This window comes from Homarus americanus, unplaced genomic scaffold (genome assembly GCF_018991925.1).
Source record: "Homarus americanus isolate GMGI-L3 unplaced genomic scaffold, GMGI_Hamer_2.0 scaffold14467, whole genome shotgun sequence".
Classification (NCBI taxonomy): domain Eukaryota; kingdom Metazoa; phylum Arthropoda; class Malacostraca; order Decapoda; family Nephropidae; genus Homarus; species Homarus americanus.
In genome coordinates, this window is record NW_024733734.1 from 4,858,599 (window position 1) to 4,929,024 (window position 70,426).

General features: G+C 39.5%; 3 protein-coding genes across 17 annotated transcripts in view; all 3 read right to left on the reverse strand.

The window, feature by feature from the left end:
* LOC121869944 (longitudinals lacking protein-like) overlaps positions 1 to 21,079 on the reverse strand; it is a 121,931-nt gene extending 100,852 nt beyond the window's left edge. For all 15 annotated transcript variants that reach the window (XM_042371517.1, XM_042371521.1, XM_042371529.1 and 12 more), the window contains exons 1-4: positions 21,004 to 21,079; positions 10,884 to 10,972; positions 8,771 to 9,442; positions 5,145 to 5,393 (exon numbers count right to left, since the gene is read on the reverse strand). In XM_042371517.1, coding sequence (XP_042227451.1) covers positions 5,145 to 5,393; positions 8,771 to 9,442; positions 10,884 to 10,964 — 1,002 coding nt within the window. In that variant the 5' untranslated portion in view covers positions 10,965 to 10,972; positions 21,004 to 21,079. The remainder of the gene's footprint in view (positions 1 to 5,144; positions 5,394 to 8,770; positions 9,443 to 10,883; positions 10,973 to 21,003) is intronic.
* LOC121869880 lies at positions 17,314 to 17,766 on the reverse strand. Its single transcript, XM_042371445.1, has 2 exons — positions 17,582 to 17,766; positions 17,314 to 17,458 (listed from the first exon to the last, which is right to left on the reverse strand). The coding sequence occupies exons 1-2, from the start codon at positions 17,764 to 17,766 to the stop codon at positions 17,314 to 17,316; spliced, it is 330 nt and encodes a 109-aa protein (XP_042227379.1).
* Positions 21,080 to 32,990: 11,911 nt separating the features above from the next.
* Positions 32,991 to 60,683, reverse strand: LOC121869945 (translocon-associated protein subunit alpha-like). The gene is made up of 5 exons (XM_042371532.1): positions 60,526 to 60,683; positions 47,125 to 47,343; positions 38,124 to 38,383; positions 33,776 to 34,034; positions 32,991 to 33,619 (listed from the first exon to the last, which is right to left on the reverse strand). The coding sequence occupies exons 1-5, from the start codon at positions 60,599 to 60,601 to the stop codon at positions 33,558 to 33,560; spliced, it is 876 nt and encodes a 291-aa protein (XP_042227466.1). The 5' UTR covers positions 60,602 to 60,683; the 3' UTR covers positions 32,991 to 33,557.
* Positions 60,684 to 70,426: the final 9,743 nt, after the last annotated feature.

The following is a 70,426-nucleotide window of genomic DNA, read 5'->3' on the forward strand; positions in this document are numbered from 1 at the left end:
AATAAAAATTAATGATAGAATTCTCTGGGACAACTTCAGTCTGCCAGCTGACTTGAGAAACACGTTGCCGATACGTTGTGTATGGGGCAACAGCGTGACGCGCCCATATATACGTTCACCACCATAGAATACTGTTTACACTCATTCTCTTCATTTTTCACAATTGTATACAGGTATTATATTTACTGTATTTATTTCTAAGCCATATTAGAGCAATTAATGATTTTCCCACAATTTTCTGTTTTCATTACAAGAAACAATGGCAACATAACCATATCAAGACCGAAGTGTGTGTGTGTGTGTGTGTTGGGGATGTTCAGAAAAACGGCACTTATAGTCCAACATTTTATACAGTAGGGTCGGGATAGAACACGACTTTATCTTTTTTTATATCACAGCTACCAAAATTATTGAAATTTTCCTATATATAGTGATAATTTCTTTTATTTCGCAAGGGAAATCGGGCAGGAAATATTTCAAATGTACCGCCATGGCAAACAAATGCATTATTTGCTCACCAGAGGCGCCACTGTGGCTGCTCACTCACGCTCGCCTGCTCAGTCTTTCTGAGTGAGTGACGAGAAAGCAGCTGACTGTTGCAGATTACGACTTCTGCGGTGAGTTTAAATGAGTTGTTAGTGACGTGAAAAGTGAAGTGAAGAAAATACAAAGCTTAATGGAAAAGATTTAATACTGTAAATAATAATATTTTTGGTTTGTTCGTTTATGTAGGTGTGGGATTGTCAAGTGTAGCGTCTACTGCAGAGTCTGGTGTTCCCAGGATGGTGCATCAGCTGCCGAATCTGGTGTTCCTTGATATTGACACAGTAAAGCCTCCGATAAAAACGAAAACGGTTCAACTAACAAAGATTCATATCTAAGACCTTGGTTAATTTAGGACCCAATTCAATTTGTCATTATTTTCTTCGCATTTAAGACGAGGAAAAAAAAAATTACATTTTCGTTTAAATACTAACTAAATCCTGTTATTAAAAAATAATTCCTTACGCACGGAGGCTACCGGGCTTGTTAGTGGTGACGCCAGCATCACGAGCATAAACAATCGCAGCTGGCGGGCCCTTGTTTTCACGCATCTGAGCAAGAGAGCAAGTGTTGGTAGTGTTGTTTCAAAAGTTAATAGAAAGTGTATAAGCTTAGCCGAGAAACTAGATGTGTTAAAACGATTTGAAAAAGGCGAGAGGTCTATATTATATGGAGTAAGCAATGAACACATTTTCTGAAGTGGCTCCATTAACAGAACAAAGCATTAAAATATAAATAAACGCAAATGACCTCTACATAAAGATGTATAATGAGAAAAGAGAGCAGCTGTGCAAGGTTTTTTTGACAGCTTTATTGTTCAAAGGCCTAAACCATCAACTTCAGCTACACCATCAAATTCAGCATTATAAGCAGCTTTAATAACAACTGCAGGTTCAGTAACAGTTTCAACAACAGCTTTATGGAAAGCTACAGCTTCAGCCAGAGTTGAACCTGATGACTTCGTCATCTGAGTAAAAACTCGCACAATATTCATTATACACTACGATAATATTTAATAAGCTCTGATAAATATGATACAACATTATTTACCACGTGCTGAAGACACAATAGCCCATCTGGGATTGAGTCTCGTTTTTTAGAATTTTTTTTTATTAACCCGGCACCAAATGAACCAAAATAATGTGGGAATTACTGTGAAATTGCATACTGTCATTATAAAAGGACAGATGGCTGACAAGCGCGGAAGAGTTATCCCCTCCTTCCCTCCTCTCTACGGCTAATTCACACTCAAAACATAGTTTTACATTTTTCTTTTCACTCCATTTCTTTACATGCAAACCCTCCACTATATAACAGCTGTATAAAGTTGTCTAAACTTCCATTTTTTGGTTTACTAACACTTGTGTGATTTAAATGTCCGCAATAGAACGGGAGGTCAAACTGACTGCTGCTCTCAGATACACTCCATCTCCTACAGAGAATATGCTCCCACTCTCTTAATTGTTCTATTATATCTACAGTATATAGTATTTTCTTTATTCATAAGGCACACTTACATATAACAATGGAACTTACGCTCAGTCGTGTGAGAGGTAACTGACGTATTTTGGCTTGGTAGAAGCTTAACACTTCTAGGGTACTTTTATTACCTATTATGGTCATTTTTATATTACATTACATGTTTTTCAACTTATTATGCAGCATATTAGGATATACACTCTCAGTATAAAACAGTGAATGATGCAGACGATGTACATATTAAACAAATGATGTACTGTATAATGAAAATTTCTTCCTTTGTATAATATGACTTAGGAAAAAAAAAAGGATGTGTAAAAAGTATTCTGTGGGAGGTGAACGTTTGCAAGAATGTGTCATGCTGTCTCCCCAATGTCAAGTCACAGCATACACAGCATACCAGCCACACATCTCTCAAGTCAGCTGGGTGACTGCTGGGCTGAATATGTCCACTCCTGGCATCACCCATACGATGGGCCAAGGGCGGAAGGAGCTATTTTTTTTACATAAAATATGTGACATTGTACTTTATGATGTGCAATGTCTCATTTTTCTTACTTATTATAGCAGTTCTTGTTCATTTTTGGTATATGTAAAATACAACATAATGAGAAAATGAAACCCTTTTACTCATTGTTAAATCTACCTATGACAACAAAGTTCCAGAGAATGAAAGGAATTTTGTAAGCATATCCACTTCATTGTCAGAGGTATACTGTACACATCTAAATACCTAACACTACACAAGGCCATCTGTGCCACATACAAATGTCCATTGGGAATAGAAAACCTTCAAGAATATTTTTCCTGCCCTGAAAGCTTCTAGAATCTAGAACCTTACCTACATGACCACATCTATTAATACTTTAAATGAAGAACAAGCGAGTTTACTGAAAGTAAATTATAAGTACAGTATGATAATTGAATTAATTTATTATAAGCTTAAATAAGCCAATTGGTGTAATATTTTGGCTGTTGTTTTGAACAGTTGTGCCTCCCTGCTGTTAGCAGATCTGAATAACGGATTCCATCTCAGTGGTTTAATTAGTCCAGTACTTGGGGTCTTTATTGTATACTATATTGGGTTTCAATGAGAAAATTGGTTTAGCATTGCGGAATTTCACGATACGGAAAATTTGTCGAGAATGCATCCCTTCCACAATGCAGGGGTTGCCTGTACAGTACTGTACTTCCATCTACAAATCAATAATGATTTAGCCTTTTTCCACAACTCTCTCAAGCCTTTCCTTGCTATGATACAGTGTGGCGTGAATCGAGAGCACATAGCTACACACTCTCGTATCCTTCCACTTATTGTCACTCATTCATCCTCATCTTCGGAAACAAAAAGTGGTTCACACAACCAAATACCACCCATCAGTGGCAGATCTAACTATAAACCATATCATCATACTCTTCATACGTAGTAGGCAGCTATCAAACAGGGAAAGATATTGGAAGCATAATGTGTTGTCTAATGGTAAACCCTCCTGCCATATGGCATTAAAAAAATTGTGACCAAGTCCCAGGTTGCTGAACCTGACTGACTTTCTACCTCAATTACACCCAATTGCAGGGTCTCAATAGTTTTCTTACTTTAACAATACAACAGTATATTGTTTCTCTCTTGATTTTTTTATTTATTTCTTATTCTCTGCACATGATTTCAGTTGCTTTCTAAATACTGTATACACCTGCTCTTGTTTCTGAGGACCACACATCACACCTGTGTAGTAACAATAATTCCTTTAAATGTCCCTATCTAGCCTCGTTTAACAAACTGAAACTTCTCCCTTAACACATTTCTCAACATACTTAAGACTTTCTTACCCTCATCACACACATAAGCTGGTCAAAATATTACATTACTGTACTGTACAAGTTAAAATAAAATTCAGTGAAATCCATGGACTTAGGTACTAAATATCCTAAACAACTTCTAGACCAATTAGCATCACTGTTTATGGCCAATTCCCAAGCAGCTTGAATAAATTTGATTTGATGCAATTAATTACCTGATGCCATGGTGTCCAGGTTGCCAGAAGACAAATGTTAGGAATCTTTTAGGACTAGATGACCTTCCTCTTACCAACCCACTTTTACAGAATGGGAACTGGGCATCTCCTTTATATCTATTCTTGCTGTCTACTCCCCTTTTCTTTCCTTAGTGTAATGTTCTAAACTCCCCTCCCCTCCCCTCCCACAAAGTACAGGGTACTGTAGATTGTTTACCTCTACCTGATGTATCTGCTACATTGCCTCTATACAGTACACTATTATATTTTCCATCCACACCACCTCAGCGTACTGTAAATACTCGTATATTTAGGTGAGGACTTTGGCTTCAGAAACAACTCATTAAGTTTCTTAGAAATGACAACCAATTTACCTTGACCCTCTTGTGCATGCAATAAGTTATTAAGTTTGCGTGACCACGACAAAGTCACATGGGACCACTTACATGACATCTGGTACCTTCACTATGCAGCCAATTTATCCCACAAGAATTTGGTCGTGATGGTGGTGGGTGGGAGGGGAAGGCGGAGAGATGATTTATACATCTTGGGCTTTGTAATTGTTTTGAATTTGACATAATTAGGAAAAATAAGAAAAATAAGAGAAAACGACTATTATTTTCATTACAAATTTAGAAAAACAAAATTATTTGGTGCCAGCATCATATCTCAGATACTGTATTTTCTCAAAACCTACCAAGTCTACCTACTAAGTGTTAAAGAAGCAGAATTATATGAGCTTTCCATCTGTGGCTTTGGAATTTTGATATTACTAATAGTGGGGAAGGTGGGAGAGGAGATAAAGGGGCAAACGTGACCCACCAGCACGGCTGACGGGAGGAAATTCATGGACAACGGAACTCCACCCTTGCTTTGGTACTGTACTTTCTGCAAGCTTTCCTCACAAGATCATGTCTCTTGCAAACATTTGATGCAATTATCTTGATTTGGAGGGGAGGGAGGGTTGCAAAATTTAAAAAACTCAACGGCACAATTGGCATCACCAATGCACAAAGGTTGAGAATTTACCTTCCTGACAAGCTCAAACTTCACCTGCAATATAAAGTACCATTAACTGTAGCTACTGGAATATATCTAAATACTCACCCCCTGTAAACCAGAGGAGCCTGGAATGGCTTGAGCAACTAGATCTTCCATAGACTGAGGTTGTGAGGCAAGCATCTGAGGATCAAACCCCTGAGGCCCCCCACTTCCTCCTCCTGGATCAGTACGAGAATCACCTTCATTAAGAGGATCAAATGAAAATTGAGATTCTAAAATCTCCTTTGTTTCCGTTACTTCTTCTTCTTCAACATCTTGAGGCTCTTCTTTGACACCAGGCTCATCTAAAATAACCTGAAAAAAGGCAGAAACTTATAAAGGTGCAATTGGCTGCAGGAAAATTTAACTAAAAATATGATATGGAAACCTTTTACCCATTTACTAAACACAATTAAATAATAATACAGTATGCCCCCCAAGTTCGCAGATTTTTACTCCGCGGTTCTCGGATGACACTCTGGATGTATCCAAGAATGTCTGTGCATAGTTTTAAGTTCCCAGCATTTTTGCAGCTGGAACAGGGAGCCATTCATTCTAGAGAGTAATTTCCTTTACCTGTATTTTAAATGTGTGTGTGTGTACACACACAAAACACACAAATAAATAGTAATTGGAAAAATCCTCTCAAATAATCAACATTTTTTTTTATTAAAAATAGAGCACGGACTTGAGGGTGGACTAGCACATTCTTAATAAATTTGTTTCTGATTATTTGTGCAAGGATTTTCCAATTATTATTTACTTTTATGTGTTTTGTATGTGTGTGTCTACACACACATACTACAGGTAAAAGAAATAATTTTCCTGAGGGCAAACACGAAGGGAATATACATTTCTTTGTACACACGTAAAAATGTACACCCCCCCCCCCTTCCATACGTTATTCGCAGCCACTTTGAGAACCTAACCCCCGCGAATTTGGGGGGCCAGCCGTAATAATAATCTATCTACTGATATATCTCATAAATGAAGCCTTATCCTAAAATTCTTATATAATGTACATAGCAAGGCCCATGGGCAGGCAGCTATTATTAAAGCACAAGCTGTTTTGGCAACTACCTCCCTGAACCCATTAAAACAAGGGGTAGAGTGCACCATATTAAAGAACATACAAATGATAACATATATCAGGTGGTGATATGCCCCAAGAGCTAAAGGATTAAAAAGGGCGGATTGCATCAAGTTCCCCTGAAGGTAAACATGTCTACCTAACCAGTACATGCACCACATCAACTAAAGCCAACATCTTGATTTGTCAATTGTCCATTTTGGATTTGATTTCAAGCTGACTACCCAAGGGAGGATGATGGATGGGTGAGTGCATGGCCTGGCTATGGGCTCAGCTAGATAAGAGGATTTCAAATGGCTCCTCTTAACAGCCAGCCAGCCAGCTATGTAACGGGAGGTGGTGGTGCTGTATTAATACTCCATTAGGATTTTACAATTTTCTAGATTTTCTGGATAGTTTATTCAGTTTTATTGATTTTAATTAAATAACTCTAAAAAGGTATACAATAGTGTGAAGCCCATTAGGAGTAGGGGCCAAGTGGGACAAATCCTAATGAGACCCAATTTTAATGAAAAACAATAACAGAGTTCTCATCTTTAACAAGTTTTGCCCTGTATCAAAGGGCACCAATTTCAGCTGTAGTGTTTACATCACCAAAGGTAAAATTATCCCAAGTGTTCATAACAGTGATGTCTTTTTTTAACATTATACTGAATTGGAAATGTAGTCAACTGCAAACAATAAGACTAGTTTGCTGATCAATAGTACTGTACCTACTTTGAAAAATAATAAAATTTGCATTGACTTCACTTGCAACCAAATCTATGAAGCCATTTTCATTTAACCCAATATATATATCAGTGAAGGAAAAAAAACCTATATTTGTTCATATTTGTCATGTTTAATAAGGAGACTCATACAATAACTATGTTTAGTACAATTATCTCATTTGTTATTCCTTTAGGGCAAAAGTGTTCACACTAGAATTAGCTATACTGTATGTCAGATGAAAAAATTAGACATGAAACTAATTTTATTGAAGACAATATTGTACATAAATTTATTTTCAATCTGACTGAACTTTGGTATACATTATTTTACATAAATAATTTAAAATCTACTGGTGTAAAATCTATAAAAGAACAGAAATGAGTGAGGTCAAGATGAGTATACACCCACTCCATCCAACCAGTAAAGGCAAGACACTAACAACGGCAGCTGATTCATCACAACGATGCATTTGCCACATTTTGTCGTAGGATAAAACGGTAAATTGTAAAATTTTAGATGTATCAAGTGATACACACACACACAATGCACACTACAAAACATTTAATTTATACAGCAGAAGGTTTAGAAAATGGTAAGAAAACTGAAAAGAAAGTAGTTCATGGAAGGTCATCTTGAACCCTATTCCATTTATCATGGTGCTAGAGGTACTATCCCGAGGTGTTGAGACAGATCTTAACTGGGATTGGTGTATGCTGATGGCAAATAGGACCGAGGGAGAAATTTAAGTAGTGGAAGGATGGACTAGTTAATGGGTATGAGAAAATATGTGGCATAAACAAATTGAAGTGCTTGTCAGGCTGAGTATTGTTATCCGAGCTATTTATGTCAGCAGTACTTGCACATAAGGATACTCCTTGTACCCCTAATAAAATGATGAAACCCATGGAGGGAAAGGGGGGGGGGGGTGTGCGTGTAAGACCTTTTCCCTAAACGAATCCACAAGACTTGTAGTATCAGGTTAGCTTGAAAGTTCTTATATTAAATAGCTGGGGTAATTGGCTATGCAAACTCTGCCAATACGAAAGCAATGATTTGTAGCTTAGGTGAAAAACCTGTGGTTGAAAATGAAAATGGCCAGGTACTATCTGTATAAAAGGTGTTAGTAGCAACCCAATAATTTACAGCAACTGGAAGGTGCGCACAAAAGAGGTGCAGTCAAGTATATGGCACACTGCAAGATGTAGCTGACTTACAAGTTTCCTGTGTGTGTGTGTGTTTGTGTGTGCATGTGAAGGAAATTGTGTGATCTTAGTAAACCTGGAAAAGACCACTTGGCCTACAGTACATCAACTGATCAGAGCAAGTACAGTCAAAAGCCTAAATGCTGAAGCCAGTAAACCTGCTGACAGTGACAGAGACTTGAAACTGCAGATAGACAGCATGTCAATATCACCTGAATGATGGAATCAAGAACTGCAATAAACCCAAGGCTGCATCAAAATGGTGGAATAATCTAAATTCAAGAGGGTTGTCATAAATAACATGGTACATTTACTAGCTAGATAGACATAGCTGACTTGATAGGCTGACTTGATAGGGCAAACTTTGCTTCCAATCCATCCTATTTAGGGATATATATACAATGACAAAGAAGGGTGACAAGAGCAGTCACTTAGGGGGTAGTCTACAATCCTAGACCCTCCAAAACAGCTTGTGCATAAACAGAAACCACCTCACAAGAGCATTAAGCTAAGAAATTAGAACTAAATTTGTAAGACACATCACAAAAATACATGAAAACAACTGTACAGGGTACTTGAAAATAAAATTCTGGGTAGTGGGGAGACCAGGAAGCCAATGGTAAATTTTTTCATTAAAGCCCCACTAAACTCTCACTACCAAGGATTGGCATAACAAATTATATTCTTACCTCAGGTACAGCCTGTTGTGACTGACTAGATGCATGTTCACTCCCCCGATGCTTTGGATCCTGTGCATTGGGGAGATTGGAGTGTTCATTGCCTTCACTGTGACTTTGACTACAATCCTCTGACACTGATTCAGAGGCACTTCCAACGGATGGGGAAGGAGAGATGGGCGTGGGAGCAGTTCTCGATGCAGCAGGGGAAGGAGTTGGGATGGAGGCACTAGCTGACTGTCTTTGGGTTTGATGTGAGCTGACTGTTGCAGATTCCCTACTTTCTCTCTGTTGGCTCTGAGAAGGCAGCGGTCTAGGTTCCTCATCTCTTTTTCTTCTTTTAGCCAAGGGACTATCTTCTCTACAACCAGAACTTCTTTTACTTTCTTTACTATCTTTAGAAGGAGCTTCATCAGGTACTGCAAGGCCTTTTATCATTAAACACTCAGCTGCTTTTATTAGTCCAGCTAGTTCATTCTGTAATACATTCACTTCACCTACATACATATAGTTCAAGAGGGCCTCTAACTCTTCATGTCTAATATCTTTTAACACTATTATTGGATGTTTACAGTTTGTCCGTTCAAACATCTGTTCAAAGTAATCACTACATGTTGATAAAACCAGTTTGTGGACTGGGTAGAATTTTCCATCACAGGCAATAGTCACATCACAATAGGATTCCTGAAAATATAAAACATAAATTACACATCACATATTATTCCTAACATTTGCTCACTATATATATATATATATATGTATATGTATATGTATATATATATATATATATATATATATATATATATATATATATATATATATATATATATATATATATATATATATATATATATATATATATATATATATATATATATATATATATATATATATATATATATATATATATATATATATATATATATATATATATATATATATAATATATATATATATATGTAAGTAATTTATTGGTATTATTTTTATTTATTCCTCACATTTACTGGTACTCTATATATTATTTAAAGAAAACTATGGCTACAGGAGAAAAATACACAGAGAAGTTTTTCCTAAATAAACCCTGCTGAAATTGGGTGTGTGTCATATATGGCCATGCATCTTTTATGTCATTATCTCCCCAGCCATATGCTCCTATTTCCTCCCACCCCCCCAAGCCAAGCACGTAGAGTTGCGCTAAGTTAAACGTGTGAAGATGAAACACGCCTGTATACTGATAACAAGCAAAACTGATAATAACCTTCTAAGACTAACGAGTCAAGATTAGACAATAGCCACAATATTAAAGTTCTAACTTCTAGATCAACATACACAACTACATACAGTGGAGTATGCTATAACGAACGGATTCTACTACGAATATTCCTATAAAATTGAGAATGCTATAACGAACGAAACTCCTACAACGAATTTTTTTTTTATTACAAGTATTAATGATATTCTTTATTTCAGGAGTTTAGATGCATATTTATGCACTTTTTTTACAATTTTTACAATTTTATATTATATTTTTCAGTGTTAAGTGGTTGTATTGGGGGCCTGGAACGGATTAATCCTATAACGAACAAGGTTCTAGAACCAATTAGATTCGTTATAGCATACCCCACTGTATAAATTAATCACAAGTTGGCAACTGTACAACTCACAAGTGTGGACTGAGGAACAGAGTCGTCAACTTAAGTGCTTAGTGCTATTAGTAACAGAAGAGTTTTAATTACTAGCCAAGTTAGTAACATATCCATAGATGGATAGCCTACTAGAAAGTATCGGTCTCGGCTTTAGGATGAGTATCGTATCAACCAGAACTTTGGTATCGGCACATCTCTAAATTCCAAGTCCTTTATTATCTTAAGAATATAACCAGTTCACAAACTGCAATTATCGATCTGATAAACTTCTATTGAAAGTGCTTATCATTCTATTTATTACAGTATCATATACTGTATATAGTAGTATACTACACTACTGAAGCCCATCACATTCTTCCTGCTAAAACTGAGCAAATTACAATTATTGCTCTTCACAACTAGGTAGGCCCTGATTTTTACTTACTAAAATTACCTGTGCAGTACAGTGCTGTATAAAGACGTTCAGCATTTATATTTACCTTGCTCCTTATAGTGGAGAGGACATGGAAGAAAGTGCTTCGGTGGTTGTTCCACTTCAACGATAACAACCCACTGGCCATGGTTGTGTCTGAGGAGAAAATATTTCATACAATTAAATTATGTACATCCATTGAACACATTGTTATATTTCTTCTCTTCAAAAGCCTTTCAAAAATACAGCACAAATCATAAAATTTACATACTCAATAGGACAATCTCTACAAACAAGCAACTCTTTCATTGGAAGTAATCTTGTACAAATCAATCATTTTGCTAACAGGTACAAGTATTACAATATAGTACAGTATACAGTAGTGCCAAACTTTATGGAAATTTAAAACAGAGCAAGGAATATTTCTAAAGGGACATACACTACTATACAGTACAGCAATCAATCCATATAAGGGAATATAGCATGCAGGCCAATTCCAAAAGTGAAGATTCCACTACAGTATACTGAATACCTCCAGTTATACCTATGGCAATGAGGAAGAAAAAGAAGTTTGATCTAGACTCTGTTAGAAAATTTTATTTATCAATCAATCCTCCATCCTTAACCTCAGTCAGGATCTTACAACTTTCACCAATACCAAAGCCAGCTAAGAAAGAGGTCAGACCAATAATAAGAAACAAAGGAAAAACTGGCAACTGTCCCATTTTTCAAACCTTTGCAGGATGACTCACCAAGCTGTCACCCTAGACTCTCCTTATGATAGATCAATCCTAAGGTCTTGAGGCCCTTTCGTGCAACTACAAAAACACTTTGCAAGTTCATCATAAAACTATGACTGAAGACAAGGACACCAGACCTGATGAATCAAAGGAACCAAAAGTGGAATAGGATTTGGACAGCTGAACCAGTAGAGGAAACCAACCAGGAACCACAAAAATAACAGCCACCATCATCTGCTATATAAAAACTTCAAGCTGTATAAAGGTAACTTAGATAAACTTTGTTTCTTAAAACAAATCAAATTGACATGCAATACTGTACTACAGTATGTTTCTTGATTGGGGAGCCATCATAACATGGTGGAAGAGTTCATGACTTTTAGGTCATTAGAAATTTAGGCCTAAAGAAGATTAAGCCACAGGAGTCTTTAAGCTGAAACATATTAGTACTGGCAGGTAAAAATAATACAGTACTGTTTTTTTTTAGACCTTGACAACCTTATAACTAACAGCTCCCTGGTGGTATAAGGTTAGGGATATGTTCCTGGACCATGGAAACTTTACCCCAAAAGATCTACTATTGAAGTACTGTACAAAGTTATATACTGTACAGTAAATGGACACAGTAATACCCCTAGAAATATCTCAGTTTATTTATAAATAGAAAAGGTTTAAGATGCAGGTCCTAACCTTACCCAACTTCCTAGCCGGGGGACGGACCCCCACAATATTAAACAGAAGTACTTACAGCACTTAGATATCTGGTACCAATGACAGTAACTTTCTTGAAGCGACTTGGTGTAATTATACCTTTTTTTTATGTGGACATGAGAGTACGCTTGGAACGAGTGGGTCGGTTGATGCACTGAAACAAAGAGTGCGCGACAACACACGCTGACTCGGCAGATTAATCAGGAATATTTGCAGTACAGTACGCGTAAATAATTCATTTCTTCACACACAAAGCCCGTAGCAAGACCATTTTAATGTCGTATGACCAGTTTTCCGTGTTTTACCCCATAATTTCCCTCATTCTTCATACCCTGCCCACTACAGGTGATTTATGAACAAAAAAATAAAATAAAATAATAAAATAAAAATAAAAAATAATAAAAAAATAAATAAATCCAAGTACAGTACTTATAAAAAGTTGTCTTATCATTTTTATTACTTACTGTGGATAATACTGAGGCAGACGGCTAACACAAGAAGCAGTTGTTCAATTTCGCTCATTTTCCCAATGTTTCTTTTTATGATAGTAATAAAAATTATATAACTTTTAATTTTAATTACTGTACACAATGAACATATATTTTTAATTTTGTTAGTTCTTCTCTATCTACAATCATAAATCAACTGTAGTGGGCAGGGTATGAAGAATGGGGGTTGTGGGGTAAAACCTGATGAAAAACTGATCATATGACACTAAAATGATGCTCTTATGTGCTTTATACACGAAGAAATCAATTATTTACTATAAACATTCAGTCGAAAAATCTGCCTTGCCAACATGTGTTGTTATCTGCTCTTTGTTTACGCTCAGACTGAGCAGGTCGATCGGTTTGAGTGTACTTTCACGTCCACAAACTAAAATTACATCATGCTGCTTCGCGAAAGTTGCTTTTATTGGTACCAGATATCAAAGTACTTTCTGTTTAGAAAGATAGGTAGGTTTTTTCGTTGGTTAGGCCAGGTTCTTGTAATTATTTACGACTTCACAGCCGCTGATTTTTCATAGAAAATTAATTTAAAAATGCAGCAATTTCACTGTTTCATGATGGACACTCGTAGTTATGGCAATTGTGTTAAAAACTTTTTTTCTCAAAAGTTCAAGTTACCATAACCTAGCACAACTTGACATCTGCAGTGGGCGCACTTACTGTCATTGAGACGAGGAAGCGGCAAGCCACAGCAAAGAGGAAGTGATGAATAATTGTTGACTTTGAAGACAAGCCCAGTTCAATTTCACGGGATTGCTGTGTAAAGTACTTCCTCACAAACACGTTCATAAATAAGAGTATAACACCGGGTATAACCTTGACCGTCTTTCCCCCAGAATTCACAATTAATGTTCATATACAAACAGCGACACCCTTCACATGCCATGGTGAAATTTATGCTGGTTGAGCAGAGCGACAGAGTGCGGCTTGCATGGCATATGATTGGCTAAGTACCGCTGAGAAAGACAAAATGTAGTGCATGCCAAACAAACTAGTGCCTACCTATTCATCTAAATATTTACCAAATGAAGCAATTTCCATAAAAAAATATTTTATCAGAACACACTGATGAAAATATAGCAAGACCATAAACACTAAAACAAATAACTCCCCGCATCCCCTGAGCAACGCTCTTGTGCATTATGTAGAAGACCCGACAGCAGCACCCTTATCCACTACCTCCTAAGATGTCCCCACACACAACGCTTCCGTGACGCCTGCTGGACCACCACTCCGCGACTCCCTGACGGAGACACGATGATCCTCCTCATACTGGCCAGATATTATGTAAATAACATTGATTGTGTTAAAGGAATATCCTTCCTTCCTTAGGCTTTAGTAAGCCCCTTTATAATATTTATACTGTATATACTTGTCACACTTGCCAGATGCTTCTGGTGTCATTGTACAGGGGTACCTAGTGACAGCACTAGGATCCTGCTTCCTCTATCAAGGAATAAACAACTGAAATTGAACATTGAAACAAATAACTCAGCAGCTGTGAAGTCCTCCATGTTAGCCGGTGAGATATTTTTCTAGTGTACTTCGTTTTTTTAATTGATTCTGGCATTCATCTCGGGCGGAAATGACTCGTTTTCATTTTTTTCCATATATTTTGAAATCAAAATTTAATAAAAAATGGCACATTTCCACATGAAACGTCATTCAGAATCAAATAAAAAAAAACGCCAAATTACACTTGAAAAACATCTCATACCAAAAGAGGCTCACAGCAGATTGCCATGGAGGTGTGCCCATTTCACCATCACATTTTTTACCCATTTCATCACCAATTTTTTTTACCCATTTCGTCACTGCATTCATTCCCATCACCATTTCAAGGGCAATACATTCCATAAAATACTTACATAATTAATACATCAATATAAAGAAACACAAAAATTGACCGAAATTTGCCAAAATAACTGTTGCTTGGGATAGAAAATAAACAAAACACCTAGTTAACAAAATTGTATTATGAAATTATGCCTCGGAATAACAATACATTGGATCATGCAAGCATCTCACTAAGACAATTAAAGACGAAAATAAAAACGTTATTACTCATGCAAGCATCTCACCAAGACAATTTATTAAAGACTAAAACAAAACAAAAATAAAAACATCGTTAATACCACTGCAATCATCTCACTTACACAATATGTGACTAACTAAAATTAAAAACAATTAAAATAAAAACATTGTTATTACTCATGCAAGCTTGGAAGACGACACTGACAATTTTTTAGGAAATTAGAAATGGTGATATTTTCTTCTTCATATTCATCCCACAGCTTCCAGAGATGGACTTGTTTGCCATGATTTGCTTTTCTTGTGCATGATTTTAGCTTGTGCTCAGCAACTAGTTGTAATTGCAAATCAACGAAGAAGAAATCACCTTCATTTGTTCTGTATTTTCTTTATTTACCAATTTTTTTATTAAATAATTAATAGTCATGTATAATAATAACAATAATTCTTGAGTTGTCTGTATACATGTGTATTTCTATTCGTGTAAAATAATACCTTACACTTTGTCACTAATACCAGCAACTCACGGTCTGTTAGTGGTGACAAAACGGATTTGATGTTGGCGACGAACTGGGTTGGTGACGAAATGGGGAGTATCCTTGCCATGTACTTGTCCGGTGGGGGGTTTGTGACCTACCGCAATGTAACCTAACCTACTATTGCCACATACTGGTAAAAAATCTGAAATCCCAAATGGGACAAAAATTAATATTAACCCAATCTACTTCAAGAACACCCTTGCTATCAACAACCCAAAGAACATCTGTGGAAAAAGAAAAAAGAAAAAGAGCAAAATTAAACAACTCCTAGTATTAGCCGTCTGGGTTAATATTTAGAAGTTGCCACCACCCAATTGACTTATGAAAAAAAAAAAAATTATCAGTGTAAATTATTGTATTAAATACAAATATAACCTTCATTACCATCGGAAATGAGCCATAGTACAGATATTGGGGGGAAACGGAGGTAAAAAAAAAATCTAAAAAAAAAAAAAAAAACCCTAACCTAACCCCTAGTGTAAGAAACTTACCTTAAGTAAGAGATACATGAGGATAGAGTGAGGCGACTTGAATGAGGAAGTGGTGTCTTCGTCAGTGTCCATCTCTTACCACAGCACCATGCATGGTGATCTACACGGTACTGACACTGAATTACAACTTGGGACACTTTACATGAAACAAAAACACCGTAAGCTCTAAAAAATGACAGCGGCTGCTGCTTCTTTGTACAAGATTAACTGAACAAGGTGGCAGCCAATCATTGTACATCTATCTCACACAGACGCCATCTTCCAACTGGCTGCAAATGTTGATTAGTGCAAGAGTATTACGTCACATCAACACTCACGTTGATGGGCCAAATACTATAAAATAAAAGTTAAAATAACTCTCACAGATACTCACTCACAGATGATCTTCTGGAAGAGGCTCACGCCTGTGACTCCAGCTCAATAGCCTCTTCTCTACTCAGACGGTGGCTGTGTGTGGCGGATATTTGTGCTCTATAATTATATACTTGTTGATTTTTCCAGTATTTATCTAATTTTGCTTCAAACTTTTCCACCATCTCCACATTCACTACCCACTCAGGTAACCCATTCCAGTTGTTGACAACCCTACTCGTGAACAAGTGTCTTCCGAGATTTAGCCTCGCTCTTGTTTTGTAGATCATCTTTGTGTTCCCCCGGGTAGTGTCAGCCTCCCTCATCTGGATCATTCCTGCTGTACATGCCACACACTATCTTGTGTTTCCACTTGGTCCCCACGAGATCTTCTGTACGCCAGTGTCGGTAACTGTAATTTCCTTAGTCTTTCATCATACGATAAATCCTTCATCTGTGGTACTAATTTGGTAGCCCTCCTCTGTACATTCTCTACTGCTTCAATATCCTTAATGAGATATGGGCACCAAATTTGATTAGCATACTCAAGGTGTGGCCTAACCAGAGCAGTGTACAGAGCCTTGAATATAGGTGCATCCAGATGAACAAAAGTTCTTCTAATAATGCCCACTATTTTATTAGCCTTGTTGATTTTCTCAGCTAGATGGTCAGAAAACGTCAGCTTATCATCAATGACTACCCCTATATCCTTCTCTACAGTGGTCTTCTTGATCATGGTGTACATATGATATCCATGGTCAGCAACTTTTGTTCTTCCTATCCTCATGTATTTACTTTTTTCTGGGTGAAAGTTCAGCATCCACTTCTCAGTCCAACCCCTGATCCCATCCAGGTCCTCCTGCAGCATGTCACAATCCTCATCTCGTTCTATTTTCCTAAAAATCTTTGTGTCATCCACATATAGATATACCTCAGTTGTGTTTAATTGCCTCAGGCAGGTCATTGATAAAAAGGACAAACAGCAGGGGGCCGAGGACAGAACCCTGAGGGACCCCACTAGTGACCTCTCTCCAGTCAAATACTTCTCCATTTACCACAACCTCCTGTTTTCTCTTAATTAAAAAATTCCTTACCCAATCAAGATATTTTCCATCAATGCGATAACTAGATACTTTTTTCTAATAGTCTTTTGTGGGGTACTCTATCAAAAGCCTTCATGAAGTCACAATACACTATGTCCACAGCCTGACGGTCATCGATAATTTCCGTCCACCCGTCTAGTACCCTAATCAACTGTAGAACTGTTGACCTGCCGGAAATGAAGCCAAACTGTTTATTACTAAACAATCCATATTTTTTCATATGGGATATCATCTCTTCCCATAATATTGACTCCATTAATTTGCAGATTACACTAGTTAGACTGACTGGCCTGTAGTTTCCTGGTTCACTTTTACTGCCCTTCTTATAGATAGCTGTGATATATGCAATATGCCAGTCCTCGGGTATATTTCCTTCTTGAAAAGAGCTTTCAAACAAGATCCTCAGAGGCTGAAGTAGTTCCTCCATCATCTCCTTAATGACTCTTGGATGTAACCCATCTGGACCGGGAGACATGTCTTTTCAATTTTTGAATCACCTTTCTTATTTTGCCCTCGGTTATCTCCAGGTGTTCAAGAGCTGGCACGTCTTTCTTGTTGGCTGTTGGTATCCCCCTATCTAGTTCCTTGATAAAAACTCGTGAGAATTGCTCTGAGAGTACATCTGCCTTTTCTTGATCATTCACAGTCTTCGGTACTTTTTCCTCATCCTTGTAAAGATCTGCAATTCTAGCTTTTGTTCTTGTTTTTGTCTGTACATACTTCCAGAACACTTTTGGATTTGCCTTAACATTTTTCGCAATCTCTTGTTCTTTGCGTTTCAAGATGTTTCTAGTTTCCCATCTGACCTGGTTATTTAATCTCCTGTATTCCTTTTCAGTTTCCAGATACATCTCCCTTGTGCATGCTCTTTCTTTGAACTTCGTTTTCATTATTTTCAGTCTCTCCCACAGTCTCTGTTTTTTTCTTCACTTTAGCCCAGAGCTTCTTGTTCATGGGTAATTTTTCATTTGTTCTTTTTCTGCTAACCCTCAGTCCTCTGATTATCTTCTTAGGGACACACTCGTCAATGACTGCCTGGAATTTTCCTTTGAACTTATTCCACTTACTTTCAATATCTGGTTCCAATGACAAGTATTGGATCCAGTCCATCGTAAGCCTTTGCTTCATCAGTAGGTAATCTGCTTTTTCATACATGTCCACTTGTTTTTTACTTTTGTCTTCCATCTCCTGTATGTCACAATGGAAATAAATACAGGCATGGTCACTCTTTCCCAACGGACTCTCCAGCTTGATATCTCCTACTATAGATTCTTCGTTACTGAACAACAGGTCAAGGGTATTGCCTGTGCTGTCTCCTCTTATCCTGGTGATTTCCTCTATATGTTGAGTGAGAAAGCAGTCTCGTACTTTCTCGATGAACATGGTACCAACATCATTCAGTCCCATTACAGAAGTATAATTACTCCAATTTATTTGTGGAAGATTAAAATCACCTACAATTATTTTATAAAGCACATTTTTATCATTGACTTCCTGCATAAGTTGGAGCAAATTAGTATTATTGCTTTCATCACTATTAGGGCTTCTGTAAATGGAGGTAAATAGTAAATTACCACTACTACATGGCACTTCTATACAACAATATTCACAAAACTTAGTATCAAGTTCACCACTGTAAAATTTGGTTCCTTTCCGAATATATATTAACATACCTCTCCCTTCCTTATTAAGGAGATTTTGCTCTATAATGTCATAACCTTCTAGGTTATATTCAGCTGTAATCCGTTCATATCTGTAGTGTTTTGGCTTTACCTCCTGTAAGGCTATTACTTGCGGAGTATTTTTCATCTTCAACTGTGCATTTAACTCTATTAACTTGTCTGAACTCAACACATCCACATTACTAAACATAATAAGAGATTTACCTACATTAACATTGTGTTCTTGTTTTTTCCTATTTTTAATCAGTTTCCTTACACTATTTACACTACTGGTATGTACATGTTCTCCTCTTTGGGCCTCACTACTTCTCTTGGACCCCTATTTTGACGACTCTTCGCCTCTACAGGGGACCCACCACTCTGTGTCTCCCCTTCCCGGAGTCCATTAAGTTTTTTGCCTCCTGCCATAAAACAGCTTCATGATCTCTCTCCCTTTTAGTTAAGTCATTGGCTATTCTTATGTCTTGGAATTTCATGTTACCTTGCAGGTTCCTGATGTTTCTAAATAGGTTGGCCTTTATATCTGCAGTAGATAACTTGACTAGCATAGGTCTAGCTTTTCCCTGGATAAATTTACCCAGCCTAATCACTTTAACTATTATCTCCTGGCCACTAGTGACGCCACATTCTTTTATTAGGTTCAGTGCATAAGATTTATCACTCAATCCTTTCGCTCATTGTTGGGGATCCAGGTTCTGGTGCACCATATACCACTATGTTGTTTTCCCTCTTCTTTCTCTCATTTAGTTCCTCTTTAAGTTCACCAACAGGCTCTGGTTTCCCTGTGTTGTCTTCCTGCTTCACTTCAGTGGCACTACCTGTTACCCTGCCAGAATCTACTTTCCCTTCTAAACCCACTCAAAAACTATACATTTCTGACATAAACGTTATAGAATAATTTTTATTTTTCTCCATCTACCCACATGACTCAATGTTCAGTTAACTGGTGGCAACTTCTAAATATTAACCACTGTCTGTTTCAGTATTAACATTTTGTAATGGAGATTTATTTAAACATGGGAGATTTATTAAAAAATGCAGCTAATATGGAGGATCTCAGTCGCTTCCCCTTGTCTCAGTAACAGTAAGTTCGCCCACGGTACATGTGAATTTACACTAAGTTGAGGTTAGGTTAACTTTAATTTTTAAATAACCACTTTTCAATACATTTGCCATAGCCACGAGTGTCTACTATAAATCACTGTGAAATTGCGTCATTTTTAAATTCGTTGTATATGAAAAAACAGAGGATGTGAAAACGTAAATAATTATCCAAAAAGCAGTAAATTTGCTGGAAGCTCATGGAAGCAACATTAGGAGCCTGCCAGCCCAACTAAGAACAAAACTACTCCTTATATTGTGTTTTCCTCTTGTTTCATCTGTACAGTTCTGTATAACATTTATACAATGAAAATTAAAACATTTGCAGTTATTTTTTTGTGCCCAGCCAAATTTGTGATGCACATATTAAGGTTAAGTGGTCCAACTTTCCTGCTTTCTGTAGCAACGATAATCCATCAACATTTGGTTATGGACCTATACCAATATCCTACATTTATTTATAGTTTAAACCTTTGGTTCATATTAAACAGAACTATGTCAGCTATAACAAAATGGTGTGGTCAAGTGTAGTGAACAAGAGGTGTGCACTTAACAGATCTAGTGTCGGCTGGGAGTAATTGATACAATCCCTTACAACAGGAAATGGTGCCCATACTAATTCTTTGTTCTGTCCAGTGTACAATATAGTTTAAAGGTTTTACATAATAAAACTGCAGTGCACGGTTAAATCTGAGACCAACGAAGGTTGATATATGTAATAGCCAGGAAACAAAGACAGGAGAGGCAGGGTGAGTGGGGTGTCCGCCTGCGCCGCCGCAGCTGCCGCTCACTCAGCGTCAACCTCAGCGTCACTCCTTCTCACCCCAATAACGTCCAGAATTCAAACAAATATACAATAATATATAAATAAAGTTCGTCTACAGGTATTTACCTACAACTGGAATCATGTAATGAGTGCGAGTACTTACACTTCAGGCAGATAACTCAAGTAGATTATGGAACCGCCATTCCCCCTCCTTTGTGGCACAAAGCAAACATGGCGTCTTTCCGATTGACGTGTTCGATATCCTGATATCTTTATAATATTTAACATCAAAATATGTCTTTATAATTACTATGTTGGGTTCATAATTATAAAAAATTAAAATACATTATAATTTATTATGAATCACATTGTGTATTACTTAGTGAAGGGAAGACGACATCTTTTGTCCAAATTGTTGAATATCGAGAGGATGATTCGAACACGACCATTTAACGTACCCGGGCCAGAGCTGTACCGGGGACCTGTATCTTCTTTCACAATGTTATCGAATTTCGGGCAACTTCCCACAAACACTTTACAAATTATTATATATTGCTTAGTCTGGTATCGTTCCAGGCGTGTATTGATAAAAACTGTGATAACTAAATCTTCAAAATGCGGATGTTCGTAATATGACATATTTAGTGAGATTAACGGTTATACTGTACAGATTTATGTAAAAAGAACAACCAGAGAGATATGAAGGTTTGTATTAAGTACTGGTAGTGCAGAGTGGGAACGGCATTAAACGAAAAGATAGATAGAGCAAATTCTTATAAGATAAACAATTTTAAAGTATATATTTCCGTAACGGTTTACCTTATTTAAATACACGAGAAAATTTGGGCGGGAATCTGACAGCGGATGTCAAGGGAAACGGGAGATGCCAGACGGCACGGGTCAGGTCTCAGGTCTAAAGGATAATCAGCAGTCCGGCTCCAGGGGTCAATATATACGGGAAAATACACAAGGGTGTTTGATGATTAGTTGCAGGATTACACACAAGGGTCAAAATCACAATGGCTTCGTGATGACTATGTGTAAACACGGGTCTTTTTTTTAAGATTAATCCACATCTCCCCGTCTGTACAATAATAATGAGTAACGTACACCAACTAAAAAAATATTCGGCACCCGTGTCATATTGTATTGTAGTGGATTTCTCCCCTACAAACGCTGTTTGTCGCTGCCCATCCTGAGTGTGAACCAAACATCCTGAACCCCACAGTATCATGCCGTAAGGGTGCCGAATATTTTTTTATTGGGTGTTCATAAGTACCGTGACTGGTATTGGCTTTCATGCTGAGAGTCAGGATTATTGTACACCCAATAAAAAAAATATTCGGCACCCTTACGGCGTGATACAATATGACACGGGTGTCGAATAATTTTTTAGTGGGTGTACAGTACCATACCTACTGCACTGTACTGCGGTAAAGCACAAGCAGTAAGCAGCTACCAATCAGGGAGGTACAGAGGTACTGCCGCCTGGGAAGATATTGGAAGCATAATGTATTGTCTAATGGTAGACCCTGTTGCCATGTGGCATTGTAGTGGATTTCTCCCCTACAAACGCTGTTTGTCGCTGAGTAGCCGACCCTGCGAATTCCCCAGTGTATGCCTCGTGGTCTAGGTCAACCAGCGCCGCCATACATCATGGAGGTCAACTATTAAGCCACGCCTACCTCCGCTATATAAGACCTGACCTCGTGGTGACCTACCTCTCCTTCTACCTACACCAACCAGCAAGCAACACCACCTCCTCCGCCGCTGCCTGGCGGCCCTCGCTCCCGCTGGCGAGCATGGCGACCCACAAGCTTGTCCTCCTCTGAGCATCCTCTCCAACCAGCTCTCTCTCTACATCACGTTTGTAACCACGCTGCCTCCTACCAGCACCAGCCACCAAGCTGCATTGTACATCCAATATAATATGTATACAGAGAGCACAGTGAGTTTCCTTTCTCCATCCGATCCTGAGTGTGAACCCAAACATCACATTACCCCACAAATGGTGACCCCCGGAGATTAGCACTCACACAGGATGGAGGAGAAACCGATCACTCTCCCAGTCTTCAAGCAACATGGAAGACTGGCTTATCCACCCAGAGGCAGCTCTCATCGGCTCCACAGCTACTGTCTGTACACCGCAGGTTAGACACCCTAGAGCAGCAATGCTTCTCTAAGCAGACACCAGCTCCTCTTCCTGCCCCAAGCCATACCGACCCCAACACACTCGTCCTGCCTCAGACGCCGCCCCGGCCCAGCAGTACCCCCTGCCGCTCCTCCTCACGCGGCCCCTGCTCCTGACGCGGACCCACACGCCCCTCTTTTCTTCCTCAGGTATCCCCTGCTACTGTCCTGCACCCTGCTGCTGTCACGAGCCCTCATCCGCTCCTGCTGACGCAGCCCCTGCTCCTGACCCAGGCCCACACACCCCAGCAGGCGCATCTGAGAACTCTGTACCTGTCGCGAGGAAAACACAACATTCATCACCTCCACAACCCTCTTTCTCCCTCTCTTCTCTCACAGATCTTGTGTGTCTAGACAGTTGCCTCCACTACCGGCCGGCTCATCCACGCCCTCGCCGTTATGGCTCACATGTGGCATGCACCGCCCGTTCTGCCTCACATATGCCATGCAACCCTGCAGACAACAAGTCTCCTACACCACCTGGGGGAAGGGGGGAGTACTGTAGTGGATTTCTCCCCTACAAACGCTGTTTGTCGCTGAGTAGCCGACCCTACGAATTCCCCAGTGTATGCCTCGTGGTCTAGGTCAACCAGCGCCGCCATACATCAAGGAGGTCAACTACTAAGCCACGCCTACCTCCGCTATATAAGACCTGACCTCGTGGTGGTCTCTCTTCTTCTAGCTACAGCCGCAACAAGGTACACCACCTCCTCCGCCGCTGCCTGGCGGCCCTCGCTCCCGCCGGCGAGCATGGCGACCCACAAGCTGTCCTCCTCTGAGCACCCTCACCAACCAGCTCTCTCTACATCACGCTTGTAACCACGCTGCCACTTCCCAGCACCAAGCTGCATTGTACATTCAATACAACATGTATACAGAGAGCACATTGCGAGTTTCCTTTCTCCATCCCATCCTGAGTGTGAACCCCAAACAACCCGTACCCCACAGCATCACGAAAATTGTGACCAAGACCCAGGTTGCTGATCTGACTTTCTGCCTCATTTACACACAATTGCAGGGTCTCAATTGTTTCTCTTACTTTGACAACACAACATACATAATTCATTTATCACTCTTGATCTTTTTTTCACTTTGTATTTCTTTATGGTTCTTTATTATTATTACAGTATAATTATTATCATTGCTTTTATTATATTATTAGTGGTTGTTATTATTATTATTACTACCATTTTATTTTCAATTTTGTATTTATTACAAATTATATTTACTTTAACTAATTATTATATTTTTTTATTATTATTACATTTTCGCCCCCCAGGCCCCGTTGTGGGTCAGTGACCTGTGCCCAGGTGGGCTAATCCCCATAAAAAAAAAACTCTCAGTTTTGTGTTCCGATTTTGATGTCTGGGCCAGATGTGAAAATGGTGTTTTCAGTGTCGCAAGTGTGACCCAACTTTCTCTGGAACCAGTACTCTGGTTTCCCTCTGTATTAATACTGGATTATTTAACTGGCTAATAAGCTGACAAGTGGTGAAAATGATAAATTATATTGTCAACAAGTGTATAACAGTTCAATGCACAACACAGTAGTTAGGTCTACAAATTTTACACCATGAACAGGAGGTGGAGGGGATAAATTTAGTTAACAATTTAGTAGTTGGCAACATCTACTTACAGTATGTATTGAGTTGTGGGGTACTGGTTATTGGTTCACACTCAGGATGGGATGGAGAAAGGAAACTCACAATGTGCTCTCTGTATACATGTTGTATTGGATGTACAATGCAGCTTGGTGCTGGGAAGTGGCAGCGTGGTTACAAGCGTGATGTAGAGAGAGCTGGTTGGTGAGGATGCTCAGGGGAGGACAAGCTTGTGAGTCGCCACGCTCGCCGGCGGGAGCGAGGGCCGCCAGGCAGGCGGAGGAGGAGGTGTTGCTTGTTGGTTGGTGTAGGTCGAAAGAGAGAGAGAGAGAGAGAGGCCACCACGAGGTCAGGTCTTATATAGCGGAGGTAGGCGTGGCTTAATAGTTGACCTACGTCATGTAAGGCGGCGCTGGTTGACCTAGACCACGAGGCATACACTGGGGAATTCGCAGGGTCGGCTCCTCAGCGACAAGCGTTTTTAGGGGAGGAATCCACTACAATACTCCCTCCTTCCCTCCAGGCGGTGTAGGAGACTTGTTGTCTGCAGGGTTGCATGGCACATGTGAGGCAGAACTGGCGGTGCATGACACATGTGAGACATAACGGCGAGGGCGTGGATGAGCCGGCCGCTAGTGGAGGCAACTGTCTAGACACACAAGATCTGTGGGAGAAGAGAGGGAGAAAGAGGGTTGTGGAGGTGATGAATGTTGTGTTTTCCTCGCGACAGGTACAGAGCCCTCAGATGCGCCTGCTGGGGTGTGTGGGCCTGGGTCAGGAGCAGGGGCTGCGTTAGGAAGAGTGTCCATGACAGCAGCAGGGCCCACGACAGCAGCAGGATGCAGGACAGTAGAGTACCTGAGGGAAAAAAAAGGGGTGTGTGGGGCCGCACTCAGGCGCATGGGCCGCGTCGGGAGCAGGGACTGCCAGGCAGGAGCGGAGGATCCGCGTCAGGAGGAGGGTCCAGGACAGTGGCAGGGGGTACTGCTGGGCCGGGGGCGGCGTCTGAGGCAGGACGGGTGTGCTGGGGTCGGTAGGACGTGGTGCTTGGGGCAGGAAGAGGAGCGGCTGTCTGCTTAGTCGCAGAGCTGCTCTAGGGTGTCTAACCTGCGGTGTAGAGACAGTAGCTGTAGAGCCAATGAGAGCTGCCTCTGTGTGGATAAGCCAGTCTTCCATGTTGCTTTAAGACTGGGAGAGTGATCAGTTTCTCCTCCATCCTGTGTGAGTGCGAATCTCCGGGGGTCACCATTTGTGGGGTACTGGTTATTGGTTCACACTCAGGATGGGATGGAGAAAGGAAACTCACAATGTGCTCTCTGTATACATGTTGTATTGGATGTACAATGCAGTTTGGTGCTGGCAAGGCAGCATGGTTACAAGCGTTGAGTAGAGAGAGCTGGTTGGTGAGGATGCTCAGAGGACAAGCTTGTGGGTTGCCATGCTCGCCGGCGGGAGCGAGGGCTGCCAGGCAGGCGGAGGAGGAGGAGGTGTTGCTTGTTGGTTGGTGTAGGTCGAAAGAGAGAGAGAGAGAGAGAGAGGTCACCACGAGGTCAGGTCTTATATAGCGGAGGTAGGCGTGGCTTAATAGTTGACCTCCGTCATGTAAGGCGGCGCTGGTTGACCTAGACCACGAGGCATACACTGGGGAATTCACGGGGTCGGCTACTCAGCGACAAGCGTTTGTAGGGGAGGAATCCACTAGAGTCTTATATAGGGAGAAAGAAAAATAAATAAATTTTACTTTAAGGTTTCTGTTAGAAATTTTTATTTTTCGAGTATTTTAACTGATAGAATTCCCAATAATATTACTTGTTCAAGGTGGGCAGAGCTTTGAAGTAGAGGGAAAATGTGGGGGAGGGTAAAAAAAAAAAATTATATATACAGGTTGACAACCCTTTATCCAAAATTCCGAAAAGCTCTAAAAACCTAAAGTTTTTTTGAGGGGCAATTTTTTTTTTTTTTTTTTTTAAACAGGGATTAGCCCATCTGGGCATAAATCACTGACTCACATCGGGGCCTGGTGGGCGAAAATGTAATAGTAATAATAATTATAATAATAATAATTATTCAGAGTAAATGAAATTTTTAATTAAAATACTGTACACCAAAATAAAATAATAATGATAACAATAATAATAATAGTAGTAATAAAATATAGTAATAAAATTAATAATAATAATAATAATAATAATAATAATAACAATAATACTGTAATAAAATAATAATAAAGAAATACAAGAATGAAAAAAAAGATCAAAAGTGAGAAATGCGACCTAGACCTATGATTATTACAGTATTATTATTATTATTATAATATTTTCGCCCCTCCCAGGCCCCGATGTGGGTCAGTGATCTATGCCCGGGTGGGCAAATAGGGAGGGAGGGAGGGAGGGAGGGGAAAGAAAAAAAAAAAAAAAACACACACACACTAACCATTCTGAAAACCGAAAAATTCCGAAATCTGAAATGCCTCTGACCCTAAAACTAACAAGCTTACCTTAGTGTGCGATGGTATTGTTTTCAGTCTTCAGATGAAGAGGAACCTTTAAGTCGAAACAATTCTTAACATTTTTACAAGTTAGGAAAGGTTGGGTAAGGTTTTCAAAAGTTTGTTCTTTTTAGTATTTTACCCCACATTTTCCCTCTACTTCAAAGCCCTGGCCACTTTGAACAATTAATTTTGTTGGTAACTTTATCGGTTAAAATACTAAAAAAAAATACATTTCTGACATTAATGCTAGATTTTCTCATTCTCCCTATATGACTCAATTTACAGTACAAGTATGTGTTGGCAACTACTAAATATTACCAAATTTGATTTTAATATAATTCGTAGCAATGTGTCTACTGTAAGCCTTCCAGTTGGTTATACTGTAATACTGTAGCACAACTTTGTGAACCTGTCCAATATCCCTTGATTTTGGCTTTGTCATCCTCTGGAAAAATTACTGCAGACATCCATGTAGAGTACAGTTCTAACTGCAGCTTGTAAACTGTCCCATAGCTCAGCCAGTACCACCCATTTGTGACAAACTTTGAGAGCTTAAAAGTGTCACCTCTGCCTGACATTTTGAAGAAGTGATCTGGTTTTACATCTTGCTTGAAGAATTATTAGTCCCAGGGCCCTCAGTCAGTCTCCTTGATACAGTAATTGCTACAATTTAAAAATAATACGGCCATAATGATCTAGTTGTTGATGAATAGGAAACTAGATCAAACCAAGTCAAGAATAATTCTAATGCCCGAGTACCTAGTACAGTTGCAGAAATGTGTTCCTACACCCCCTGCAGTAACCAGTAGTAGTAATGTATGACCCAAGCCATATTACATACCTGCCGACAATGATAATTATTGTCACTTGTCATGACCCATACAGCTCTGCATTAAGATCCCATTCTCGTTGCCGACATTCTGGTAGAGAATCGGGTACCCGGGATGACATATATGTCCATGGTGTAGGTTCCTTGTTTATTGCACACAGAGTTAACCGCCAAAAGCAGCATCCAAAAAGTAAAAGCACGGACACAAACTTGTTTACTCACAGTGTACAACAAAATAGAATCATGGGAAGACATTTAACTTAAGTGAATAGGTTCCATCATAGCATCCAATCCTACAGAGAAAAAAAAACGTTCCTCTTTAATGGCAAACTAAAGATTCTCGATCATCTTGGCAAAGTATGTTATTTGAATATACTACAGTAGTATCACTATTTTTGAATGAATGGGTAATGGTCATGTAACAATGGACGTGATTGGTGAATAGATTTGCTATAGGTCATATAGGTTGGCTGTTTGGAGACACGGGTTACCACGGGGTGTAGGAACATTTCCGCAACTGTACCATTTCTAACATTATGCCTTTCTGAATGTACTGTACTGTATGACCTTCATGCTTATATACAGGTATCCCAAATGGAGATGGATAAAATATAAAATATAAAGTTGAGAGCATTTCCTTATCATTGTAGTCAAGATTATGGTTCATAATTCCAGGTGCATATTTGATTGGCTTCCTTTGCTGCTGCCTCTACTGGTGTGCTACTTTCAGTTATAAGTCTGTCATATTGCCAAGGTCTTCTACCTCATCTACAGGTGTCAATGAAGTGTTATTTATAGAGTACTGTAGTCATAAACACCATTTGCCTATCTTTAGATCACTTGAAAAGTCACTGGACTTTTTTTCTTTTTTTTTTGCATGATTTTGATATTTTTCCATGTACAGTACTGTACTGTATATTTACCTTGAGAGATTGAACATCTACATTTGCTCATTTTTACTACAGAAGGGCAAGGGATGGTTTAATAGAAATTCATAAGCACCTCAATGAGCACTACTCGGTAACTTGTACCAAGCTAGTTTTAGTGGATATATGATATCTAAACTTTGACTTTACTTATGGCAATAGGTAGAAGGCAGCTATAAAACAGGGAGGTACTACCACCTGGAAAGACATTGGAAGCATAATGTGTTGTTTAATGGTAGACCCTGCTGCCATATGGCATCACAAAAATTGTGACCAAGTCCCAGGTTACTTATCTGACTCACTTTCTGCCTCATTTACACACAATTGCAGGGTTTCAATACTTCTCTTACTCTGACAACACAACATAGCTATATATAGATCCCTCGGTTAACTAACACAATTCGTTCCACAGAGTCGTTCGTTAACCGAATTTATTATTTCAATGGGATATTGGGTAATTGGTTCCAACTCACAGAAAAGTACATATAAAGCACTGTATACCAGTAATAGAATTAAAAAAACATTAAATATAAACTAAATACAGTACTGTACTGTACAGTATACTGTACAATAATAAATGAAAACAATAGAATACTGTATTTTAACTTACGTTGAGGTGTGTATGTCGTATTACCGGCAGCTTTGTTTACATATCAAACAGCTGATTGTAGAGGCAGTCGATGATGACATGCCATATTCTTTACAGAGTGCATTAGTTCTAATGCCTTCTTCATGTTTCAAAATAATTTCTGCACTGTAAATTATCAATATGTTAACTAAATTTCAGAATGCCCAATAACTTTAATGTAAAAATGCAAAATATTCAAGAGACGAACAAAATTGATGTTCACTCCACTGTAAACAAAGTTAAACTGAGAAGCGTTGTTGGGTGATTCAATCAGCTGATGGGCGCACAAAACTGTTCCCTGTACTGTCTATATTATCAATATGCTAACTAAATTTCAGAATGACCAATAATTTTAATAAAAAAAATGCAGAAATATTCAAGAGACCAACTTTCTTGATATTTACTTCACTGGAAACGAGTGTAAACAGAACCAATTACTGTATTGGCGGACTAGCCGATCAGCTGATGCGCACAACAAGACGTGTTTGTAGTAAGGATTTCGTTAATCGAATTGAAAATCCTTATGGGAGCTAATTCGTTAACCGAAATTTCGTTAATCAAACCGTTCTTAATTTATTATATTTTTTCCATTTCTGTATTTATTTATGGTTTATTTTTTAATTCACCCTCATGACCTGATGTGGGTCGGCTAATCCCCATTAAAAAATACAGTAGTACCTCTTATGACTATGACAGCTGTGCTTCTGTAATATACGAGATTAAAAAAATGAGACACCCTATGTGAGGGAGATCTAAGCTGCTACCCTTTTCTTTTTTTATAACTATAGCACAGCATTTATTTAACTTCTAACAACAGCATCTGACTGGTTGATTTGTTAACCAATCATACTCAATCACAATTCATAACAAACATGGAGAAACTAATCAAGAAATTAGAATACAGGTAGTTCTGCTATAACGCAATAATTGTGTTCTTGTAAAATATCGTGTTATAGAAAATCGCGTAATAGAAATAACAGGGCTTATGGAGAAAATAGGGTTAGGTGCAGATTACTCGAAATTGAAAAAATTTAGTAGATAGCCTAACACAAAGGATAGCACAGTCTAAATAAATGTTACATTCATATCTAATAATGAAATCATACAGTAAATTTAACACTTTACCTTGAAAAAATATGAATGTAACTTGATGGGGGAGAAGGGTGATTTTGAGGTTGATAACATCGAGCTTCTCTTCAAGTGTTATATCCTTTCTTTTACGATAATCACCGGGAATTCTATCATCAGAACGCTTTTTGGAGATATTCTTCTTTACCATATTCACAGTTAATACCACAAAATTGGAGAAATAGTAAGCAAAAATCGCGTTATAGCAAACAAGCGTTCGCGTTATACAAATATTGTTCCGAATTCATAAATCGCGTTAGAGCAAATTCGCGTTATCAAAACACGCGTTATAGCAGAACTCACTGTACTGTACTGTATGTGCATTTACAAGTACAGTACTGAACTTCATTCAAACAAATTAATAAATAGTTTTCTCAATCTGTTCTTTTCGTATTTGAATTTAAATGTGAAACTATAAAGACAGTATTGTACTGTTGCTAAAAAAAAAAAAAAAAAAAAAATTATCAAATGAGAACCTCCCATATCTCTTCACCAATGATATCCCACCCACCTCCTGAAGCACCTATTGCTCTTCATAGCCTTAATCCTTGCAGGGCAGAGGTTTATCTCAGCTGAATAAAATCATGTGGCATTAGCCAGAATAAAATTCCTAAATGTGCCGCTGCTCTCTAAAAAGGGTTAATTAAGATAGGCTCTAACATAAAAATAGAAACTTAAAAGTGGGAAAATCCAAACATACTGTATCTCATATATCAGTAGGACTCTGATCCCAAGTGTGTGCTGCATACCCATTTAAGTGTAATTGTTAATAAAAGTAAAATGACCTAAAATTAAAAGTACTCATGTACAGGGTATGTTGTATATAACTTTATAATTGTGTTTGTGATGATCAATGCCGGTAAGCACAACACACAATTCCACGAGAAAACACTCAAGGTTGTCATTCCATAATTTAATCCAACTATGCATCCATTTAGCTAAATATATCTGGACATTACAAGTTTCCTTTCATCTCATTTATTTATTGCCTTTATTATTCTCTCCAAAACCTGTCTAATCACCACTCCCACTTCCCTGTTATTTCAGAAGGCTTATACAGTAAAACCTCCATCATTTGAAATAATGGGGACTAGTCCTTACAAATTACAAGGGACACCTTCTGAAGGACTAACAAAACAAAACAACAGTATTTTCCCGTTATCTGCCCCAACCAAAATTAATTGTTTCTGGGTACAGTACCAGATTTAGCATAATCAGACATAATGGTTCAAACATTGGGCAATGATGGAAAAACAAGTGAAAGAAGCTCTCGAGGTAGACCGTTGACGAGCACTCCACGACTAACATGAACTGACCCTGACCTACTGTCAGACAGGTCCAACACACGTATACTTGTTTACACTGAGGCGGGTGGTCGCATCCCATGACAACATGTGCGTCATACATATTCGTAAATGTCTGTCAGAGTTCCAAATTTTACCATATATAGTACAAGTATTATGAAAATTTTAACCATTACAGTATTACCTAACAGCAAAATGTTACGAATTATGGGTATTTTACTGGAACAAAGCTATGCAGTCCAATTTATCACACAAAAAAAATGTTCTTTGCATGATACTGTGTATTCATCACTGGCTTCGTTATTCTTTTGGCTATAACATAAGTAGAAAAAATTAATAAGACGAGAATAACCCTTTAATTCCATTCCAAATAAAAAAAAAAAAAATTTGTTACCAGCATCATTTCTCACAAACCTTCCAAAGTACAGTATTATCTAGTTTACAGGAGCAGAATTTTTAGAGCTTTCCAATGGTGGCTTTGGAATTTTGATATGACTAATTGTGAGGAGGGTGGGAGAAGAGATAAAGAGACGAATGTGCCCTGCTGATGGACAGTGGAACTCCACCTACCCTTTGGTACTTTCTGCAAGCTTCCCTCACAAGATCATGCAACCATCTATGATGCAATTACCTTGAAAATATTTTTGTAAAAGTTAATGACTCAATTCATGTCATTGATGCAAATAGTGCCACTCAATAATTTGACATGATTTGTAATAATGCCAGAGACTTAACCCCTTCACCAAGGGAATGCCACTTTAAATCTTTTATTTGGCTAATGCCAAAAGATTTTATTCAGCAAAAAAGGTACCCCGTACACATGTGGTTAATAAAAATAAAGCATAGTACAGAACTGTACTTAAAATTTTCGCTAGCCAAATTTTCGGTAATACACTCCCTTACACAATATGATCAACTTGGTCATTCAGAAATCAAATTCAGTATTGGCTCTTTTTTCTTTTAACTTGTCATAATAAAAATGACAAAACTAACCTGGTAAATGCATACAAACAAATGTTCATAAAAAATTCAGAATTTTAGTTAAACAAAATCAATAGATTTTTTTTTATTGGTCCTCCATTACATTAGTACTGTATAGGACACTGTTTTGCTAACACTGTAGCAAATAAAATAAAAAAATACCCATGACAACAAGTTTTGCTTCCACACTAATCCACAACCAAGCATATTCTTCAATGCCCCCAAAGCTGTCTTCAGACACACTGACTAAATGCCTTAAAGAGAGGTAATGAATATAATTTGTGAACTTTTTAACAGCTAACAAATAGTCAATAAGACTGAAGATAACTTTGGGGGCACTGACGTATAGTGGATATGAGACTTAAGAGATGAAGGGCACATAAAAATAACCCTAACAATCTTGAAAATGTACACTTCGATGGCTGTTGTAGTAAGCAGGCACAGGGGGTCATCAATATCAGCCACATGCCTTCATTTGATGTTATTAAGATGAATAGAAAACCCTTTCCATTAATGTCTCCATCTACAGAAAACTCCAGTTCCTGTTCTCTCTGTCTTACTCCACACTGGGTATGATTACAATGCTGATAATCATCTGGTGTAGTCAACTGAACATCTTCAGTAGTAACATCTGAGGATTTACTTAGAACTAGCGTCACGGTTGGCTTTCCGTTGCCTAGGTGACTGACGTGGGGTCTTCTCTGAAAAACAAGGTACAGCAATGTAAACCACAGATACAAATGACTTCTCATATAATTTATGTTTCAGCCATGGTCATTAATATCTGCAATACCGGTAAGTTTAATTCAATGAACAATTTTGATTTCATGTAAGATTCTCAAAAGTCTGACACTTACTGATTTCATTGAGGACCTCCTTGGGAAGCCAATCATAGTCCACGTCGTCACGTTTGCCGGTACCAACCTCCACGACAGCCTTCTTGCTTCCCTTCTTGCGGCCGAATGAGGAGAGAAAGTGATGTCCGGCCACAAGCAGCAGCACACTAAAGGCCAGCATAAAGAGGTAGAGGAAGAAGGTCTCACCATCCATACCCTCATCTAACTCAACAATACTGACAGTCTGATTGAAGACAGCCTCCAAGAATGAGTTTCCATCCTAAAAAAGAGGAACAAATTACTTTATTTAAAATACAAAAATTTAATACCTGTCAGTAATTAATTGATCAATTTACCCAATTCTATCTTCATGAAGTTGAAACAGGAACATCACATACTGTACAAAGAAAATAATACATTTGCCCCACACAATGCTGGGGCTAGTTTATTGGGCACTCCATTACATCCTATGTAAGGCAAAGCACTGGGTTCATGCTTGACCTTTTTTATTTTGATGATGTATGAGCAAGTGCTTAAGGGGCCCCATTAGTTTTGTTAGCAAGGGTGAAGTAAGAATTAGTGTATACAGTACAGTTCATCTGTTTATGGCAAACCATGGGAGGTCTCTAATATTGTCAAGTGTTAGAACTGTCATTAGGAGGAGGGATATTTGGTTAAGAATGGATGTGGCAAGAGAGGATGTGAATGGTAGGGGTTGAGGGAGGCACATAAATTTTGACACTATTGAGGGACATACAGGTATCCAGCTATTTACGATGGGGTTAGGTTCCTGAAAAAAACCATCGCGATGTGAAATATTGTAGATCGGGATCATTATAACATGGGAATCAGTGGGATACATTCCCAGCAAGTCCAACAACCGCATGTATCACTGGTAGAAGGGAAAAAAAAAAAAAAACAATAATAGTGATATCTCCATTAGCCAGAACAATTGGTGCAGAGCACTTCCCGGAATGAGAGATTTCTGGGTAACGAGACAACTATCTCAAAGCCAGAAAAAAAAAACACCATCCCCGGAATTTTCTAGGTAACGGAAAAATGTTTTTGGAAGTTCCAGAATGATGCATTATTTCATTTCTCAAAGGCAGAAAAAATCCCTCCTTGCCGGAATTTTCCGGTCAATGGAAAAATATTCTCGGAAGATCCAGAAATTGAGCATTACATTATCTCTCAAACCCAGAAAAATATCCCCTATCCCTGGAATTTTCAGGGTACCAGAAAAATGTTCTCAATTTCCAGAAAATGTGCCTGATTTTAAATTCTCAAACTCGGAAAAAACTCTCCTATCCCCGGAATTATCCGGGTACGTACTGGGAAATTTTTCTCAGAATTTCCAGAAAATGTGTCCCTCGGAAAATCGTTCTCAAAGCCATAATTTTTTGGCTTTGGGAACGATTTCCCTTGAAAATTTCCATTCTGGTTATCGGAGAGTTCCGGGTTTGAGAGATTCCGGCTAACAGATATTACTGTAAACATAAAATAATCAAACAGCACTCAACACTTCGTTAAGAACACTGCTCACTTAACAATCACAAAAACACAGCACAAGAACTTGTCACAAAACATACAATGAGTGGCCCCCAATGCTCACATGTTGACAAAAACAGAGGCAAAGCACTTTACAGTCACAAAAAACAATGCAAAAATCGCTTCACAGTCACCAAAACAAAGTACATTGTGAAGGTCAGTGATTTTCTCTCACTGTAAGGTAGAAAAAAAGTAGCAACATGATCTCAGCCTCGTGCAATCACCATAGAACAGCTTGCTAGTGTAGTGACAACAACAAATGTGCGCCACCATGTAATTCAACGAATATCGGTCAGTATCAGTGTTACTTATCAGACCTGGATTTTTTTTACCTTACAGTGAGAATACATCACTAACGTTCACATTGTACTCTGTTTCGGTGAGTGAAGTGACTTTGGCGATGTTTTAGTGACTGCAAAGTTCTTTGGCCAAACGATGACCATCATTCGTGCAGATTGTTTACACCGTAGATAGGGGGGGGTGGCCTTCATACATCACCATCATTAAAGCAGAATATTATAGATTGGGAGATCTGGGGATACCTGTACAGCTTAGGTATCCTTTATCCGAAATGCTTGGAGCCTTAAGGGTCTCAGATTTGGGAATACCTATACAATATCCTGTACACAGAACCTTTACAATGTGGTAGCTCACCCAGCAGGGAGGGCCCCAAGTCTATGCACAATATTAATTTATATTTCATTTACAGCATATGGATAAAGTCAGTTCTGCTATAACGTGATAGTTGTGTTCTTGTAAAACATCGTGTTATAGAAATTCGCGTAATAGAAATAACAGGGCTTATGGAGAAAATGGGATTAGGTGCAGATTACTACTCGAAATCGAAAAAAATTTAGTAGCCTAACACAAAGGATAGCACAGTCTAAATAAATGTTACATTCATATCTAATAATGAAATTATACAGTAAATGTAACACTTTACCTTGAAAAAATATGAATATAACTTGATGGGGGAGAAGGGTGATTTTGAGGTAGATAACATCGAGCTTCTCTTCAAGGGTTATAGCCTTTCTTTTACGATCATCACTGGGAATGCGATCACCAGAATGCTTCTTGGAGACATTCTTCTTTACCATATTCACAGTTAATACCACAAAATTGGAGAAATAGTAAGCAAAAATCGCGTTACAGCAAACAAGCGTTCGCGTTATACAAATATCGTTCCTCTATTCATAAATCACGTTAGAGCCAATTCGCGTTGTCAAAACACGCGTTATAGCAGAACTCACTGTACATATATTCTGCAGGTAGTTTTATGAAATATATTTTAATTATTTGGGGCATAAAATATATGATAAGATGTACAGTACACTAAAGACCCAGAAAGGTGCGCAATCACTACTGTCTGTTAGGCTTCGCCACAACGCCTGACTCAGAGGTGCTAAGCAGCCTGTCTTACCTTTATTAATTACACATACATACTTACCCTAGTTAAAATTATGATAAATGCCATATTCAGTGTATTATCTACCATAAATATAATGAAATAGACTTTCGATTTCAGATCATTTCGGATAAGGGATACCTAACCAGTACTTTTAAGTGTATTTGTGATGCATAGGCACCAGTGACTATTGCTCATTAAGAAATGCAGTACACAACTTCTCAGTTGTTTTTTACCTAGAGAATCTACAATAGGTCTTCAGGTTCTCTTACTATTAATAGTTGTAGACAAACTAAATCTTGGGCCACAAACATACACCTCCCTGATATACTGTACATCATCTAAATCACAAGAAGACAAGAAGTGCAAAGTGCAGTACAGTATGACAATCTCCACATTTAATAAAAGGATGTGTCTGACCGTTACAGCCATAGTTCCAAAATGGAAGCAGTAAGAGACCTGAAACTCAACCCACATATTGCACGGGTCCCAAGGTTGTACACCAAGGTATAACTATTAACCACGATGGTCCGTGCAAGAACCAAAAATCTTCCCCATCCGAGATATTGTCATGGTGATTACGGGAGGTGGTTACACATGTCATGGAGGGCAAACTGTGAATCATAGTCAGGTTAGGTTAAGGTGGTTACCCATGTCAGGGAGGGCAAACTGTGACAGTCAAGGTTATACTGTACAGTCCATACATAACCCGAGCGAAGCCGGGTAATTTTACCTGCATGCAATAAATGTCAGTAATGGCTTCAACAATGCATTAGTCCTGCTGTACTCTCACCAACATCTGTCCCCCAACAAAAACAAAAAATGTGTTGGCTTACATAATACCCCGCTGAGCAGATAAATAACCCACTGTAAAATCATATCATCAAACTAACACCCAGATAATAAGAGCATATCTGCATGATGGTTTGGCAGTACAATGTATTAAAAACCCTCAACAATTTATACATGAAATAGATTTTTCCCAAGGAAAACAGATATAAAATTAAGTCTGAAAGCAAATGGAGAGATGATGTCCACAAACCTTCATATCCAAATTACAGTACTGTACCTGAAAACTGCATATAACTGTAAAATGATCTTCCATATAGAAGGAAGATACCGTATAATAAATAGGACTCTATATTCCTTAAAAAAATTAAATACTAAATGAGCTGTAGTTTAACGACTTTGAACAGTCATATCTATTTTCATTCAAACAGGCATTATCCTGCCAAAGTGCAGTGAAGTAATTGAACAGTAAATAGAAAGAGTGGCAACTAATCACAGGGAAAAAGTATGATAAACTAATGTGACCTGAGAATAAATTATTGTATGGAACTTAGATATACGTATACTACTGTACTGTATATATTAATGGAAGTATAAATAACTAAATGAAAGCAAACTTGTACTTACAGCATCATGATAAGCAAGGTTGACAGTGAGTCCCAAGGGACGTGCAGCAAAGGCCTCAGCAGGGTAGAATGAATACATAACAGTTGCCTCCTGACGTGGCTTGACAGCACGATTGTATGGAATGGCGGTGAAATTTTGGATGTAGAAGTTGAAATCCATCGGGTAACGGAAGGATGCATCAATAGCATCCAAAACGAAATCTTTGTCACCATTATTTGTAAAGCCCACAAGGAACTCTACCAACTTGCCAGCAGGTAGTTCTAAGAAGAAAAAATAAAGAAAAAAGAATTTACATTACAAACGGACATACAGTACCGCATTTGCCAAAATATAAAGTAAGTGAATTGAATAAAAACACACCCCTTTTTTTCAAATTTCAAAGGGCACGAGAAGATCTACCTACCTACCTAGTGAAAGTTTCCAAATACTGTACTGTAACTTTCTTAACCCTTACGCCCCGGGTGACATAATAAGAAGCCCAACTAGAACGCCCCGGGTGACGTACTAAGACTCGCGCCATTTCCCACCAGTGTTTAAATGCTCAGAGCGGGTTATTTATTTATTTTTTATGGGGATTAGCCCACATGGGCACATTTCAACGACCCACAACGGGGCCAAGGGGGCAAAAAATAAGAGTAAAAAGAAATTAAAAATAGAAAAGGAAACGGTTATATTATTCTACACCACAAAGATGCCGGAAAACCAGCTTTTTAAGGCGAGACAGATTGTATGAGTATGGAAACACAGAAGAAGGTAGAGCATTCCACAGTTTGGCTGTGTGAGGAAAGAAGGATGCACTATAATGGGTTATTCTAGTGTGACCGACATCCAGAGAAACTGTGGGCACCGCGGGAAAGACGAGTGTTATGAGCCGACGGCCTTGCTGGCGGTACACAGGATGCCAAATCCACCGAACATTGCCCGTTAAAGTACCTGTAAAAGAGAGAGAGTGAAGCAACATTGTGGCAAAGAGAAAGGGAAGAAAGATTATCAACTAAAGGAGGATAGTTAATAATTTGCCTGTCATACCACACGCTCGGCCACAGGAAAGTTTCTTGAACATAATTACCTACTTTTGTTTGTTCCATTTTCATTGTTTGTCCATTTTATCATGTTGTATCAAAGTAATATCGCTAAAAGTAGTGTAGTTGTATTGTAGTGTAGTATTACTGGAAAATAATGCTATGATTATATTATAAATCTTTTGGCAAGAGGTTAGTGTACAGTGAGCATTGGTACTTTTAATTGATTCTCCTTTGTCACTTTATTTCCTTGTATAGTACAGTCGGCCTTTAACATACGTGGGTTTAACATACACGGATTTGCAAATACGCGGATTGCCGCCGGAGGAATATACATTCAAATCGCGCGCGCGACACCACACACACACACACACATCGCCCGCCACGCCACCCTGCGTTCCCGCGCTCCCTCAGTCAGTCAGTCTCGCTGTAACCACGCTTGTGTTGACATCAGCTACAAGAAATAACGATAGAGAATTTGGGGGAGATGACCAGGTATATTGAGGCACTGAAAAACCTGGCCTATGGTATGGACCCCTCCATGGTGCATGCCCTGAAATTTATGCGAGGGATGGATGACGTTTTTGCTCCATACAAAAACATCATGGAAGAGATGAAAAGAAAGAGACGACAACTCCCCATCACCATGTTCTTTGATCGCCGAAGAAGAGATTTAACACCATCCATCACTGGCGGCAGTGAGGAAGCAGCTGAACCCACCGTCGCCCCCACTTCACCAACTGTTATGGAAACGAGTGACGATGACCCCGAGGATAGGTACGGTACAGTAAAGTGAAATTTTTATCTCTTTTTTATAGCTTTTCTTGCCATGTTTATTGTTTGTAAAATGCACAGCACAGTACAGTTCAGTACTGTACATAGGAAGTGGAGGTGCAGTTATTCACAAAACATTTGTGTTTGTTGTCGGCAGTAGTGACGATGTGGAGGCGGAAGGATAGAGCGGGGACGAGTGGTGACGCTCTGGAGGCGGGAGCAGGGACGAGTGGAGATGCCAGCCGGTACATTATTAATTGTTTTTATAGCTCTTTTTGCATTTTAATATTAAATAAAGTGTTTGTAAACATGTACATAGTGTTTTTCTTTACTTAAATAAGGACATGGGGGGCCAGGGGTGTTTTGGGGAGGGCGGGGGGCAGCAAAAATACGCGGATTCTTAACATTCACGGGTATCTCTGTCACCTAACCCCCGCGTATGTTAAGGGCCGACTGTATAATGAATATATACCGTAGCATAATACATGTAATTTTATTTATAAAAAAAAAGGGGGATAAGCTAACATCCTCTGTTTTCTCTCGGCTGTGTTCATTTTTAGGCACACCACAATACATCAACCCCAAATTATGGCTTCAAGGGATCCAGTAGGAAGTAGTGATGAGGGAGGATCAGCTAAACATACGCATCACAGCTAGCTTATTCAAGATACATTGGAACTTTTAAAAACGATAGACAACAGTGTTTTGGCATGGTGAGAATATGAGATGTATCACAAGGAGTCATCTACTGTGCATTACTTAAAGGAGAACAAGGTCAAGGTACTAAAGTTCTGTGCTGGTAGTGTGATAAAGAGAAGTACAGTATATCAAAGAGGAAAAATTGGAAAGAAAGATTTTAGTAGTGACTTTAATACAGTCAAGTGTAAGGATCATAACCTGTCTATTCAAGGTAGGTGGAAAGATAAAGAATGTGAAATAAACCATCTACACCCAATTTTACCACTCTTAAGACATTAAAACAATATGCATGTGATAACTGTCATACTACATAAAAGAACTAAATTTGTGGTATTGAGCGACGAACTGTGACATGTATATAATATCGAGGCGCCCTGCATGGTAAGGTTCACTCAGACCAACCCGGGCGAAACCCATTTTTTGTTGGAAAGCACTATTTTCGGCCTAGCTCTATACAATGGTAGTTGATAAGATATCCTTACTACACTGCAAATAAGGTTGAAAGCCCTTTGAAAATAGGGTAGAACATCGATTTGTGGCAGACAGGAAATTTTGGGCTTGGCTTTTGCGTCGTCAGGTGTTCTCATCCCATTAATGAGTGAGTGAGAGGAGTGGGCGGCCAATCACAGCGGCCGGCCTGCAGCCTCCTTCCTCATCTCGGACAATCACAGTGAACGTCTGCTATCTACATCATGACCCCTCCAGCCAATGAGCGTGGAATCCCACTCTTCCTCATTTCTCCTTTGTTGTGGCGGGATCTACACTCTGATATCAATTAAAGTAAAAAAAGCCGTAAGCGGGTGGGAGTTTTGTTGCTTCAAGTCAACAATGCAACAACCCAATATATTACTTCATGACGCTTCATGAGAAAGAAATGAAGGTTATGGTGTGACATAAGCGGAAAATCATCCTGGTTAACAAAGAAATTTAAAATCTGTTGGTACATGCAGATGAACAGCCTCTAAGTAGCTTAAACCAGGGGTTCTCAAACTTTTTTCAACGAAGGACCCCTTATATACCATGACGCATACAAATATTGTCAATAATCAAAGAATAAATCATAGTCCAAAGCATTTGTTCATTTCAACCCAAATCCAAAATATCCTGCGAATTGGAATCGCCAAATCTCTCACAAACGTTAAACGCACCATTTCTCAAAAACTTTTCATCTATTAATCTATGGCAAAAGATCAGTGGTAGATCCAGGAAAATCAAAAGAGGGGATCCAAGAAGTTGTGGTTAGGGAAACATGGCGAGCACAGCGAGTCAACCCAGCTGGGGGGTTTGAGGGGAGGTTGCATGCCCCCCAGAATTTTTTTAAATCTGACCAATATCATGGGCATTTTGAGGCCATCTGCACTTGATATAGAGAGAAATTCTGAGGTCAATAGTAATTACTTTTATTATACAAAAATGTTTGAGTACAATACTGCCTTAAAGAAAAAGTATTGGAATTTTCTGCAGATGTGCCTCCTTGAATACGTTTACGAGCTTCTATCTTTTTACAGGGAATAGCCCACCCAAGCACGGATTATCAACCAACAACGGGGCCTAGGAGGCAAAAAAATTAGAGTAAAAAGAAATAAAAAATATAAAAGAAAAAGATTATACTGTATTAATCTGCACCACGAAGATGCCGGAAACCAGCTTTTTAAAGTGAGACAGATTGTATGAGTATGGAAATACAAAAGAAGAGTTATTCTAGTATGACCGACAGCCACAGAGAAACTGTCGGCACCGCAGGCAAGACAAGTGTTACGAACGAGCCCACGGCCTTGCCGATGGTACACAGGATGCCAAATCCACCAAACATTGCCCATTAAAGTACCTGTAAAAGAGAGAGACTGAAGCAACATTTCAGCAAAGAGAATGGGAAGAAAGATTATCAACTAAAGGAGGAGAGTCAATAAGATGAAATGCCTTTGATTCCACCCTATCTAACAGTTGGACAGAAGAAGAGCCACCCCAGATATGAGAGTAGTACTCCAAGTTAGGACAAATGAATCCCTTATAAACTTGAAGCAATTGCTCAGGAGTAAGTAGCTAAGGCATCTGTACAACATTCCCAGCTTTCGGGAGGTAGCTTTAGCAATGTTGTGGATGTGTGGCTTCCATGACATATTAGAGGAAACGGTGAGACCTAGCACATCTATTTTAGAACTTGGCAGAATGATTGCATCATGAAATGTGATTGGTGGGAGATCATATAATTTGAAAAGCGTAATTGGTAAATACTGGACTGAGTTATATTACTATTGAATTTAACCAGGTTTCTACCTCCCCATTCGGAGATGATGCACAGATCCGCATTGATGGATTAAATGATTTCAGATCTAGAAACAGATACACAGTAGTTTGAGAATTAGGGGGGAAGGGAAAAATGTGAAGAGTAGAGTCATCAGCATAAAAATGGATAGAATTAGTCGCAGTGTGAAATAAATCATTGATAAAAAAGAAGAAAGACAGTAGGTGAAAGAACAGAACCCTGTGGGACACCACTACTGGTAGAGAAAGAGCAAGAGGTCAATCCCTCGACAACAACTGCCATGGATCGGTTCTCAAGGAAGCTAGAAATTAGAGAACAAAGTGGGGAAGAGAGACCATAAGAAGGAAGTTTAGAAAGCAAAGACTTGTGCCATACCCTGTCAAATGCTTTGGAGATGTCGAGGGCCACAACAAAAGTTTCCCCGTAATCCCTGAGAGGATGACCAAAGATGGGTGCAGTAGGAGAGCAGATCACCAGTAGATCTCACCTGGCAGGGTTTAAGATAGTTTCGAAAATCGTAGAGAGGGATGAAGTTCGGGCAATTGGGCGATAGTTAGAAGGATTAGAATGGTCACCCTTCTTTGGAATGGGTTGAACCGAGGCATGCTTCCAAGAAGAAGGAAAAGTTTGTGTTTTGAAGCAAAGGCAAAAGAGCCGAGCAAACACAGGGGTCAGAACTTCACCACATTCTTTCAGAATAGGAGGGGGTATTCTGTACAGTTCATGCTCCTTACTCACATCCAACCTGGATAACACACCAGCAACCCTACGAGTGGAGATTATAGGCAAGTGCACAGGTTCAGTAGGAGGGATAGAGTTGGAATCATCTAAGGTGGAGTTAGAGGAGAATAAGGTGCCAAAGAGATTGGTTTTTATCAGGGGGAGAGTTGGCTACAGAGTTATCAGGTCAGAAGACAGGAGGAAAAGAGGGAGTGCAGAAGTTATTACAGATGTTTTTGGTTAAGGACCAGAAGGATTTACTGGAAGAAGAGTAAGTCAGGACAGCGGTCTTTCTTTTTACAAAATTCTGCTTGGTCCTACGAAGAATAGCCTTACAACAATTCCTAGAAGTTGTAAAAGGAGAAGGAGATAGTTTCATAACTTGATATGCCCTATCTCTCTCCCTACATGCAAGAAAACAGGAGCAATCAAACCATGATTGTGAAATGAAAGTTTTGGTAGAAGATGGGATAAATGCACTCATACCACCCTGTATTTTTTTGTGTTTGTTTTTTACGGGGAATAGCCCACCTGGGCACAGGTCATCGACCCACAAGGGGCCTGGGGGGTGAAAAAATAAGAATAAAAGAAATTAAAAATAGAAAAGGAAAAGGTTATATTAATCCACACCACGAAGATGCTGGAAAACCATCTTTTTAAAGTGAGACATTGTATGGGTATGGAAACACGGAAGAAGGCAGAGCATTCCACAGTTTGGCTGTGTGAGGAAAGAAAGATGCACTATAACGGGTTATTCTCGTGTGACCGACATCCACAGAGAAATGGTGGTCACCGCGGGTAAGACGTGTGTTACGAGCCCACGGCCTCGCCGGCGGTGCACAGGATGCCAAATCCACCTAACATTGCCTGTCAAAGTACAGTGGTCCCTCGGTTAACGAGCACAATTCGCTCCAGAAGTTGCTAGTTACCCGAAAAATTCATTAACCGAAACCATTGTTTCAATGGGTTTTTGGATAATTGGTTCCAGCTCACCAAAAATTACATACAGGTGTGCATGTAGAAGGCTCCTCGTTGATGATGATGGGAATTGGAATGGGGATGGAGGAGAAGGGAGAAGAGAAGGCATTGGGGTGGAAGAGAAGTCACCCCATGCTGCCATTTCACCCATAAAATTTTAGTTCACTTGGTGTAATTCAAGATTATTTTCTTTAAATCAACATTGCACTACATTATATATTGTCAATAAGTAAAATATATTTCAAAATGACCAATAATTTGACTGGAAACACAGAAAAAAGCGTTTATGTTGAGTTTCAAACAAGATGTTCCTTCCTCTGAACTGGTAAACATACTGACACCAAGCTTGGTGTGTTGAGTGGCTGTTTGGTGCACAAAAAACTAGCTTCCTGTACTTCAATTATGTTCAATAATTGTTAAAATGACTAAAAAATTTAATATAAAACTTTTAAAATTATTTAATAGTACAACATTCTTGATGTTTACTAAAATGGTAAGGAATTTAAGCCCTAAAACGGATTACTGTATTGGCGGACTAATGCTACAACTGGTGGGCAGCCAAATGCAGGCGAAAACATGTTGGGAAAATTTTTTAAAGAATTCGTTAACCGGGGGTTTGCTCGTTAACCGAAGTGAAGAATCTTATGGAAGGTAATTCGTTAACCGAGTGAAGCAACATTACGGCGAAGAGAAAGGGAAGAGATATTGTTAACTAAAGAAGGACAGTTAATAAGATGAAATGCCTTTGATTCCACCCTATCTAACAGTTTGACAGAATAAGAGCCACCCCAGATATGAGAGCAGTACTCCAAGTTAGGACGAATGAATCCCTTATATACTTGAAGCAACTGCTCAGGAGTGAAGTAGCTACGGCATCTGTACAGCATTCCCAGTTTTCAGGAGGCAGCTTTAGCAATGTTAAGGATGTGGCTTCCATGACATATTAGAGGAAATGGTGAGGCCTAGCATATCTATTTTAGAATTTGGTAAAATGATAATATCCTGAAATGTGATTGGTGGGAGATCATCTAATTTGGAAAGTGTAATTGGTAAATACGGAGTTTTATTACTATTGAATTTAACCAAGCTTCTACCTCCCCATTCGGAGATGCTGCACAGATCCGCATTGATAGATGTAATGACCTACCTTGAGAATTAGGGGGAAAGGGAAAATGTGAAGAGTAGAATCATCAGCATAAGAATGGATAGAATTGGTTGTAGTGTGAAGTAAATCATTGATAAAAAGAAGGAAAAGAGTAGGTGAAAGAACAGAACCCTGTGGGACACCACTATTGGTAGAGAAAGAGTGAGAGATCGATCCCTCAACAACAACTGCCATGGATCGGTTCTCAAGGAAGCTAGAGATGAGAGAATAAAGTGGGCGAGAGAAACCATAAAAGGGAAGTTTAGAAAGGAAAGACTTGTGCCATAACCCCAGCAATGCTGTCAGCACATACCGAGGCGTCCCGAGTGGAAAAGCAGCAGTCATCCCAAGGAGAGTCGGAGAAGAATTCTCGCAAGGATTGCCAGTTTGCCCTCCGATAGTGCCATAGTTGGCGGTTAAAGGTGGGTGGGGGAGGTCATGCCCAGTTTGATTTAATAGAAATAAGATTGTGATCATAAGACCCTAAAGGAACAGAAATTGAGTATGAGTAGTGTGAGGGGTTAGAGGTAAAACAAAGATCAATAATGTAAGTTGATCGTGTCGATCAGGAACGCTTGTAGGGGGTTTAATTATTTGTTCCAGATCATTAGGTAAGGAATGAGAGAGTGCCTCAGCTCCACCTGGGTCATCCCTTGCAGAGCCAAGCCACTCTCTGTGATGTATATTGAAATCCCCTAGGTAGAGGATCTCGGTGTTGGGGTGTGTGGACAGCAACGACTCATGGCAAGAAGTGAGATAGTCAAAGAGTTCCAAATAGTTGGTAGAGTTGGAAGAACAGTATAGGAAACAAAGAAAAATAGTCATAGTTGGTAGAGATATTTTCAGCCCGATGACATCATAAAGAGAAGATTCAAGATCTGTGAGTCGAGCTATGGGTGTACGTGTGTTGCAGTAGGCGCATACACCTCCCTTAGAACGGAAAGAGGTATAAAGGTTGTAGTTGGAGACTTGAAAAGGTTTGGGTGAAGCTGCTTTGGTCAGTTGAAGTTCAGATAGTAGTAAGAGGTCAGGAGAAGAGGTTAATAGATGGTGCTCCACACAAGGAAAATTGGATCTCAAGCCGCGAATGTTGGAAAAATGACATCAGTTGAGGCCCCAGTAGTTTGATGATGATCAGGTCGGCCCCTGGGATCCAAAACCTTCCCGACCAGTGGGACCCATCCGAGAAGGCCCCGCTTTAATATTATTGTCAACTGATAACATAGGAGAGTGAAAGAGTTGAAAGAATAGAACAGATCAAGAGTGAGAAAGGTTATACGTACTGTATATGTGTTGTCAATAGTAAGAGAGACAATTGAGACCCTGCAATTGTGCATATATGAGGCAGAAAGACAGATCTATGTGATCAAAGTAGAATAAATATAAAGTGTTACTAACCTGTTCCTGCACCAATAGGCTTAGTAAAAAGGATAACAGTGTCTGCATCTGGTGATCCCTTGGCAGTTGCCTCCTCTTCTTCCTCTTCTTCTTCTTCGCCGCCTTCTGCAGTTTCTATTTCAGCACCAGTACCATCGTCCACATTTACCTCATCATCATCAGTAAGATCATCTTCCTCTCCCTCTACCTCATCCTCCTGAGCCCAAGCCTTCATATGCCCTGTAATAATAACATATATTACGTAAGTAAAATAATAAATATATAATTCAAATACCGGTATGGAGCCAGACATCATCATCTACATTTAAACAGAAAACTAGCATAGTAGCCACATTTATTGAATGCCTGTAATTTTTCACATTCTTTTACCTTTATCCTCTTCGCCACTGATCGGCTCGTTTGCCGCTTGGGCAGTCGGTAACGCCTCTGTTATGTACTGTTGACAAGTACTGGGCCTGCACTGGCTACTGAATGTATCTGAATCTGCTCCACTGCTGGTCAAGTCTGGTCTTTACCAGACTTCAAAGAGCTAACACTCAGTGCTGTCACAACACTCTCTGGTTACAATTGGTCTGGTCTGAAAGCCACTAATAAACAAGGGGTGTACCATATAAAGTACTGGTAACTGGCTGAATATTGGTACAGTACTGTACAGTACAGTATTGATTAATAAGACTGTTACAGTTTAAAGAGCAAAAACTGACCACATTTAGATCACCAACCCCAATTTATGGCTTATGACAATTAAGCACCGTAATACTGTACTATATGGAGGAGGACAAGTTTGGTAAGCATTAGGATGCTTAACCATCATCAGGTGAAATAAGCTGAGTTCCTGATCTTCATGAGATCCTGATCTTGTTCCAAACACTTTGTCTTAACCTTCTAACTGCTATCCTTGTCTTCGATGACCTTGTGCAAACCCACCATCATCTTGTTAAGGTGATTGGTACTTGGCATCATGAATTATAAGCTGTGCATCAAAAATCATACTGAGAATGGAAAGTCAATGATTGGTAGACACTCTAGGAGACACACGGCTGGTGGAGCCTCAGAATCAACTTGCTGTCATCGTCTTGAAATGATTTACACCTCATCACTCTCCTCCTGTCCTCAATGGTCCCTGCGACACTACAACCAGGCTCACCGCCTACACAAGGACTTACTACCCGCTGCACCACCACACCCACCTCTTGCACCACAATAACAGCAACCAACGCTCACCAATTGCAAGAATCACTCCACTTCACTTTACAAACTTACAACTCTCCACCCATGATGAGCATAAAAGTTTTTACAATATAAGGCTTTAATGGCTTCTAAATTTTATATTTTCAATATCATAAAATTTTAAATTTCATATACAGGGTATCAAGTTTTTCCAACATACAGTATACAGTGTAGCCGCAATTTCACAAATATTGTACAGCAGTCATTGGGAATAAAGCATTAATAATGATACAGTGAACCCTCGGTTAACGAACGCCTCGTCTAACGAATTACCTTCCATAAGAATTTTCAATTCGGTTAACGAAATTTTTACGAAATCATGTCAACATGTTTTCGCTTGCTCACCAGCAGGAGTATTAGTCCGCCAATACAGTAATCGGTTTTAGGGCTTAAATTTGTTCCCATTTGAGTAAATATCAAGAAGGTTGTACTATTCAATAATTTTCCAAGTTTTATATTAAATTTTTTAGTCATTTTAACACTTATTTAACATAATTGCAGTACAGGGAACTAGTTTTTGGTGCGCCAATCAGCCACTTGACTCAGCAAGGCGTCAGTTTTTATCTCTGGTCAGTGGAGGTAACATCTTGCTTGTGGCTCTCTTGAACATAAACTATTTTTACATTTTTACAGTACAATTATTGGTCATTCTGAAATTTATTTTACATATTGACAATATATAGTGCAGTGCAGTGTTGATTTAAAGAAAATAATCTTGAATTACACCTAGTGAACTTAAACTTTTATGGGTGAAATGACGGCATGAAGCATGGGGTGATTTCTCTTCCACCCCCACTTCCTTCTCTTCTCCCTTCTCCTCCACCCCCACTTCTAATTCCCATCATCATCATCAACCAGGAGCCTTCTACACACACACCTCAAAGTAAGTGTACTTTACTGCATTTATTTTTAGTTTGTATGTAATTTTCGGTGAGCTGGAACCAATTACCCAAAATCCCATTGAAACAATGGTTTCGATTAACGAAATTTTCGGTGAATGAACAACCTTCTGGAACGAATTGTGTTTGTTAACCAAGGAACCACTGTAAATACCATGTTAACCGCGTTATGTAAATTGTGGTGGTTTGATATAATTTATAAAAAAATATGAAAAATCAAAATACTGTACATACAGAAGTCCAAAAATCCGGACTGAATGGGGATTGGGTCGGTCCGGATTTTCGGATTTTCCAGATTCTCAGGCAGTACTTTTAAAATTCAAATTTAAGGAGGAATAAAGAAGAGATGAACAAGTACATTTTGATAGTTTATTCATTAGCAAATATAGCATGCTTCATTTATCAAAACGAGCAGTTTTAAAGAAAAAGCTGTGAATTTTAGAATTTTATTCTTTGCCTTTTTTATATCATAAATTGTAGACTTTCCAATGTTGTATGTTTCCATTAGAACTGGATTGCTCACACCACGTTCTAGTTTCTTAATTATTTCAAGTTTGTCACTCAATTTCAACGTGTTCTTCTTTCTCTTCACACAACGAAGTTTATCTACTTTAGGAGCCATTATTATGGGCTTGTACAGTACTCTGTAAATGGAAAGAGTAGGACTCAAAATTACATACGTTGTCACAGTTTGATTGCTCGTTTTAAAGTGGCGACCGCGTGGTTGCTTGTTGTCGCTGTGCAGCTGTGGCACTCACGCATGCGCACATACACACAAAAGCCAGCTAAAAAAAAAAAGTGAGTTTTCAAAATGTCCGGATTCTCGGGTGGTCCGGATTTCTGGCATCCGGATTTTTGGACTTTTACTTATGTTTTTCGCAAGGCATTAAACAATGTCTTAAAACAAAATCGGTTGAAAATTAGTGGTTTTGGTGCACAGGAGTTGCAAAGTATCACCCAAGATATCATTTTTACTTTTATCCTCTTTGCCACTGATTGGCTCATTAGCAGCTTGGGCAGTCATTCACATCTCTGTTAAGCACTGTTGGCTAGTACTGTACTGGCTCCTGTACGTATCTGAACCTACTCCAGTGTTGGTCAAGTCTGGTCTTGAAAGAGCTTACACTCGGTGCCGTCACAACACCCTCTTTTAGATTGTTCCAAGAGTTCACAATTCTCACTTCGAAAAAATTTGCCCTCACCTTGAGATGTGACTCCATGTGGGGCAAGCGTACACCAGCTCCAGGCACGTACACTATACTAAGTAGTGCCCTCTGAGGTGTTTATACACTTCAATCAGGCCACCCCTCGCCCATATGTAGTATAAGCTAGACAGTTGCAAGTGTTCTAATCTCTCCAGGTACCCTTAACTATTTCAATCTCCCTGTAATGTACAGTATACTCAATATTTGTGGCACTCTGTGATGTACTATATGACCTCATACGATCACATCCAAAATAAACCTAACCATCTTGTTTTGAATAATTTGTAGTTTGGCATATGAGGTGGCAAATAAACTTTGGCCTTCAAGTTCCGTTAAAATAACAAAAACCATCATTGATTTACGATTTTGATGGCAACAAACCAACGAATGATGATAAAGAAGTTGTTGCAAATACTGTACAGTGGTCCCTCGATTAACGAACGGTCCAATTAACGAAATTTTGGTTAACAAATTAGCTCCCATAAGGATTTTCAGTTCCAATAATGAACAAAACTTCGATTAAAGACAGCCTTACGAGAAACACACTTTGTTGTGCGCATCAGCTGATTGGCTAGTCCGCCAATATAGTAATTGGTTCTATGTTTACATTCGTTTCCAGTGGAGTAAATATCAAGAAAGTTGGTCTCTCAAATATTTTTGCATTTTTTATTTTAAAATTATTGGTCATTCTAAAATTTAGTTAACATATTGAGAATATATACAGTACAGGGTACATTTTTTGTTCGCCCATCAGCTGATTGATTCACCCGCCAAAGCTTCTCTGTTTAACTTTGTTTACAGTGGAGGAAACATTGAGTTTGTTGGTCTCCTGAATATTTTTAAATTTTTTGCATTAAAATTATTGGTTATTCTGAAATTTTGTTAACGTATTGATAATGTGCAGTGAAGTGTTGATTTAAATAAAATAATCTTTAATTCCAGGTAGTGAACTTAAAATTTTATTGGTGAAATTACTGTATCAAGCATGGGTCCAAAGAAATCTAGAAAAACGATTTCAATTCAATTGAAACATGAAGAAGGCATTAGAACCGATGTACTGAGTAAAAAATATAGCATGTCGGCATCAACTGTGTCTACAATTATTGCACAGAAAGACAAATTTAAAGCAGTGAAAGTGAGAGATAAGTCTACCAGTGTTTAAAGGTAGATCACTAATTGCAGAAACAGAGAGGTTACTTCTTATTTGGATTAAAGAAAAACAAATGAAAGGAGATTCCATTTCAACTGAATTCATTTGTGAAAGAGCCAGGGAAATTTATGAACATTTGAAGGAAGATCAACCTAGTTCTTCTAAAACTGCATTTGAAGACTTTAAGGCCACCAAGGGCTGGTTTGATAAGTTTAAGACAAGAACTGCCATTTATAATGTAGTTAGGCATGGTGAAGCTGCCAGTGCAGATAAAGAAGGAGCTGAAAAATTTGTAGTAGAATTCAAGAAACTGATGGATGAAGAGGATTATCTTCCACAGCAAGTTTTCAATGTGGATGAAGCTGGGCTGTTCTGGAAGAAAATGCCCAAAAGGACATTCATCACCAGAGATGAAGCTTCTTTACTGGGGCATAAACCCATGAAGGACCATCTCACTCTATTGCTTGGTGCCAATGCTTCAGGAGATTTCAGAGTGAAGCCTATGCTTGTATACCACTCTGAGAACCCCAGGGTGTTCAAGCAACAAAAGGTGTGAAGAGGACAACTCGGAGTTTATTGGAAGCCCAACCACAAAGCATGGGGAACTAGACAGCTCTTTAATGAATGGGCAGTTGAGGTGTTTTGCCCTGCTGTGAAGAGTTACCTCACCACCAATAAACTTCCTTTAAAGGCTCTTCTCCTTATGGATAATGCCCCTGGTCATGACCCTGAACTTGCCAGCACTTTGGAGGCTCGATTTGACTTTGTTAAAGTTTTGTTTTTGCCTCCCAACACTACATCAATTATGCAGCCAATGGACCAAAATGTAATCAGCAACTTCAAGAAGCTGTACATGAAGATGTTTAGAAAGTGTCATCAGGCAACTACCACTGATCCTGATCTATCACTGGCACAGTTCTGTAGGATGCAATTTAACATCCTGGAGGCTGTAAAGTTGATTGTGTCAGCATGGAAAGAAGTTTCTACTCGATGCCTGAATTCTGCATGGAAAGCACTGTGGCCATCAGAAGTCCATGATTTTGAGGGATTTCAGGAAGAGGCAGAGTTGGACAAGGAGATTGTGTCCATTGGTCAGTCAATGGGACTCAAACTGGAGGAGGAGGATGTTGATGAGCTTGTGATGTCTCATGAGCAGGAACTTTCTCCTGAAGATTTGAAACAACTGGATGAGATGCTTGAAACAGAGTGGTGAGGAGGATAAGGAAAGTGATGACCATATGTCTTCTTCAGACTTAAAAGATGTTGATCACCACTGGGATATGTTTAGGAAACTGGCTTCAAGGCACCCTGATGTGGAAACAACAGAACCTATGTTGTGTGCCATGGAAGACAAAGTGGTCTCCTTCTTCAAGAACCAGCTCATGATCAGGAGAAATGCCACACAACTAACACTTGATAGCTTCTTCTCTATAAGGCAGTGTAAGAAAGATGATTCCCCTCAGAGTTTCTCTCCAAAATGGAGAGAAGATTTTCATGTTAGAGAATCTGTCAGTCCAAAGGTTCCTGACATTATGATGGAAGTGACTTGCCTTCCAAGAAGCATTAAAATGATTATCTCCTCCCTTCTCCTCAACCCCCACTTCCTTCTCTTCTCCCTTCTCCTCCTCCACCCCCAATTCCTTCTCTTCTCCCTTCTTCTCCTCCTCCACCCCCACTTCCTCCTCCTCTTCTACTCCACCCCCACTTCCTTCTATTCTCCCTTCTTCTCCTCCACCCACCATTTCTAATTCCCATCATCAACCAGCAACATTCTACATACACAACTCAAAGTAAGTGTACAGTACTGTATTTTGTTTATACTTTGTATATACGTTTTCTGTGAGTTGGAACCAATTACCCAATATCCCATTGAAATAATAGATTCAGTTAACAAAATTTTCGGTTAACAACCGACTCTGTGGAACCAATTGTGTTCATTAATCGAGGGACCACTGTACTGTTATAAAGTGGAGGAGATGGTTATCACCAAGAGTTTAGAGAAATTGTTCACTTTTTCCAAAAATATTGTTTGGATGGTAGTAAGTAATAGTAACAATATGACCTTTTCCTTTAATTTTAAGCATTTTTTTTTCTCTTTGATCATAAATCACCTGTAGTGAGCAGGGTATGAAAGAGAAATGACGGGGTAAAACACGTGTCTTGTACGCTAACAAATAATCAATTTACCATAAATATTCTGCTGTTCATTCTCCAGTCTCCAGTGACATCCATTGTTCTTGTCAGTTTATAAGTGATAAATGTGTGAACTTGGAGGATCTCAGACTGTCCTTTGTTTTTCAATTTAATAGGCTTCACTTAGTCTCTTACGCTATTATGGCATTATGTTCCATTAGTTATCGCAAGCTATCTGTACTTATTAAGAATCAAGACCACATTAAGGACTTAATATGTGATTATATACTTACTGTAAGGACGTGCAAGTCTCCAAAATGCGGCAGAAAACTGGCATTAAAGGAAAAATATGACAATCCTGGAGATGCCTAACACCGGAACATGTTCGATTTCATAAATTTTCCCTCAAATGTTTTTTGGATAATAGTAATAAATATGATACGACAATGCACAGAACCTGACCTAATCAACCAAAGAAACCTACCTAACCTTAGCTAATTTCCTAGCAGAAGGGGGGGGGGGGGACCCTGGCCATAGTTAACAGAAAATACTTACAATAATTTGATATATGATATATACCAATAACAATAAAAAAAATCTTGAAGTGGCATTGTGCATTTTCACGTGTTTTTGTGGACATGAGAGTACGCTCAGCCTGAGCATAAACAAACAAAGAGCAGACGCTATCACATGTTGACACGGCAGAAATTCAGTTGGATATTTATGGTAAATACTGTAAATAATTAACTTCTTTGCATACAAAACACTAGAGACATTATTTTAGTGTCAAATGATCAGTTTTCACCATGTTTTACCCCACACTGCCCCTCATCCTTCATACCCTGCCCACTATGGGAGATTTATAAGCATAGACAGAGAAGAACTAAAAATATTTAAATTAATTACAATGAAAGTAAAAAGTTGTTGTACTGGGTATCATTTTTTTTACTTAATATCATCCAAAGAACATCTGTGGAAAAAAAATGATCGAACTCGAACTATGGTAAATTTTTACAGGTTCCCCATAATGGTTTTGGACATGAAACTTACGTTTTTCCGATGCTTTTTATGTGTTTTGAACGAGCCTGACCTTCATTTCTATTACAAATGACTCATTTTTGAGTTTGATAATCTTGTGGGACCCATGGGAAATCTAGGTTTTTGGGTGGAGGAAGAGCAAAAGTGAGTGATGCTATACAAATGACCAAAGTTGGCTCAGATTTTCTGTTTTTAACAAGTAAAGAAAAGCCAAAATTTAAGAATCCGAGCCAAGTTTTGGTTAAAGATTAATTATTATCAAATTCGAATGAATCACACAAAAATCCACCGGAAATGCCGAGGTTTCATACCAATAACAGTTTTTGTGTTAACCTAACCTGACTGAACCACCATAGATCAGAAGATATATATACAGGTATATTACTCCAACCCAAGGACCCCCCATCAAAGCTTATTGAAGCAACCAATCTTACATAAACGGCAGACTAGCATCAAACGTACAAACACACAGGAGCTTACAGACTTCCTCAGTGACCGACGCCAAGCTGTACGCCCGAGGGGCTGTCTCCACCTTTCAGTCACTCACCTGTGGCGTCCCCCAAGGCACCAAGATGGGACCACTCTGCTTCCTTATGCTCATCAATGATGCCCTAAGAGAAGCCCCTGCTCGCTGGAAATATGTCGACGACTCCACCATTGGGATCAGCGTCAACAATTCCGCTCCCAACTATACCGCCCTTCAGGATTTATTGAACAGTCTCCAAAACTGGGCCACCAACAACCATGTCACCATCAACCATACCAAGACAATGGTTATGCACATCAACCTCTCCTCCGACATTGTCCCACCTCCTTCCATTACCCTAGGTCCGAACACACTCCAGGTTGTAGATTCCACGAAGCTCCTCGGCGTCACCATAGACAACAAACTAAATTGGAAACCACACGTCAGTGAAGTTGTCAAATCCTCCAGTTTCCGTCTCCACCTCCTCCGCCGACTCAAGTCCCTCGGAGTTCCTGCACCCGAGCTCCTCAGTGTTACACAACATTCATACTTCCCAAGCTCACCTATGCCTCCCCCACCTGGTCTTCCTCCTAAATGCCACACAACGTAAAACACCTAGAAAAAGTGCAAAAGAGGGCATGCAAGATTATTCTCTCCCCTTCCTACTCCACATATCAAGAAGCGCCAACACACTGACCCTTTTCGACTCTCACTGACCATCACCACGACCTCATCTGCAAATTTGGTAAGAAGCTTCTACACCATCCCCGACACCGGCTCCTACTACCACCTGAGATCCCCTGTCCGAGAATTGCTGTTCGACACCACAACCGCATCCAGCCCATACGTGCACGAACTGATCGCTATAAGAACAGCCCAGTCCCAACCATTGTAAAAATTATCAATAACATGTAATAAATCAGTGTATTCACTCCCAGTAAACACTGCTCCCTACACTGTCACTATGTTGAAATGAACTGTATTTTGAGCTGATCCCCATCTAAGTTACTATATGTCTTATATGTGTCACTTATGTCACTTGTATATTATTTGTAATTCGTAACCCATTCCCCAAATATGTAACTGTATATTTTCAGCCTTCTGGCTGCCAAGCTCTTTCAATAAACCGTTAATTATTATTATTATTATTAAGAGGCATCAGGGAACATCAACACTGGACTTAAAAAATATTCGATGACTCCCTAACAAATAAAAAGCGATTTTCTCGAAAACGAATCAATTGCGATGGAAACGTTACTAAGAAAAGTTGTTAGAAATGACAAGATGTACCTGGAACTGGACCCAGAAATATTATGGGCCATTATGGACAACTTTAGCTTAGACAATTTAGACACTTATTCTATAGCGTTTCCGTCAGAAATTTATAGTTGTCGAGTATTTTAACCGATAAAATTACCAACAACATTACTTGATTGTGGCCAGGACTTTGAAGTTGAGGGAAAATGTGTTGTAAAATACTAAAAATAACACCAAAAACTTTTGAAAACCTGACCAACGTTTCCTAACTTGTCAAAATGTTAAATAACTTTAGAGTTTATGGGTCCGTCCTCATTTGAACACTGAAATCAATACCACTACCTACTAAAAACAGAAAACATGAAGGTAAACTTTTTTTATAATTTAAAGAATTTTAAAGATAAGGAAACATTAGGTCAGTTTATTTAGTGTTTCTTAGTATTTTACCTCACAATTTCCCTCTACTTCAAACCCCTGCCACTTTAATTAAGTAATATTGTTGGTAATTTTATCGATTAAAAAAAAAAAAAAAATTCTGGAGAATTTATAGTAAAGCACCGGTCTTTCTCTCGCTGTTATTAATAAGTATATCTTAGTGTTCAGACATTTCTAAGATATTTTTCTTCTTTGATATTTCCGCCGGAAATTACGGATAACCAAGATATTATAATTTTCCAATATTATTATATTTGGTCAATCACAAGTGTTGCCATTTGTTGTTTACATCTCGTGGAGAAGCTCTGACCCCCCTCACCCAGTGCTCCGTTATCTCCGTGTTGGCTTTTTAAGCGTCTACAGCGCATGTGCTGGGGGTAGTGTGGGAGTTCCTTATTGGCTATAGCGAGAGGGGACTTATTATTGGACAAGAGTTTTTTGTCTTATCCAATGAACAATGTGTGGGTGTGTCGGGAGCTCAGATTTGAATTTTCAGTACCAGATATGGCTGAACTGGTTGAAGAGCTGTGCCGACTTTGTGAAAGAGATTATTTTACGTCAATTGCCGAGTTTCATCAGTAAAATAATGAGGCCATTTAATTTTTTAGAAAACACGGTGTATTACCGAACAACGTTACTTGTCCAAAGTGTAATAATCAGTGTACACTGTGGGAAGAACAACACATTTGGCCTGATTCTTCTTCAGATTAAGGTAAGATGTAGGGGCATGAACAAATGGGGCCCCCCTGGTTAGGTTAGGTCAGGATACCCCCTTTTTTTTATACAGAAAAAGGGGTAGGTTGAGTTGGGTTACGTTTCTTTCAGCATTAAAAAAAAAATTCCGATGGTTTTTGATGAGTTTTGAATGAATTTTGCCTTGTTCTCCACTGGAAATCACCTGCTTGTGATTTACCCAACAAAAAACTCCAATTTCCCAACATCTTCCCTTGTTGGGGAAGGAGGGGGGGATGTATCTCAATAATGAGTGATTTCCGGCAGAAATGAATATAAAATTCGTTTGAAACTCATAAAAAACCACAGGAAAAATATATTTTTAATATCTAAAGAAAGAATGGTGCTTTTGTATAAATTTACTAAATTTTTGACAGAAACGCCATAGAAAAGAAAAGTGTTTTAGAATTGTCTAAACTACCGATTCCAAAACTTATAGTCCAAAAATTTGCAACATGACTGAAACAATAATTCTACCAAGTTTCTTTTGGGCCTGGGAAGCATAGCACACCAGTTAGCAACTTAATATGACTAAACTTTATATGGCGGGAGGACCAGGGTGCAAAGCCTCCATGTAAGGAAGCGAGGTAAGGACAGATCAGGTTCTGAGCATTGTCGTTTCCATTTGCGTGTTTAGTATCATGCAAATGACATTTTTAGAAATTTTGGTGAAATTCCATAAGTTCCTTCTGGTGATAACCCTCTCCTTCATCTTTACCCAAGTTATGGCTACATATACAATATTGGACTGATACTGAACATAAATCTTCAACACACTTTCTGCATCTCAGGAAATTCAGTAATTTTTCTCCAAGTACAGTACAGTACGTACCCCGGTCATTATTTTTTGCACTCTTGTGTTTTAAAATAAAATTGCCTTACAATACTAACATTACTACACAGTGAGCCTTCAGAAGACACCTTTACCAGTAGAGTCAGATATGACAGCTTGCCTGAACAAACCTTGAATACAAAACTCACTTTCTAGTTAAAATTTAAATCTTGTTTTCATAACTGAAGTTTAATATTCATCCATTGGCTGTCTGCAGGTTTCCAATTTTCAACATTGCAAACACAAGACTATATAAATAAAAAACATATGACTTCATATCATTTCCAGTGCAAATCAATATTAACGGAGTACTGTATCTCACAAATTTCTAGGTGTAAATTTCTGTGCCCGCCCTGTTGTCAGAGTCATTTGCCTCCTCTCCCCTTCTCCTCTTTGCGGCATGACAAGTATTGTGTCATGTGACTTGGCTGGACAATCATTTTGAAGCAACCTTCCACCACACAATTTCGAATTCTGAGGGCTAGTGATGGTGTGTGATAAGTGTTCCCTCCCATATCTATCTGTTATTCAGCGAGTTTATGAAAACAACAGTGAAGCAATCCAAATGTTACAAGATCACTGTGCCCTACCAACATCAAGACTGTGTCCTAAGTGTGGAAATTGTTTACTTTTAAGAAAACACTGGAATTCTTTTGTCTGTAACCATAAGCATACCAGATAATTCAGCTGTATCCTCAACATGATAGGGGATCCTGTTGGGAACCGGGGTTTTGGGTGTGACGTTTCCCGACAAAAAATCATGGCCAAGTGAATACAAGATACACCAAAAAACACAAGAAAAACATATAAACCTAACCTTTTTGGGATGACCTAACCTGATCAATCCTAAGCAAATCGAACTCTCACAGTGTTTTTATGTAACCAGACTCATCTTATGAGGGAATCACTGTTATTTCTTACCTTATTCCGAATTAGAATCTTTACTGAGGTAGGAAGAACACCATTCGATCTAAAATATGCTATAGCGTGTTCTTTTTCTTTTCCCCAAAACACTCAATTCCATATAATTGAAGTGCCACCCATCAGACTTCCATGGTTGGAAATGAATTTGAATTTCAAAGCATGATAGACCCAAAATCACAATCGAATCTGACTGGGCAAAAAATATCGCAAATTCTAAAAGTAGAAACCACAATTCATTTTAATTGGTGGAAAAAAAAAGAGCTTTTGAATCGCCGCGTGACGTGTATGGGAACGCATGCACATAACAATTTATGAAGGGAACACTCTGAGTTGGAAATTGGGTCGGCGATAATGGCTGAAGATAAAAGATATTTAACAGAGAAAGATTTGGCATCTGCTATCACTGTTATTATACGTTTCCGACGGTAATGTAATAGAAGAAAATTATCTTAAAATTAGACATTTTTTCGAATATGATTAAAAGATTAGGGGGAGGAATGTTGTGTGAGCTACAATAGAAACACCTACAACAGTAGCAGGTAAGCTCCAAAATATGGTTAGGTTAGGTTAGTTTTGTGTTTTATGGTGTTTTACTCAAACCTGACCACCATTTTCGTGCAAATTAGTGGTTTCTGTTACAAATTATTATTATTATTATTGTTTTTTAAACGGCTAATTTGCTCAAGAAATTAAGGTAAAATTTGAGTAAAAAAAAAAATCCTTAAAACCTATTCTCATATCAAAACCTGAGGACAGCCAATGGACGAATATTTACCAAAATGAATGCTGTTCTATTTTTTAATGTAAACTGTAAGCTTGATTCCGCCACTTAATATATTTTGAAAGGGTTCATCACCCGTATGTTTGTTGCAATACAGGATATAAATTTAGTTTACATGAAAAAAAATTAACCCAGATTTCTGAGATATCCCACATAACCAACCAACTACACATATAATAAATAATCTACTCAATGTGGATGTTTTAGTGAAGCTAACACAATCTCCCACTATAGAAACAGAAGATAAGGGTATCTGGCTGTCATCTTCCAAGTGAATAAATGAAGTTTAAATAGAAAATATGACATCAGTTGCTCTTACCTTCATCTGTTATAGAGATGATGACCGGTAAAACCAGCAGCATAAGAAATAACAGCTTCTTTAAGCCTCCAAACATGATTACTCTTGATGGTACAAGTAAGAGTTACTCTCAGCCAACACTGACTCGACCCTCTGTCTGCCACACTGACCGACCAACACAACAACCCAACTTGTCATTAATCCACTAATTTCTCTGGATTTATAACACATAGATGATTATAAAACTATATTAAATATCGTTTCAGTCGAATTAAATAATGATAAAATAATATTTACTATTTTCTTAATGAGAGTTGGCGTATTTTTTTGAGAAAATTATGATAAATATAAAAGTTATCCGTTGCCATCGTGGGTTAGTGACGTGCCGGCACATGGAACAGAGGAACGAGGAATAAACCGCCCGTGGAACCACAAGTGCCAACACCATCCTTCATTATTTTGTCGTGAATCGCGAGAAATTTAACTTTTTATTCAAATGTATTGGTAATTAAAAATGTAATATAATACGTATAAAATAATTTTAAATGATTATAAAAAATATTATGATGAAGAGACAGTCCTATTTTAAGTATTTTCTTAAAATGGGTTGACTAACTTGAGTCCCATATGACGTTTCACATTCTCTCTTCACACATGGCTGTTACTCCTGTTAGTACTCGGAACGGACCGAGATGTGTAGGAGGCAAGGGGTGCTGACTAGGCAGATTGTGTGACTGTGAGTGAAGTTGTGGGGTACGGGATGTTTGGTTCACACTCAGGATGGGATGGAGAAAGGAAACTCACAATGTGCTCTGTATACATGTTGTATTGGATGTACAGTGCAGCTTGGTGCTGGGATGTGGTGGTCTGAAAAATGGCAAATGAAATTCAACACCAGCAAGTGCAGCGTACTTAATATTGGAAGAACAAATACTTATAATGTATACAGCCTTAACAACATCAACCTAGAGAAGTCGACTTGTGAAAGAGACCTAGGGGTACTTGTAAGCCCGGACCTACGGCCTAGAAAACAATGCGTTAATGTTCGAAATAGGCAAACAGAGTATTGGGTTTTATATCTAGAAGTGTAAGTAACAAGAGTGCAGAGGTCTTATTGCAACTATATCTTGCGCTAGTTAGGCCGCACCTCGATTATGCGGTTCAGTTCTGGTGCCCCTATTATAGAATGGATATAAATTCACTAGAGTCGGTACAGCGAAGAATGACAAAAATGATTCCGGGACTTATAAACCTTCCATATCAGGATAGGTTAAAGAAACTTAACTTGCATTCCCTAGAAAGACGAAGAATGCGGGGAGATATGATAGAAGTATTTAAGTGGGTGAAAGGAATCAATAAAGGTGATATAGATAAAGTTCTTATAATATCCGAGTTTAGGTTTAGGAGGGAGATAGGAGGAAACTGGTTCACAAATAGGGTGGTGGACGAGTGGAACAAGCTTAGCAACTTTGTAATAAGTGCGGGAACTCTGGAAAGTTTCAAAAGGAGGCTAGATAGATTCATGGATGATAGAGAGTGGTAGTAACTCTCGACAGGAGCTGCCATGCACAGGCCAACCGGCCTATTGCAGACTCCTTATTTTCTTATGTTCTTATGTTCTTATGTGATGTAGAGAGAGCTGGTTGGTGAGGGTGCTCAGAGGAGGACAGCTTGTGGGTCGCCATCGGCGGGAGCAGGGCCGCCAGGCAGCGGCGGAGGTGGTGTAGCTTGCTGCGGCTGTAGCTAGAAGAAGAGTGGTCACCACGAGGTCAGGTCTTATATAGCGGAGGTAGGCGTGGCTTAATAGTTGACCTCCGTTATTTAAGGCGGCGCTGGTTGACCTAGACCACGAGGCATACACTGGGGAATTTGCGGGGTCGGCTACTCAGCGACAAACAGCGTTTGTAGGGGAGGTATCCACTGCAAAGTGTCACCCTTTGGGAGTCAGTTCAGTCTTATACTAATTCGAGAACTCAGATAGATCATAGGACACCTTAAACTTTTATGCTCTCAAAAACTACATAAGCTTGGATGCATACAGGTTAAAGCGCGTATCTCACACCAATATGTCAAGGTTTCGAATCCCTTTGGCCCGAACACACATGAGAAAGGTGTTTTCCAGTGTGAGTCTGTTTGACTACATACTTTTTAACTTTTATCCTCTTCGCCACTGATCGGCTCGTTAGCGGCTTGGTCACGCCTCTGATGCACACTGTTGGCAGATACTGGGCTTGCATTGACTCCTGAATATATCGGAACCTGCTCCAGTGTTGGTCAAGTCTGACCTTGAATGAGCTCACACTCGGTGCCGTCAAAACTCTATCCAGCAGATTGTTCAAAGAGTTCACCTTGAGCTGTGACCCCTTGTGGGGGGGACGTCAAAAGTTGCGAATTCGTATTCAGCGAGTTGTTGGAGCTTCCAATAACTTGATGACATACACCATTGACTCTTCAGGCTTCTACGCCCTTGATTCTTCTGCTTCTACACCCTTAACTCATGAGACATAAAGGCAAGCATGAACTTAGCATGCTTCCCTGTTGGGCGCTGTAAACGCTTCTGCGCTTCACCTTACACAGGATGTAAGGGGGTGCCCAATAAACTAGCCCCCTTGTGGGCAATCTAATCGAATCCAGCTCCAGGTATGTACTATCGTGGACAAAAGTTTGCTCCCTCGTAAACTGAAGCAGTATCGACCCCAAATGAGATGAAACCGCACACCCGCACCAGATAACAGTCAGGGTAAGTCAGTTCGGAGACTCATTCCCGTGGCTCAGTTTCACCACAGGGAGCGAACTTTTGTCCTCGATAATACATTCGAACGAGTAGTGCCCCTGAGATGTTTATACACTTCGATTAGGTCGCCCCTCGCCCATCTGTACACCTATAGCTCGACTCCCGGATCTTGAATCTTCCCTTTATATTGTGATCTGGCTCAAAATATCTCTGCCAACTATGACTATTTACCTTTGTTTCCTATACTGTTCTCCCAATTCTACCAACTATTTGGAACTCTTTGACAATCTCACTTCTTGCCATGAGTCGTTGCTATCCACACACCCTAACACCGAGATCCTCTACCTAGGGGATTTCAATGTACAGTCGGGGTCAAAAAGTCTTGAACACTTGACAGTATTTGTCATGTAAGTACCCGAAGATCTTAGGTATTATGGAGAGTTTTATCCCATTTTGTGGCTCAGGCATAATATGTGATGACAAGTAGTGTTATTAGTATATCCCAATCATGTATGTATAACTCGGAAGTAGATGCCAGATATTGCTAAGTGTTCAAGACTTTTGACCCCGACTATACATCACAGAGAATGGCTAGGCTCTGCAAGGGATGACCCAGGTAGAGCTAAGACACTCTGTTTCCTTACTTAATGATCTGGAACAAATAATTAAACACCCTTGCGTGTAGGGAGAGAGATAGGGCATATCAAGTTATGAAACTATTTCCTATTACCCACTCCTCTTTCATTACTTCTAGGAATCGTTGTAAGGCTATTCTTCGTAGGGCCAAGCGGTCCTGACTAACTCTTCTTCCAGTAAATCCTTCTGGTCCTTAACCAAAAACATCTGTAATAACTTCCGCACTCCCTCTTTTCCTCCTCTCTTCCGACCTGATAACTCTATAGCCAACTCTCCCCTCATAAAGCCATTCTCTTTGGCACCTTATTCTCCCCTAACTCCACTTTAGACGATTCCAACTCTATCCCTCCTGCTCCTCCTACTGAACCTGTGCACTTGCCTATAATCTCCACTCGCAGGATTGCCGGTGTGTTATCCAGGTTGGATGTGAGTAAGGCGCATCGACTGAACGGAATACCCCCTCGTGTTCTGAGGGAGTGTGCTGAAGTTCTGACCCCTGTGCCTGCTCGCCTCTTTCGCCTTTGCCTCAAAACCAAAACTTTTCCTTCTTTTTGGAAGCATGCCTTGGTTCAGCCCATCCCGAAGAAGGGTGACCATTCCAATCCTTCTAACTATCGCCCCATTGCCCTAACTTCATCCCTCTCTTAAGATTTTCGAAACTATCTTGAACTCTCATTTTCTCCGTCAACTTGAACACTTTTCTCTTTTGTCAGATCACCAGTTTGGCTTTCGTCAGGTGAGATCTACTGGTGATCTGCTCTCTTACTGCACTAGGGTGTGTCATAGGAGGGAAGATCAGCTAAAACTAATGGCCCATCACTTTTTTGGTAGATTTTAGTGTATATAAACAGAAAATAATTTCAGTTTCAATATTTTGCAACCTTTTGCTAGGTAAATTTTAGCGTGAAATTTATCGAAAATCTAACGTACAGCTGCATTAGTGCATTACAATTAAATAGTGAACATTGCTTTCTGACTTCATTCTTTAACAACCCAACTAACAATATTTTTTTCTGTTTCAGATTCTGATGCATTTATAAGTTGATAATATTTGCGATGGCTGCTTGTGTCAGGACGAGGAACCAAAAATCCAGCCATCTCAGTCACTATCTTGGGTCTGGGAGAGAGCTCCTGAAGTCGGAGTTGCCTACATTGAGAGATGCTTTGAGATACGGTGTTTTAATCAGGCAAATCAGTGAAAAGAACCAAAGAACTTACACAAACAAAGACATTGCCAGTGATATGACCAAAGCTGTCTTGGCACAGTACACTCTGGCTAACGCTCAGTTCAAGCCTCCAGTCATAACAAGTCAGAAGAAGATTAGTGAGAGACTGCTAGCCAGTTGGGAAAAGGCAAGAGATATCTCTCTTGGGAGAGGAAAACTTGCAGTTAAGGACAGCTTTGCCAAGCAACTGGACCAGTTATTTGACATAATTACTTGCAAGTGTCCAATTGTTCTCTGTCCTGAGTTTGGATGCGATCGTGACTGTAAATCCGAGGCCCACATCTCCTGTATTTGCAAGCGTGAACTGAAGATTCCTGTGATCGAACTGGCATTTGTCAAAGCACAGAGAGAGAAGACTGGCAGTATAGGGGCTCTCATGATTTCTAGCCAAGATATTCCGGAGTCAAGAGACAGGAGGCTGCCACAGAGAGACAGAAGAGGAGAAGAGTTGCCGAGGAAAAGAGACTTGAGAAGGCCCAGGGTGAGGTAAAAACGGCCGATGATTGGAGTCAAGCTGATTCAGAGTTTAATGACTTCCCCATGGCTGATCCGAGTGCTGTCCAGGAGAATGGTGACTTTGTCCCTAACCCAGAAAATAATGATCCCAAACCTTCCAGGCATAAGATTCGAAATAGGAAAGATATCCCGAGCATAGCTCTGGCCAGCATGCGACACCACACTGGTCTCAGAGAAACTGCAGAGATAGCAACAGCTGCCTGGGTTGACGGTGGTTTGATAACACCTGATGATGTTCACCTGGTGATAGATCATAACAAAGTAAGGAGAGCTCAGGAGAAACTTGTCAGTAACCTAGAAGAGGAGTTTGATAAGGGGATAAGAGAAAATGGAATCAATTGTTTGTTCTTTGATGGGAGAAGGGATGACACTAAAGTGTTCATGAAAGTTGGAGATTCTGACAAGTTGTTCCCTGCCATGGTGAAGGAGGAACACTACTCCTGCTGCAGTGAACCAGGAGGGAAGTATTTGTGGCATTTCACTCCAGAGAAAGATGACATCAGGAAACCAGCTGAGATAGTGGCAGATAACATTGTGAACTGGCTCAGAGAGAGGAACGTAGACCAGACCCTGCAGGCCATTGGAAGGGACAGCACCAACACGAACACAGGGTGGCAAGGGGGGTCATACAGTGGATAGAGCGGAAGATTGGGAGGAAGCTGGTCTGGATTGTTTGTGACCTCCACACCAACGAGTTGCCACTCAGACATCTGATCCAGGAGCTGGATGGCAAGACTCTTTCAAACAACAGATGGTCTGGTCCTCTTGGCAAGATGCTGGACTCTGCCACTGAGTTAGAAATAAATCCGAGCTTTGAAAAAATCACAGTTGGCCTCCACTCGTTGAGCTTGCACATACTGTCATTGACGACCTGAGTACTGACCAGTACTATGGTTACATGATTTGCAGTGCCATCAAAACTGGGGTCATGCCTGATAGACTTGCTTACCTGCAGATAGGTCCAGTCTCACATTCTAGGTGGCTCACAACGGCTCTCAGGTTCTGCAGAATTTGGGTCGCTCATCATAAACTGAAAGGGAACCAGCTTCACAACCTGAGACTTATTGTCCAATTCATCGTGAGTGTCTACTTGCCAAATTGGTTCAACACCAAGGTCAAGTCATCGTTCTCCGAAGGTCCGAGGCATGTTCTCTTCCAGCTTGAGCTCCTGAGGAGTCAGCCAAGGAAGGTTGTTCAGATTGTGGAGCAGACTGTGAGGAGATCTTCCTGGTATGCTCATCCCGAGGCAGTTCTGCAGACAATGCTCTGCAGTAAGGATGAGGAGGAGAGAAGAGTGGCAGTCAAAAAGATCTTGGATATGAGACTTATGAGAGGATCTGGGCATGACGAATCAGTTGGTGACGATTCCTTCAGGGTCAGGAAGACTCCTGAAGTCAATCTAGGTGCCAAGACCCTCACTGATCTCATAGATCTGGATAACATCCAGGCTGGCAGTGAGCCCCCTCTTACCTGCAGCCTCACCAATGTTCAAGTCAGAGCTATCCTGGACAACCCCATGCATGTCCCTGCCTGGCCCTCGCACACCCAGAGTATAGAGCGTTGTGTACAGCAAGTGAGCGAGGCCAGCAGTCACGTGTACAGCCAGGAGAGGAGGGAAGGCTACATCCGAGCTCAGGTGGTCAGCAGGGAGGTGATGAGTAGAAACAGAAGCAAGAAAGATATGTTCTCTATGGTGTGCAGCAACACCGGGTCGTAGTAGTAAAACCGGTTTATGTATTTGATGATTTTGTTTTCTAAAGGAATATTAAATTTAATAAATGTGTCAAGATCATTCGTTTCACTATTCTGGATCATTTTCATCCTAATAAATTAACCTGATACATTTACTTTACTTTAAATAAGCTATTTAGTGGTGTTGGTAAAAGGGTGGGAATACTGAATTTTCATAAGATTTCAAGTTAAAATTTACCTAGCAAAAAATGAAAACTTTTCAAATCCGAAGATATCACATGATTCTGCACATAGAACTACATCATTAATACCATGGGCCGATTTTTCAAACTCAAAAAAAAAAAATTCGCCTCCGTATGACACACCCTATTACTGCACCCATCTTTGGTCATCCTCTCTTACGGATTATGAGGAAACTTTCGTTGTGGCCCTCGACATTTCCAAAGCATTTGATAGGGTATGGCACAAGTCTTTGCTTTCTCAACTTCCCTCTTATGGTTTCTCTTCCCCACTTTGTTCTCTAATTTCTAGCTTCCTTGAGAACTGATCCATGGCAGTGTTGTCGAGGGATCGATTTCTCGATCTTTCTCTACCAATAGTGGCGTCCCACAGGGTTCTGTTCTTTCACCAACTCTCTTCCTTCTTTTTATCAATGATTTACTTCACACTACGACTAATTCTATCCATTCTTACGCTGATGATTCTACTCTTCACTCTTCATCACATTTTCCCTTCCCCCTAATTCTCAAAGTATAGATCTGTTTCTAGAGCTGATATCATTACATCTATCAATACGGATTTGTGCAGCATCTCCGAATGGGGAGGTAGAAAATTGGTTAAATTCAATAGTAATAATACTCAGTATTTACCAGTTACACTTTCCAAATTAGATGATCTCCCACCAATCACATTTTAGGACGCAATCATTCTGCCATATTCTAAAATAAATATGCTAGCCCCGTTGTGGGTCGTTCGACCTGTGTCCGGGTGGGGTAATTCCTGTTAAAAAAAAAAAAATCTAACATATCATGGAAGCCCCACATCCTCAACATTGCTAAAGCTGCCTCCCGAAAGCTGGGAATGCTGTACAGATGCAGTAGCTACTTACTCATGAGCAGTTGCTTCAAGTATATAAGGGATTCATTCGTCCTAACTTGGAGTACTGCTCTGATATCTGGGGTGGCTCTTATTCTGTCCAACTTTTAGATAGGGTGGAATCAAAGGCATTTCGTCTTATTAACTCTCCTCCTTCAGTTGATGTCCGGTGGATTTGGCATCCTGTGTACCGCCGGCAAGGCCGTAGGCTCATAACTCTCGTCTTGCCCGTGGTGCCCACAGTTTCTCTGTGGATGTTGGTCACACTAAATAACCCGTTATAGTACATCTTTCTTTCCTCACACAGCCAAACTGTGGAATGCTTTGCCTTTTAGTGTGTTTCCATACACTCTGTCTCACTTGAAAAAGCTGGTTTTCCGGCATCTTCTTGGTGTAGATTAATATAATCTTTTTCTTTTCTATTTTTAATTTCTTTTTAATCTTGTTTTTTCGCCCCTTATGCCCCGTTGTGGGTAGATGATCTGTGCCCGGGTAGGCTATTCCCCGTAAAAAAATAAAATAATATATATATATATATATATTTTATTAGCCCAATAAAGCTCGGACTTCTACATATAATCAACACCTCACCCCGCCAGGATTCGAACCCACGATCTTATAACTGCGACCAGGGAACGCTACTTCTGGGCCACCAAGACACTAAAAGCATTCCTAGTCTCTGTTATAATTCACACAAGGCCTGTTCAACGAGCTTATGGGGCCGTGAACCTCTAATGGGGACCACCCGTGCCGGTTAGGTGATCAGAGCAACGTTTTACCAAATCCGACTTCGAAACACGAGGATCCATATATATTTCATTAGCCATAAGCTCGTTGAACAGGCTTTGAGTGAAATATAACAGTCTAGGTCTGCTTTTAGTGTCCTGGTGGCCCAGAGGTAGCGTTCCCCGGTCGCAATTATAAGATCGTGGGTTCCAATCCTGGCGGGGTGAGGTGTTGATAATATATATACATATATATATATATATATATATATATATATATATATATATATATATATATATATATATATATATATATATATATATATATATATATATATATATATATATATATATATATATATGCTGATAACCACAAGGAAGGAAGAAAACACGAAGTTCCCAAGCGCTTTCGTGTAATTCACATCGTCAAGGGTGAGTTCAGACTAAGGAGAAGTACAAAACAAGGTGTATATATACAGAGGAGGGTGAGATCAGGTCCACAATGGTCAGGTATTAGGTAATGACCCTACTAATCTTTAAAAAGCACCGCAACGGTCGGTAGTCAGGTCAGAGGGTAAGGTGACCCAACCTTCTCACCTGGTTACATACAAAATTGTCCAGTTTGTACATGCCATTACTCAAATTCATGTTGACTGCTTTGGTATGTTTAATAAGACTAGATTCTATAATGTTCCAACTGTCAATTGAATTACAAGGTAATATTGAGGAGGCTTTATCCCAGTCAATGCAATGCTTATTATCCTCTCTGCTGCCATTGTTTGGCCATCTTCACGAGACCCGGACCATCACACCACTGACCTCGTCAACAACAACTCCACAGCGTTTTGGTTTATCGAGGCATTAGCTTGCCCTCACCCGGTGTGGTGTGAGTGACCCACCTCAGCTGGAGAGCAGCTTTATAGCCAGCGATATTCCCGACGTGGTTTGGCTCTTTTCCTTCTACTGCTATTTTCCTTTTTAGCTCTGGCCTAGGGACCTTGCACCCTCAAAAAGTGTATTAGTCCTCACGGTCCCCCCTGTAACTGTTTACCTCCTCCCAGGAGATTGTAGACTCGAGGGCTGAGCAAGAACCCATCAACCGGAGTCTTTTCCAGGAGAACCGTGATCATCTTGGGTCCACACCTGGAAAGGGTAGCAATCATATCCTTCCCCAATAGGCACACTTAGCTCTACTTCTACTCATTGAGCAGTCCACACTCACTAGGAGTAGGTTTCCCAACAGGAGGCTCGGAAGAAGCTCAAGGAACCACTCTCGACCACCGGCCATCATTGCCTGT

What these genes read in the sequence shown, in the direction of transcription:
- LOC121869880 (XM_042371445.1), bottom strand. Translation starts at nt 17,766, where the DNA reads ATGTCTCCCGGTCCAGATGGGTTACATCCAAGAGTCATTAAGGAGATG. An exon ending in AGTGAACCAGGAAACTACAG is followed by an intron (nt 17,459 to 17,581) that starts GCCAGTCAGTCT and finishes CATTTCCGGCAG; the next exon opens with GTCAACAGTTCTACAGTTGA.
- LOC121869945 (XM_042371532.1), bottom strand. Translation starts at nt 60,601, where the DNA reads ATGTTTGGAGGCTTAAAGAAGCTGTTATTTCTTATGCTGCTGGTTTTA. An exon ending in ACCTTGCTTATCATGATGCT is followed by an intron (nt 34,035 to 38,123) that starts GTAAGTACAAGT and finishes CCTCTTTTTTAG; the next exon opens with GATGGAAACTCATTCTTGGA. An exon ending in GGAGGTCCTCAATGAAATCA is followed by an intron (nt 33,620 to 33,775) that starts GTAAGTGTCAGA and finishes CTTGTTTTTCAG; the next exon opens with AGAAGACCCCACGTCAGTCA.